General features: G+C 36.0%; 2 protein-coding genes across 2 annotated transcripts; both read right to left on the bottom strand.

Annotated features, from left to right (window-relative positions):
- Nucleotides 1-34,964: 34,964 nt before the first annotated feature.
- Nucleotides 34,965-38,225, bottom strand: LOC131061094 (extensin-2-like). The gene is made up of 2 exons (XM_057994609.2): nt 35,578-38,225; nt 34,965-35,466 (listed from the first exon to the last, which is right to left on the bottom strand). Exon 1 carries the CDS (start codon nt 38,026-38,028, stop codon nt 35,635-35,637), a length of 2,394 nt encoding a protein of 797 aa, XP_057850592.2. The 5' UTR covers nt 38,029-38,225; the 3' UTR covers nt 34,965-35,466; nt 35,578-35,634.
- Nucleotides 38,226-49,462: 11,237 nt separating this feature from the next.
- On the bottom strand, nt 49,463-52,260 carry LOC131061108 (extensin-2). The gene is made up of 2 exons (XM_057994619.2): nt 50,015-52,260; nt 49,463-49,886 (listed from the first exon to the last, which is right to left on the bottom strand). The coding sequence occupies exon 1, from the start codon at nt 52,112-52,114 to the stop codon at nt 50,072-50,074; it is 2,043 nt and encodes a 680-aa protein (XP_057850602.2). The 5' UTR covers nt 52,115-52,260; the 3' UTR covers nt 49,463-49,886; nt 50,015-50,071.
- Between the last annotated feature and the right edge of the window lie 19,829 nt (nt 52,261-72,089).

Raw genomic sequence — 72,089 nt, 5'->3', positions numbered from 1 at the left:
GCATACTTCTGCTGAAGTATGAAAATCCCATCGGAAGACTGAATAACCTCTAGGCCCAAAATATAATGCAGAAGTCCAAGATCTGTCATCTCAAACTGCTCCATCAAAGCTCTCTGAACATCCTAAATCAAGGAGGACAAGCTACCTGTAATGATGAGATCAACAACATATAGCACAAGAATAACTATATCATCCCCTTGACGCTTAATATAAACTGTGGGATTGAAATGACAATGTGTGAAGAGTGTGGAGAGTAAGAAAGAGTCCATCTTCTCATACCAGACCCGAGGGGCCTATTTGAGACCATATAATGAACGTCGAAGTCTGCAAACCAAAGAAGAATCTTGCACAAATCCCTGAGGCTGCTCCATATAGATCTCCTTATGAAGGTCTCCATGCAAGAAGGCACTCTTCACATCCATCTGAAAAACTATCCATCCCTATGAAGTTGCAAGCAAAAGTACAAAGCGAATAGAATTCATCTTGGCGACTGGAGCAAAGGTCTCGGAGTAATCAATACCCTCCACCTGAGAAAACCACTTTGCAACAAGATGAGCCTTATACTTATTAATAGAACCATCTGCATCATACTTGGTACGGTATACCCACTTGCACCGAACCAAGTTTCTTCCTTTTGGAAGAGTACAAAGATCCCAAGTATGATTCTTCATCAAAGAAGAATACTCCTCATCCATGGCCCTATCCCACTCTGGGTGACCTATCACCTCTGAAATTTTTTTAGGATCATCTGAAATGGCATGACTCAGAAGACTAGAACCAGATGTTGGTACACGAGTATGATGAGAATTTGAAGGATCACCTGCCATAGAACCAATGATATCAACTGTAAATCGAGCCCACTTGGGCAAAGGTTGAGTTGTTGGTGGTGGTGGTGATGACAGACCATCATCTGCATCATCCTCAATGAATAAGGAATCCTCAAAAGATGAAGAGGAAGGAGGAGGCAGTGAGGGAGAAGTTGGCGATGGAGAATCCATCTGAGGAAGGTGCTCATCAAACTGGACATCCTGCCTAAACAGGACCTCTTGGGAATTAGGATCAAACAACCTATACGCCTTAACATCCTCACAAAAGCCAACAAAAATGAGTGGCCGACATTTCCTCTCCATGTCTTTCCCCTGAGCATCTAGAATAAATGCCCAAGCCTCACTACCAAAAACTTGGAATGATGAAACATCAAGATTGACATGGGACCAGACCTCCTCAGGAGTCATTTGGCGCAATGCCTTATGAGGCATCCGATTCTGAATATAAGTGGCACAATTAACTTCCTTAGCCCAAAAAGCAGGTTGCATAGAACATGACTGAAGTTTACAATTGGCCATCTCTCGTAATGTTCTTTTCTTTCTCTCAGCAACACCATTCTGCTGAGGAGTGTGAGGAACTAATAACTGATGCTGCAAACCATTCTCTGCGCAGAAATCTATAAAAGCCTGATTCACATACTCTCTCCCATTACCTGTGTGTATCCTCCAGATGGAAAGACCAGACTACTTCTTTACAAATGTCTTAAAGACTCAAAATGAATCAAAGACATCAGGCTTGTACTTAAGAAAGTACACCCATGTACTGTTAGAGTAATTGGGTATTTACTTGATTGATTAAACAATATTTGTTTAATTATTTAAGTTCCCTATTATCTTTTTACACTTAAGCTAACATTAGGTGCACAATAATTAATTCTTTTATTAATTATTATGTGCAAGCCTAGGTTTTCCCTTTTAGGGTTTCTTGAGCTATTAGAGGTGTTTTTTCTTTTATTTGTATTATTATGACACTACACATTTTTGGTGAATATTGAGCTCTCCTCTTTTGAGCATATTTTTCTTGTGTCTTTGTTCTTCAGATTATTTTTGCTTCATTGCTTCTCCTTGTAACAAATTGTTTTTAGCTTGCAGAAGATCTTTAGGCTCCTGTGGTGTTGTGTTTCTCAACTCCAACATGGTATCAGAGCTCAAATCTGCAGCCATCTATTCCTGTTTTTGAGATTTTTTGCATTGGAAGCAGATCTGGGGTTTCAGGCAATTTTTTTGTGTGCTTAGGGATAGGCCTTTTTTTGAGCATTTTGGGCCAAACCAGACCTCACCATCGTGCTCAGAAGGCCCAAAAACCCCTACAGTCATATAAAATTTGTCCATTTTTTACTCCTGAGCATCTGGGTGATTTTTTTCTCCAACTCCAGGGGTGTACGGCTCTGGCACGCAAATCGAGAAAAAATCAATTTTATTTTTTTGCCTTTTTATGGCATGCAGGCTGGATTTTTTATTTTTTATTTTTAAATCACAAAAAATCTACTAAAAAATTAAAATCCCACAAAAATTTTGGATTTTGGTTTTTTGGATTTCGCAGGAATCCGTATTGACAGCCTGGCCGTCGTACGACGACTGGCCTGCCAGTCCGGCCCGCGTGTAGGCTCCCCGCTAGCCCCTCCAGCTCCCGCTGTCGGTCACTGCCCGGCTCGACCCCCACCGTCATTGGCGTTCCCTTGTAGCCGCCGCCGCTCCCCGCCGTCGGCCCCCTGCAGCAGCCGCCGCGCCCGGAGGTTCCCGTCGCCGCCGTTGCGCCCAGAGGTTCCTGCTGCCGCCATTCCACCTGGGATCACCACCTCTGCCCAACCCGACCACCACCACCGCTGCCCTCCAGCCACCTTCTCCTGCCTTCTCCACTCTCTAGCATTTTTTGAGAGGGGGTTGGTTTTTTGGGTCTATCTTGACATCCAGAGTCATATTTTGGCAAACAAATAGGCGTTGGAAAGATAGTTTTGAGCTGGACGTCATGGAGTTAGATTTTTTTCCTGAATCTTCTGTTTGACTATACTTTTTTCCAGTCAAAGTCGGGCTTCTTTTCTACACTTCTAGGGTCGTAGAATGGGCAAACGGACTCCGTTTTTAAAAAACGAATAAGCGTTGGAAGGCTCTCAGCATGCTCTATTAATATTTGTGATCTTTTTTCTCATAATTTTCATCAGGTACATGAGATATCAGTTTGAATTTTTTTTGCTTATGCACTACTTCCTTCTCATCAGTATGTACTAGGGTTTGGATTTATCTATTGTGGGGGGTGTTTTTTCTTGCTTTATGTCATTTATATCATAAATCACAAAAACCAAAACTCTCAAAATGAACAAACCCTTCTGCATCTTCTGTCTAGTCTGAAAGATCACATAATAAAAAAACCCACCAAGCAGGTGTAAGTGTAGGTACAGAGTTTTCTTCTCATGGCTAATCCTTCAGTTGAGTTGTTGACTTCACACAACTATCACACCTGGAAACCCCGCATCACGAGGCTCCTCGGGGAATGAGGGTTGTGGTATTGTTTAGATGAGGTTCAGCCAGTATTGCAGCGTCCTTATGAGCTTCTTCAGCACAGTGACAAGATGGATGAGGCTATGGGTTTTCTCTCCTTACATGTCTCTGACAGTCTTCTATTTCACCTTGATGAGTTGCTCACTCCTCAGGCTATGTGGTTGAAGTTTGAGTCTCTATTCGGGAGGGTCAATGAGATTCTGGCATTGCAGATTGAGGTAGAGTTGGTTTCTTTGTCACCTGATTCCTTTCCCACCATTGAGGATTTCTTGAACCAGTTCAAGACTACCCAATCTGTCCTTCAGGGATGTGGCAAGATCAAGACAAACACATAGTGCATTCATTTGATTCTTTCAAAGCTTCGAGGTCATTTTTCAGTTTTTTGCCTCTGCTTTCTACTCCACCATGGATGGCTTGGTGCTTATTTCACCATGCCTACCTTTGATTTCTTTTGTGAGCGTTTGTCTCGTGAGCGGTCTCATATTTCTCAGCTGGATATGCTTTCAAGATCCAAGAACAAAGAATTGGTTTCTCAGTCCTATAAGGAGAAACAAAAGCAGAAACCGAAGCTGAAGAATCCTTCTACAGGTAGTGAGAATCCCTCCAAGTCTGCTCACAAGTCTGAATCTAAACCACCATTTCCTCCCAAGCATGGGAAATCTTCATAGTCTGGTGAGGCTTCCTCCAAGACTAAGAAGAAATCAGGAGATACTTGCAGTTTTTGTGGCAAGGAAGGACATCTCGTTTCCCGGTGTTGGAAACGTTTAGAGGCTTTAGAGGAAGCCATGCAGCAACATCACATCTCCTCACCTCAAGCATCTTCTCTTTCCACAAGGAAAGGTCACACTCTCACTGCTCGATCTTTGACCTATGGGTCCACATGGATACTTGATTCTGGTGCTTCTCACCATATGACTCACACTCAGCAGTTGGTTACTTCTCTTGCCTCTTGTGGTACTTCACAGATTGCAGTGGGTGACTCAGTTCAACTTTCAGTCTTGGGTTCAGGTTCTGTCTCATTGGATGGGGGTACTCTGCAGGATGTTTTGGTTGCTCCTGACATCTCGATGAACCTCCTGTCCATTTATCAGATTTGCCACTCTGGCTCTGGTAAGACAGTTGAGTTCTCACCACATGATGTGGTTATTCAAGACCTCCATGACTCTGATTTGGTTGTGGCTACTGGGAGTGTGGATATTGCATCTCGTCTGTACAGATTTGATGGATTTGAGTCCTTTGTGGGTGTTGGTTCGTCTCTTATAGCACATACAAATTCAGTGAGTAAGCTTTGGCATGAGCGCTTGGGCCATGTCAATTACAGATATCTTCAGCAGATGAGTACACAGGCATTTGTTCTTGGGCTCCCATAGATTTCTTGCATTGATGGTGTTTGTCATGGTTGTGTGCTTGGCAAGCATCACAGAGATCCCTTTTCGAAGGGAAGAGCCCCTCGTGCTTTGGTACCCTTGGAGTTGATTCACAGTGATCTCATGTCATTTCCCACTCCTTCTTTTTATGGGGCCAAGTATGTGCTCATTTTTATTGATGACTTCTCCAGACGCACATGGGTGTACTTTCTTAAGTACAAGTCTGATGTCTTTGATTCATTTTGAATCTTCAAGACATTTGTTGAGAAGCAGTCAGGATGTTCTATTCGGTGGATACGTACAGATAATGGGGGGGAGTATGTGAATCAGGATTTCAGAGATTTTTGCATTGAGAATGGTTTGGAGCATCAGTTTACTGGTCCCTACACCCCTCAGCAGAATGGTGTCGCTGAGCACAAGAACAAAACCTTACGAGAGATGGTGAATTGTATGATTCAGTCTAGGTCCATGGATTCATCTTTTTGGGTTGAGGCACTCAATTGTGCCAACTATATTCAGAATCGGATGCCTCACAAGGCTATTCGACATATGACTCCTAAGGAGGCTTGGTCTCATAACAAGCCTGATGTTTCTTTTTTCTGAGTGTTTGGCAGTGAGGCATGGGCTTTTATTCCTGATGCTCAGAGGAAAGCCATGGAGCGGAAGAGCCGGCCACTCATTTTTGTTGTCTACTGTGAGGATGTTAAGGCATACAGGTTGTTTGATCCTGATTCCAGAGAGGTCATGTTTTGCCGGGATGTTCAGTTTGATGAGCGCCTTCCCACAATGGATACCCCGACTCCAGTGTCTACTCCTCTGCCTACTCCTTCCACTGCATCTCTTCAGGATCTTTTTGAGGATGATTCTGATGATGGTGCTGATGATCCACCATCCCCACCTCCACCTGCTCCACCTCAGATGCCCAAGTGGGCTCTCTTTATTGTTGAGGCGGCAGGTCCTCTGGCCGGTGATCCTTCAGATACTCATCGGACCCGTTCTCATACTGTGGGTTCTAGTCTTTTGAGTCATGCTATTTCAAATGATCCTCAGAAGTTTTCAGAGGCTACCAGTCATCCTGAGTGGGATTGTGCTATGGAGGAGGAGTATTCTTCTTTGATGAGGAATCATACTTGGGATCTCTGTCCTCTTCCCAAGGGCAGAAAGATGGTTCAGTTTCATTGGTTGTATCGCACCCAGTATGCTACTGATGGTTCCATTGATAAGTACAAAGCGCGTCTTGTTGTGAAGGGTTTCTCACAGGTTGAGGGTATTGATTACTCTGAGACCTTTGCCCTAGTTGCCAAGATGAACTCCATTCGCTTTGTACTATCTCTTGCAGCTTCTCGGGGTTGGCCTATTTTTCAGATGGATGTGAAGAGTGCCTTCTTGCATGGGGATCTACAGGAGGAAATCTACATGGAGCAGCCTCAGGGATTTGTGCAGGATAGTTCTTTGGTTTGCAGACTTTGGCGTTCCTTGTATGGTCTCAAACAGGCCCCTCAGGCTTGGTATGAGAAGATGGATTCTTTCTTGCTCTCCACTAGGTTCACCCACAGTCATTCTGATCACACAGTGTACATTCAACTTCCTGAGGGTGAGATCCTGATTCTTGTGCTATATGTTGGTGATCTCCTCATCACCGACAACTCATCCTCTATGATTCGTCATACTCAACGAGCCTTGATGGATTAGTTTGAGATGACAAATCTTGGTCTTCTACACTATTTCCTTGGTCTTCGGGTGATTCAGTCTTCTGATGGGATCTATATTTACCAGCAAAAGTATGCTCTTGACATGCTTCAGCGCTTCGGCATGCTTGATTGCAAGCCTGCTCCCACTCCATTTCAGTCAGGGGTTGTTTTGACCACCGCTTGCCCCACTCCTTTAGTAGATTCTACACTTTACAGGAAGTTGGTTGGCAGTTTGTTGTACCTGACTCACACCCGTCCTGATGTTTCCTTTGCGGTTGGCCATGTCTCTCGATTCTCCCATGATCCTCATGAGAGTCATTGACAAGCAGCCAAATGCATTATGCAGTACATTCAGGGCTCTAGTTCTCATGGCATTCACTATACATCAGGAGACCCTCACATTGTTGGCTACACTGACTCAGATTGGGCTGGTGATGTCATTGATCGGAAGTCTACTTCTGACTTTGTTTTCTGTCTTGGCTCTGGTCCTATCACATGGTCTTGCAAGAAGCAGACTGCTCATGCATTATCATCTACAGAGGCTGAGTATCGAGCTGTTGTGCTCGCCAGTCAGGAGATCTTATGGCTTCGATAGTTGATGACTGAGTTTGGTTTTCCTCCTGATAGTCCCACTGTTCTTTGGTGTGACAATCAGAGTGCTATTCATATTTCCCGCAACCCGGTAGAGCATCAACGGATGAAGCACATTGAGCTTCACATGCATTTCATCCGCCAGTTGATTCAGGATGGTGTTCTCATTCTCGAGTACATTCCCACTACCGAGCAGGTTGCAGACATCTTCACGAAACCTTTTGCATCGCCGCACTATCTTCAGTTGCGCTCTATGCTTGGGGTGAAGGAAGTTGTCCTTGGGGGGTCTTTATGAGGCCTTCCTTCCTTCTTCTTCTTTCAGCATGTTCTCTTATCTCTTTTTGGAGAGGAGTTTTTTCCCATTGGGTTTTCTCCTTTTTCTCCGTTTCATAGAGATTTCATTGTATTTGGGTACCTAATCAGGCCTTGTCGTCAGGACCCATCTTTCCTGCTTTTAGTAGTTGTTCTAGGCTTTAGCTTCTCCCTAAGTCTAGCTTAAGGGGGGGTGTTAGAGTAATTGGGTATTTACTTGATTAATTAAATAATATTTGTTTAATTCTTTAAGTTCCCTATTATCTTTTTACACTTAAGCTAACATTAGGTGCACAATAATTAATTATTTTATTAATTATTATGTGCAAGCCTAGGTTTTCCCTTTTAGGATTTCTTGACCTATTAGAGGTGTTTTTTCTTTTCTTTTTATTATTATGACACTACACATTTTTGGTGAATATTGAGCTCTCCTCTTTTGAGCATATTTTTCCTGTGTCTTTGTTCTTCAGATTATTTTTGCTTCATTGCTTCTCCTTGTAACAAATTGTTTTTAGCTTGCAGAAGATCTTTAGGGTCTTGTGGTGTTGTGTTTCTCAACTCCAACATGTACGTCTAGAGAAGTCATTAATGAATTTGAGCACATACTTGGCCTTTGAAAAGGATGGAGTTGGAAATGGCATAAGATCATTGTGTACCAAATCCAAGGGTGTCTTAGCACGTGTGGCTCTACTTGTAGGAAAGAGATCTTGGTGATGTTTTCCAAGTGCACAACCTCGACATACACCATTAGTACAGGATATCTGAGGGAGCCCAATCACAAGTTCATGTGTGCTCATATGTTGTAAGTATTTGTAATTGACATGGCCAAAGCACTCATGCCAAATTCTGCTCACTGAATATGCATGTGCTACAAGAGAAACACCTGAACCATCTGGACTCTCAAAGCCATCAAACCTGTATAACCGAGAATCGGGATCAACACTGCCAGTAGCCACAACCAAATCAGGATCATGGAGCTCTCTAATAACCACATCATGTGGTGAGAACTTAATTTTTTTACCAGAGACAAAATGACAAATCTAATAAATAGAGATGAGTTTTTTCGAAATGTCAGGAACCAAAAGAACATCCTGGATACAACCACTTGTCAATGGAATAGTACCTGAACCTAAAACTGAAAGTTGTGCTAAGTCACCAACTGCAATCTGTAAAGTATCACCATGATCAACAGGTGAGGTAACAATCTACTTAGAGTGTTTCATGTGGTGAGAAGCCCCCGAATCAATAATCCAAGTGGATGCAAAAGTAATAGCTCGTGCAGAAAGAGCATCTCATTTCCCTGTAGAAGAGGAAGGAGGCTGAGGAGAAGAAATGTGATGCTATTGCATGGCTTCATCTAAAGCCTCTAATCATTTCCAACACCAGGAAATTGGATGTCCTTCTTTGCCACAAAAACTGCAAAGTTCTTCTAATTTCTTCTTAGTCTTGGAGGAAGATTCACTAGAATTAGAAGATTTCTCCTGTTTGGGATAAGACTTTGGTTTAGAATCAGACTTAGGTGGTGGCTCGAAGGGACTCTCACTGCCAGTTGAATCCTTCTTAGGCTTCGGTTTTTGCTTCTTTCTCTCTTTAGATGTTTGTGCAACCAATGCTTTGTTCTTTGATCCTGTGAGAGTGTCCAATTGAGATAGGTGAGCCTGCTCATGAGTCAAGTGATCACAGAACACATCAAATGTAGGCATGGTGAAGCGTGCACCCAAGGCATCCATAGTAGAATAAAATGTAGAAGCAAATATCTGATAGGAACCTCAAAGCTTAGAGAGAATCAGGTAGATACACTCTGTTTCTGTCTTATTTTTACCACAACTGTGTAGGATAGATCTGGTGGTTTTAAACTTGTTAAGAAAGTCTTCAATGTGAGGAAGGGAATTAGGTAACAAGGAAGTGAGTTCTGCCTCAATCTGTAATGCTCTGAACTCATTGATGGTACCAAAAAGATCATCAAATTTGGACCACATAGCTCGAGGAGTGAGCAAACCATCAAGGTGAAAAAGCAAGTTGTCTGAAACATGTAAGGAGATGACACCCATAGCCTCATCCATCTTATTCATGTGGTGAAGAATCTCAAAAGGACGCTGCAACTGAGGCTGAGCCTCATCCAAACAGGACCACGACCCTTTTGATTAGAGAAGCCTCGTCATACAAGCTTTCCAAAGGTGATAGTTTTGTGATGTAAGAAGCTCAACTGAAGAATTTGCCATGTGTACCTGTACCTGCTCTTGTAGTTTTTTAATTAAAAGAGCTTTCAGACTAGACAGAGGATGCAAAAGGGTTTTTTATTTTTTATTTTTAGGTAATCTGATTTTCTGAAGTAAATTATAGAAAGTAGAAAATAACACCCCCCACAAGATGAAAAAGTAAACCCCAATACAATCTGAAAGCTAGAAAGAACAACAAGAGCAAAAAGAGTGCTTTAGATAATATCTTATGTATTGGTAAAATTTCTAGAACAATGAACCCCAAATCTGAATAGGGCTCTCCAAGACCTTTCTATGCCTATTCGTTTGCTGAAAAAGGAGTTTGTTTGCTCAAGTTATGGCTCCCGAAGTGCAAAAAAGAGCTCTAACTTTGACGACAAAAAATAGGTACAAAAGGAAAAAATATGTAAACCTTGCCTCCAGATCTAAAAAGATCTTGAAGAGACCTTTCTGGCACCTATTCGTTTTCCAAAATCCATCTTCGTTTGCCCAAGTTATGGCCAAAAAAAGACCCCCCTATTAAAAAGCATCCAAAGAAGAGCAAGGGGGGGTTACGGGGCGGAAGTGGCAGGTGAGCCAAGCAGCGGTGGCAGTCGGGCGGCAATGGAGATGGTCAGGCAGTTGTGTGGCGGTCGTTACAAGTAGACAGTCAGGTGGCAGTGGAGGTGGTCGGGCGACAGTGTGGCAACCACTAATGGGAGGTGGTTGGGCGGAAGTTGGCGGCCGCAGTAGGGAGGTGGTTGGGCGACAGTTAGCGGTCGCTGCAAGGAGGCAGTCGAGCGACAAGGGGCGTCAAGGTGGCGAGGTGGTTGACCGTGGTTAGCAGACCGTTAACCGGGTTGCTGTAACTATCGACGGTGACCGTTGGTTTGTGTAGCTGGCTGCAGCCTAGGCACTGCCGGTGGCTGGTGGAGTTGGAAGTGGCCTTGGCATGTTGTTGAACTTCCTGCAACTTTTTTTTGTATTTGATAATTTTTTTTGAGTTTTCTCGAAATTCGTGCCCTAAAAAGGCAAAAAACCAAAAAAAATTCCCAGAGCCAAAGTAATTTTATATAAAAATGGGGGGTTTTTGGGTGTTCTGAGCTCAACGGTGAGATCTGTTTGAGCCCAAAATGCCCAGAAACAATGAAGCACCCCAAATGCAAATAAAAAACTCTACAAAAATGAAACCCTAGCCACCAAAAAATCAGAAACAAGTAGCAACAGATGAAGGCTCTGATACCATGAAGAAGTTGAGAAATAGAACTTCGGAGATGGGTGAACTCACAAAGATGGTTCCCACTTTCGCCAACGAAGGAATTTGGCGAAAGTGGGGAGTTCATTTTTTGAGGGGTTCGAGCGAAATAGGCCTGTTTGATCAAACTACCCCTCCGAGTTCGAGCGAACTGTCTTGCGGTCGTGGGTTTGCTCGAACCACAGGTGGTTTTTTTGGTTCGAGTGAACCCACCAAAATACTCGTATGGGCCAAAATTAAGCCCCTGGGTTAGAGCGAATGGGGGTTCGCTTGAACCCTTTATGGTTCAAGCGAACCCAGTTCGATCGAAGCACTGTTCATTCGAACCGTGCTGTTAGAGGTTTCTCCCAAAAATTTTCAGAGTCTTGAAGAATTTATGACTTCGGAGCTCTGGTTCAAAGCATGAATGAAATAATATTGATAACTCAAAAATATTAGATGGTAGTACTCGGAGCAAGCTTTCCAACGAGTATAATTTTGTTATATTTTGAATTTATTATGTTCTTGTTTTTTTAATTTTATGGAAAATTGTTTTTTCACCAAACATGAACTTCTCTGTTCAACGCATTGGGAAAAATAAGAAACTAATTCAAAAAAAATTTGAAAAATATCTAAGCCCCATGTATTGATGTCTTCTTTCTAACAAAAAAAAAAATTGAATTTCGATATATATAGAAAAAGTTATGTGTTCAAACTTAAACCTATGTTAGAATTATGACTGGTCGGACTTCAAAACTTTATAAAATGAAAAAAATTGAACATATCACTATCAAACCAAATGCAAGCCCTAGATATTAATGTTACAAATTAAAATTCGAAAGAATTGAGTTTTTATCATTTATAGAAAAAAAGTTATGCATTTCGGGAGGCACCTCACTCTTAAAAAATGTAGTTTGTTGTAAAAAACTACTTTTCGAGGGAGATGGAAATTTTTTTTAAAAGTCCTTCAAAAAAATTTGAAAAAAATGTATATAGAATCTTCAAACAAAATGCTACAAATCACTAATTTACATCATCTTCAAATTTTAAATAGTTTAAAAGTTATAGTTCTTGGAAGTTGAAGATAATTTTAAAAATGTTCATCTCAGTGTCAAAAGTGGCAAAAAAATGGGAACCATTATTGTGAGTTCACCCAGATCCCAAGAACACCTGCAAGCAAAATACCAGTCACAAGAGAAGAATGGAGGCAAAAAACCAATAATGGCTCTAAAGAAAAAGATTATCATTCAGAGAGGGAATGAAAAAGAAAATGCAATACAATCCTTATAAAAGGATATTGTGCAACCCTAAAGGGATAATGTGTATTTAATAATTATTAAATACCTACAATATTATTAAATGCCTAAGTTTAGCTTAAGTGTAGAGGATAATAGACTAATAATTAAATAAATAATTATTAGCTAATACATGATAACTCTAACAAGATCTTTGGTGAGAAACCTTAGATGATTGAGATTGAAGGAGAATACTCGAGATCTAATCCAAGTAACACAATAATATATAACACAAAATTGATCTTTGGTACATACAAAAATGTTTAACTAGGATATTGCTATGAGAGTATTGATTTGTGGAATTTACTCAACCCTAACTTAAACATCAAGGTTGATTTAACAATAATGAAAAAGAGGTAAGTGATGGCAATGAATGAGGATTTTTATATTATTGATTATTATGAGGTTTGATGTAAGAATATGTGTGATGACAACTAATTCTAATGTAAAGTATGATTAATGGATGTGTTGATTACTAATTTGAGACAATTTTACCATTGTCCTATTTATCATTTCTTTCACAACCATGTCTTTGGTTCATGATTTTTTCTTCTTGCCTTGTGTGCACCTTCATCAAATTATAACCTTGGTAAGACTCTAGTGGCAACCTAGTATATAGAAGTATAAAATAAATTTATAAGCTTGCTATATATCATGTATTTGTCAATACATATGGTCATTTAATTTAATTAGTATTCACACTTTATTTAAGTTTCTTATTTTCTTTTTATCAATTTGATTATCTATTGATGTTTCTAAAATTATAGATTGGCTAGTTTGGTAAAAAACTCATTCTCTGAAATCTATAGCACAATCATACATATCATCTACATAAGTGCATCCAATGTAGAATATTTTTATGATGACATGATGACGTGTATTCTTCTTCTTGAACCATGATAAAATTGGCTCTAAATAAGGAGGTACATTTAGAAAAGTATAGTGAGCCACCTTTTGGAAATAGAACCAAAGGTGACATGCTGGCATTTGAGTGGGAAACTCTAATGTTTTCATGATATTCAACAAGAATTTATCTATATGGTGAATGTAAGAGATGGCACCTTCATCCTTCCATATAGTCGAATGATCATATTGTAAGTACATGTTTTTAATTTGAGAACCCAGATTCCATCCATGAGCACATCCAAAATATTTAAGGTTCACATTTGGTATTAGTCTTCATATTTCTAATTTATATTTGCTCTACCTAAGGTAAATTTCCTTTGGTTTAAAGTAGGATTATTAAGTTTCCATTTCATTTCCATGTTTTGATTTTGTATCTAGGAATACACTTGTACCTCTACATCATCTAGTACTATTGGATCTTATTGAGCTATCTACATATTTTACCTAGAGTTTATACTATATAAATATGTCTCTTGTAGCACAATAAAGGATGTTCATATCCATCTTTGTTCTTTTCAAGTAGCACAATAATAACAATATGAAATGAAGTTGTGTTGTTAAAATTAGGTTAAATTGCAATAAACAAGCACATAGATGAGACAACAATAAGAACCTAGGAAACACAAAGTGAAAACTAAATTAAATCTATGCAAACCAATGGCCTCCTTTGAGATGTCTCATCTTCCTCTATTTTTAAGGACCTTGAAGGTGTTGGATTGTTGGCTCTCAGTGGAGAAATGACCTCCAAAGTGACAACTCAAAAGTTGAGTAGCTACTTCATGATAATGCAAGTGATTTATTGCATGATTGATTGATGCGTGATTTAGGTAAAATGATTATTTAAGCTACATGATTGATAAATGGAAACTAAATTAACATGCTAAAGGCTATTCTAAACATGCTAGTATTGATCTAATTGCCAATTATGCTAGATAACTAGAATGTAAAATGCCTATAGTAATGATGCTAAAATATAGGATGCAAGGGGTCTTTATTGCTCCAAAATGAGGGGTATTTATAGGAATTCCAAGGCCAAAGATGAGGTGGCAGGAATTGATGGTCTAGATTCGATCTGAAGATATCAAGGGCCAAGATTGAGGAAGTTGGAGAAGAGGTTGGAGGAAGGGACACATGTCATCTCTATGGTGACAAGTGTCAAGGAACCTTGCTCATGAGAGGGTAAGTGTCCAAGGTAGAAGACATGTGGCCAAAGTGTCACATGTCTCAAGGAGGGGATATCCAACCCACAGAAGGTTAGAATAAAAGAGGTTGGGATGTGCAAGATAAGATAGGGTTAGTTAAACCCAGGATTAGATAGAATGGGTTAGGTTAGGGGGTGGTTAGGCTAGGTGGTTAAAAGTTAGGAGCCATGTGCTCATAATTGAATTTAGAAATTCAAATAATTAGGAAAATGGATAATTAATTTCAACAAACTTGGATTTGTTAATCTTAATTATGAGATTAGAAGAATTGATTTAAATGGGGGGAGGAGTAATTATTTAAATTAATTAATCAAAGAGGATTATTGAAATGAACTATATAAATAAATCATTTTGATTTATTTACAAGTAGATAAATAGGGAAATTAATCAAATTACTTTTGAATTCAATTAATTGGGGCGGGGGATTAATTAAATAACTATGTATTTAATCAATTATCTTTAGACCATTTTTAGGTGTATACAGAAGTAAATGAGAAGATCTAGAAGAGTTTAGAATAGTATAGATTTACTGAGAATGGTGATTCCAAGTATGGATTTCTTCATATTCACAAACACGTTACTTTTTTCACTTCATGTGACTAATTTCCATTTCTTTAAAATTTTAAAGGTTCCCTTTTCTTCTACAAAATTAGGGATAAATCTCCAAAATAAAAAATAATAATTTTCTTGAAGGATTAGACATCATTAAAATTTTGAGGTTGAAAAATCAAATTAATTTCTTTAATTCTTCTAGGTCCATCCTCACTTCATCCTTTGATACTTTATAACTCAATAATTTTCCTTCTTCTACACCAAATATACACTTGAAATTTAAGGAGATCTTGTACTTAAAGAAACTAAGAAAAATTCTCTCCAAATATTTGCAATGCTATTTCCTTTCCTTGGAGTACGATATAAGATCAATATAATACAACATTAGGATTTCATAAATGAGTCCTACAAAAACAACTATTTCTCTTTGAAAAGTTGAACTACATTCTTTAGTCCAAATGACACTCTCACATAAATATAGGTTCTTGAAGGACCACTAAATATAGTCTCATGTTATTCTAACTCCTTGAATGCCACTAAATTATATATAGAGAATACATCAATCATATACATTATCTTTGAACCAAGTACCTTTTCCAATAGGTAATCCAATCTTATAAGTGGGTAATTAGCCTTAAAATATTTGATATTCACATTCTTAAATTCTATACAAAATCTAATTTCTCCATTCTTCTTGACTGAAACAAGATTTGACACCCGTTCAAAATGTTGAGTAGGTTTTATGATGCCTCATTCCTTTAAATTCATTAACTCTTTTTGTGTTTTTGAAGCAAGAGTAGGATTAATTAGCATTTTTTATTTTTAAGGCTTTGTATTAGGATAAAGAGGAATAGTATGCTTATTTTTTTCTTTATAGGATTTTAACTCATCAAGGACAAAGAAAAACAATTATTAAATATTTTCAACCATGCAATTAGCATTTTTTTCTATACTACTTTCAACTTTTTTCTAATATAAATAATTTTAAGTTCTACTTCAAAACCTAGATCTACACCTAAAATGTTATTATCATTAATAGGTTTATTTTGGCTTTTATAACAATAAATATTCTCAAACATTATTTCTAATTCCAGCACCCCTTTTGAAATGGTGTTAGTTTTTAATTATACAATTTCATTACCCAATAATTTTGTATCATCCTCTAGCTCAACTATGAGCTTCTAATCAATAATTGATTGTGAAATTCATCCATGCCATTTAGGGACTTATATATCAACTATGAGTAATTAAATACTTACCATTTTTAGATACTACCTACTGTACTTGGTATTGGTAATGGAGCTTGATCATTAGTCATGTTTAGATAATTCATCATTAGGTCATAGATATGACATAAAGGTTATGTTAGTATCTTGTTAGTATATTTTTTACCTTAGAAGGAATTCATTTTTGGTGAGGTCATTATATATGGTTTTGTCTTGTAAGAAGTGATTATGAAAGAGTGAATAGGAGTTTGCAATGGATGTACTATAGATTTTATCTTTTCATTTTTTTGGATAAAATAAAGGAAGGACTGGAAGTTTCTCCATGGACGCAACCCATATTGGATGAGCGACATATATCTATATATATCTTGTATATTTTTTTTGTTTTATTTTTTGTATTCTTGTTAGTGTTTATTTCTCTTGATCCTATTCCTAACACTTGATCTTGTGAGGAATTCAACACTTAATTGTCTATGATAATATGATGAACTCAAATTAAATTTAGATGCTTCAATGGCTAAAACATTATCAACAAAAAAATTAAACTTATTAATTCATTTAATGCCAACAACATCAAACAAATCTTTTCTATCCTAAATAATATTCCCATACATTTTCAATCTTGCATCATTCTTGTATATATGTTCTTTAATTATAGGGAAATCAAATTTGAATATATGATTATTCTCAATCATATAATTCCATTTGTGTGGGGAATATTGAATCCTAACACAAGAGAGTCATAATCTACAACATGATAATGCATTGAAAGGTCAACCTAATTGCACACCTAAAATTTTCACCCTTGGGTGAGACTATGACAACACTTGCACTTTAACTAGCCCTCAAGAAATCACCATCACATAAAATGGTCCAAACGTCATTCACATCATTGGTATGAGTAGATCACATAGGAGATTTAGAGATTCTATGATTCTATTCATCATAGTATCCAACTAGAAATTACACCTTGGTGTGCAATGGGTATGCCAAAAAGGTGTGGAAGGTAGGTTAGAAAGAAATCGGTCTATTTTTTACATACATTTGCATAATACATGAGGCCAATTGGTAGGCCATTTACAAAATGATATTTTTTGGTCTCAATGAAGAAGTGATATCTTCAAATCAACTATGCATCTACTTAAAGGGATTCAAAAACAACTAAATCAAAACCTATGAAGATAGAGGGAAAGAGAGGGAAAGAGAGATGGGAGAAGAGGATGGATAGATAGAAGGATACATATGTAGATATAAAGAGGATAGATGAAGATAGAGGTAGAGATGAAGATAGAGGAAGAGAGGAAGAGGGAGAGAAATAGATAGATATAGGTAGAGGGAAAGATAGATAGAGATAGATAGAGATACATATAGAGGAGGAGTGATAAGAAAGGAGTGAGTGTTGGGAAGGACGGATAGGGAGATAGAGATGGAGGGGCAAGAGTGAGAGAGAAAGGTGACAAAGACAAGTAATAGAGAGATATATAGAGGGAGAGAGATAGATAGAAAGGGTGAAAGATATAAGGAGTGAGTGCATGTATATGAGTGAGAAATAGAAAGTTGGAGATAAATATATAAATAGATAGAGAGGGAGGGAGAGGGAGAGAAATAGTGAGAGGAGAAAGAAGTAGAGAGAGAGAGAGGGGGGGGGGGGTATACCTTGAGAAAGATAAAGGGGTGAGAGAAGGAGAGATATAAATATATAGAGAGGAAGATATGGAAGGAGAGAGGAAGAGGGTGATGGAGAAATGGAGATAAAAAGAGGAAGACAATGAGGGAGGGGTATATGGAAAGATAGAAACATAAAGATATAAGAAATGTGTGTGTGTGTGTGTGTGTGTGTGTGTGTGTGAGAGAGAGAGAGAGAGAGAGAGAGAGTGAGAGAGAGAGAGAGAGAGAGAGAGAGAGAGAGAGAGAGAGAGAGAGAGAGAGAGAGAGAGAGAGAGGAGAAGTAAAGAGATATAGAAACATGGAGCGAGAGGGAGAAAGGGAGAGAGGGAGAGGTAGGGATAGAAAGAGGGAGAGATTGAGAGGTAGATGTAGTTGGAAAAAGAGTTAGGGATGAGAGAGAAAGATATATTAGGGAGAAGTAAGGAGATAGAGATAGGAGAGAGAAATAAACAACAACTGAAACTATTTTTCTTCTCCCGTCATTTTTTTTAGCATTTTCTTCTCTAGATTAAATCATTGGTTTCTCCTTGTGGTTCTATCATGAGTTAGTGACTTGTTATAGACAAGATAAACCTTAAATGTGCTACAAAGAGAACTAAGGTGAAAATTTAATATTTAAATTATTTAATTAAGTATTTTATATGTTAAATATGTATACTATAATTATATTAATTGTTATATGACAAATCACCTGTGTAAATATTTCTTCAAAATTTGTATAGATTAATTTATAATAATATCATAATTTAATGTACATTAGTTTAAACTAAATAATATAATATAATTATATATAATTTAATTTATAATATATAAAAATATTATATACTAACTATATATTTGTATTTTAATTTTTTTTTTATAATGTAATATATAGTAATATAATAAATTATATAAATATTATTATTTTTTATTAAAATCATAATTAATTATAATTAATTAAACTTATTCTAATTATTAAGCAATTCTTCTAATTTGTATAGATTAATTTAAAATAATATTATAGTTTAACACACATATTAGATTGCCAATAGTGGCATGTTGTGATGGTTAAGTTGTTGTGTTGTTGTTCTTGCCATTAAAGTTCAAGCCCCACCGGTTCATAGCTCCGGGTTAAAAGTGTTTACCCTTTAAAAACACACACACACATTATATTAAATTAAACAATAAATATTATATAATATAAATAGAATAATTAATTTATATAAATACAATTATAGTTAACATACTTACTCTTTATTTTTATTTAACAAATAAATTTTGCAAATTCAAAATTTGTAACATAATAACTGTTAATTAGAAACTTAAATAATAATTAAAAAAAAAATTAAGAAAAAATTTAAATACCCCTACCCCATGCAAGGAACAAAAGCAACATTAATATGTTGGCGTTCCTTTATCATATATGTGTGAGCCCCCAAATATAATCCCACAAATTCACGGATCTCAAAGTTTCGGTTTAAAATATATATATTTAATATCCCTACATTTATTTGCATGTGAAGCCATAAACGAATTATCTGACGCTTACAGTGCGGTAGATGAAAGCAAGTGATGACAACAAAATCGGTACATACATGGAAGTGTCAAGTTTCTCGGTCATTACAGTTGAAATCGATTGAATCGTCTTGCACTAATATCATACAATATCAACAGTTGATTGTAAAAGTTAGCTAGTCTCTTCCAAATAAAGGATACACCTTTGGCATAAATAAAGTGGTAGGAACCAACATTTAAATATAGGTAGTTGTTAATGGGTTGGTATCTATCCTCAATGATGTAGCATTTTATTTTTATTTTTTTGTGTAGCTTTACTTATCTTCTATGCAATAGAATGGTAATATGATCTAGATAAATTTGTATACTACCTCCCATTTAAGATGCCCTTTTTCTAGATAATAACATTCCACATTTGGTTTGGCAATCAACAATTATTATGTCCATTAAAAATAAATTATTTGTGTATGTTTCTAGTTGGACTTCCATGTTATTCATGATCCGCACAAAATTTACTTTTTAATCCTTGGAAAAGCACTTTATATAAGACTTGGACACCTTAAAAATAAATTATTTGTGTATGTTTCTAGTTGGACTTCCATGTTATTCATGAGGGATTTTTTTCTCCTCATTTAGAGGTCTGGACCTTTTATATTTTTATTGCATTAGTTCAATTTACTATTCAAAATCATGAGGACATAATTGATACTAACTTGGACCTACATCATGATCATATTGAAGGACTTGATCAATGACATTATATTGATAGTATTGAATTTATGTTTCCATGGATTTGTAGCCAAGTGTATCAAGCTAATCAGCATTATCTTTGTAATAGTTAGCAACACCTTCCTCATTACAGATTTCTTCCTCCTTTTTGGTTGACAAGGAAACTACACAATTTACTAGGTCATGTGGAAAACAACAAATTTCACACTATAATAAAATTTATTAGAAACACGCATTATCCCTTCACGAAGGGTTTGGTGTTTCCTCATATATTTTATTGACATAACCTTGCTTGGGACCATTTGAATATTTCATACTTTTATATTCTCTTGGACCAATTACTATTACATGGTCTATTATACAACCTTTGGCCCTCACCAAAATGTGATGCAAAATTATGGGGTGGCACCCTAATCACTTCTTGTTATCTTATAGGAAAGGTACTTCACTATACCCATCAACCTATCTAACTTTTCTTTCATAGAAAGAGGCTTTCTTTGAAATCCTTTATTTGATTGTGCAATCTTGATATCCACCCTATTGATATTTATAGTATGGCATATGAGTCCCCTAAAGTTTGTGGTTTTTTAAATACAACATTTAGTATTGGCTTCAAAGGTACCACAATAGAGGACTACTCACATGGAATCATTTGGTATAAGGTTAAGTGACACATTCCTTGTATTCATAATGAAAGGTCTATTTTTGAAACCCTCCACCTTCCAAATCCTCATATTACAATCTAAATACTCTCATTAACTCATCCCATGTATCAATACTACTCATTGTAAAACTCTTGTACCATTATTTTGTATTCTTCAAATAACTTCATTATCTCATCCTCATGATCAATCTCACACTTATCTATGGTATTGATGAAGTGCATCAACTTTTCTCATGTGACTATATTATTGCCTTCAAACCTTGGTATCTCTCCCATTATATTATTTGAAATTGAATTTATAAAAATACGTACACCTAAGAAATTTAACCACTAGTATCTTTAAGCTCCTAAAGATTATCTAAGTAGAGAAAATATATGACCATGTCTTATGAATTGAGTTCCAACATTTGATTGATTATCAAGCTATTGGTTATGTTGTTGATTTGGAAAATTGATAATTATGAACATTTTATGCATAATTATGATTTGATTGTTGAGAATTTTGAGAAATTTATATTTGTTTCAACTCAACTTAGATTGAAGATCTCTACATGTCTTTGCCAAAAGTGATGAATCAAATATATCCTCTCATAAGTTTCTTTATCTATGCATTTTTTATATTGTATTGTTACATGGGTATCATGGAATGGAGGTTATTTATCATGATCGATTACATATGAGGATTTAGGATGATTAGGGTGAAAAATCATTCTTGCAACTCTTACATGTGGAGGATTGGGTACATTTATGTGTTGAACATTTACCTCATGGACATTTATATTTCCTCCAACCATATTTATTTAATTTCTAGGCATACCAAATCATGCCTACTATGTCTTCTATTCATTATAATGATTTTATCACTTGAACCTTTGAAGCATATTGGAATTGATCTTTCAAATTAAGAATTTATCTCTACCTAAAGTACCATATTTATTGTTTTGAGGAATGGGTTTAGTTGACATACCTTTATTTTTAACCTTCCATGTCATTTGGAAGCTCTTGAAAAAATCTTCTTTCCATCTTTAGTTCTTTTAAGTTGCAAGTTGATTTTGGTTTGTAATATATTACAACAACCCCTCTTAAGTTGGAAGAGAAAAAATTGTCTTTATCATCTAAAGTATCCAAGATATCAACCAAGTACTAACTTCTTCATTTTATATGCTACTAGATTTTTTAAGCTAAGAACTAGGCTAAAAATTCTCCTACAATAACACAATATTCTTGGGTCCCAAAATAATCATTCACACTCCTAGAGGAAATCGATCCACTTCAAGATAGGGAAATATCATTTTGAAAGGGGGAGTGATCAACTTAGCAACAAAATATGAGTAGTTAAGGGATGATTATTGAAAGTGGATAATATTTTCTTGACTTTAGGCTTAGCTAGATCTAAGAGTAGGGTAAAAGTACAAACCCGAGTCACACTTTTACAAAGGAAAAGGCTAACACAACAATAACTGTTCAATTTCGTCGCCATAAAAGTGTCATTTGCATTTTGAACTTGAAGATGATGTAAACTGATGAAAGGTGTAAAATTTGTTGAAGTTTAAGTCTACTATTTTTTGAGATTTTTTTGTCAATAATTTATATGTTTTTTTTAGCTTTAAAGTCCATTTTTTATTGCTGAAAAACATTGAAAAACAGGGGGTTTGGTTCCCACCTCAAAATTAAATGTAAATCAACTTTTTTTTTTCTCATTTTGATATTAGTTATAGATCACATATTTATATAGTGCATGAAAAAAAAATTGATGTATATTTTCTTTGTAATAGCTTTTGGAAGCCGAATACACCAGAATTTGACAGTTTTTGTCTCCCACCACAATTTGTCTATTCAATTTATGATAATCCAAAAACTGAAACTACCCTTTTGGAGAAAACTCTCTCTTCTAGTGAACCATCTTTTTTTCAATTTTTTTTGAAGTGACTTGATATTTTTTTTGTTTTTCAAAGAAGATTCATATTGAACAAAAGAATACCTAGTTGTAGTATTTTTAATTTTTAATATATTAAATGTAATCAAAACATTAAAAAAATTATATGAGTAAAATCGTGACTTCGATCTCTAAAAAGGGGTATTTTAAATTTTTTTAATAAGTTTAATTTACCTATTGAATTTTGTTGCAGAAGTATGCACACATAAAATCATACATTAAACATTTAATTTGAATGTACTAAAGTAAAAAAATTTAAGTAACATAGATTATGAGCATTTGTACGTAGACAAACATACTTGTGAAGAGTCTCTAACATCACCACCATGTGCATGCAGGATTCTAGGATGTCTATGTGATGAGGAGCTCAACCTGCGTGATAGTGATGCATCCTGCAATGTTGAAATTTTGTTAGATATACATGTGTACTCATATATTCATAACTTGCAAACTAACCCTTTAAAAATAGAACTTAAATATTTAAGATTCAATTAATTTAAAGTTATAATGTATGTACCTGTGTCTCATGATGAACAAGGTCGGTGGCAATGTGCAAATCCTCAAACATCGCCCCCTGCGCCTGCAATATAAATTACACATGAACATGAACATGTACATTATTTAAACATTCATTATTATTTAAATCTAATCTACTTGAAAATACACATGTACACGAAGTTGTAGATAAACATGATAATCCAGGCTCGTCAGAAATGATGTTCAGTGGATAATGTAGAACTATATATATATATATATATATATATATATATATATATATATATATATATATATATATATATATATATATATATATATATATATATATATATATATATATATATATATATCTGCACATGTGCATGTATGTAGTACACATTAAAAAATAATTAAAAATGTCTACATACATTTAAATAATTTTAAACATATTTAAAAACATGTAAATTAAAGAAATTAGATATATAGATTTTAAAGAAATTTAAACATCATAAATGCATACTTGACTTAAAATTTTCTAGATATAAAGACAAATTTAAGATAAATTTCTAGAGATCTATGCACAAAAGAAATTTAAACAACTATAAATTTAATTTTAAATTTCAATATTTTCTAATTTACAACTACATATATTTGCATATACAATAATTAATTTGAAAATTAGTCAAATTAAGACCCCAAGTTAAGTCAAATTAATTTACAATTAATTCACAATTTTGCATATGTACAAATTAATTAATGGGTCCTAATTTGGTCTTATGTGGTCCTAATAGGTCGTACTTTGGGTGCACCCCTTGCGACCACATAGGACCCCTTAGGACCACATATGACCCCTTGCGACACCATTTGGTCCTATGTGGTCCTAATAGGTCCTAAGGGGTGCACATGTGTCGTAAGGGGCCTTAAGTGGTCCTAAGGGGTCACACATGTGTGACCCCTTAGGACCACATATGACCCCTTGCGACAACATTTGGTCTTTTGTGGTCCTAATAGGTCCTAAGGGGTGCACATGTGTTGCAAGGGGCCTTAAGTGGTCCTAAGGGGTCACGCATGTGTTAGAACACATGCATGACCCCTTAGGACCACATATGACCCCTTGCAACACCATTTGGTCCTATGTGGTCCTAATAGGTCCTAAGGGGTGCACATGTGTCGCAAGGGGCCTTAAGTGGTCCTAAGGGGTCACGCATGTGTTAGAACACATGCGTGACCCCTTAGGACCACATATGACCCCTTGCAACACCATTTGGTCCTATGTGGTCCTAATAGGTCCTAAGGGGTGCACATGTGTCACAAGGGGCCTTAAGTGGTCCTAAGGGGTCACGCATGTGTGACCCCTTAGGACCACATATGACCCCTTGCGACAACATTTGGTCTTTTGTGGTCCTAATAGGTCCTAAGGGGTGCACATGTGTCACAAGGGGCCTTAAGTGGTCCTAAGGGGTCACGTATATGTTAGAACACATGCATGACCCCTTAGGACCACATATGACCCCTTGCGACACCATTTGGTCCTATGTGGTCCTAATAGGTCTTAAGGGGTGCACATGTGTCGCAAGGGGCCTTAAGTGGTCCTAAGGGGTCACACATTTGTTAGGACCACATATGACCCCTTGCGACACCATTTGGTCCTATGTGGTCCTAAGGGGTGCACATGTGTCGCAAGGGGCCTTAAGTTGTCCTAAGGGGTCACGTATGTGTTAGAACACATGCGTGACCCCTTAGGACCACATATGACCCCTTGTGACAACATTTGGTCCTGTGTGGTCCTAATAGCTCCTAAGGGGTGCACATGTGTCGCAAGGGGCCTTAAGTGGTCCTAAGGGGTCACGCATGTGTTAGAACACATGCGTGACCCCTTAGGACCACATATGACCCCTTGTGACAACATTTGGTCTTTTGTGGTCCTAATAGGTCCTAAGGGGTGCACATGTGTCGCAAGGGGCCTTAAGTGGTCCTAAGGGGTCACACATGTGTTAGAACACATGTGTGACCCTTAGGACCACATATGACCCCTTGCGACAACATTTGGTCTTTTGTGGTCCTAATAGGTCCTATGGGGTGTACATGTGTCGCAAGGGGCCTTAAGTGGTCCTAAGGGGTCACACATGTGTTCTAACACATGCGTGACCCCTTAGGACCACATATGACCCCTTGCGACAACATTTGGTCCTAATAGGTCCTAAGGGGTGGACATGTGTCGCAAGGGGCCTTAAGTGGTCCTATGTGACCCCTTAGGACCACATATGACCCCTTGCGAAACCATTTGGTTATGTGGTCATAATAGGTCCTAAGGGGTGCACATGTGTAGCAAGGGGCCTTTAGTGGTCCTAAGGGGTCATATAAAATAATTATATACTCCTTAGGATGTATACATACACATACATACACCTCAGGACATGCTATGAGGGGTCGTGTGTGGTCCTAAGGGGTTGGTCCTGAGGGGTATGTGTGTGACCCCTCAGGACCACACACGACCCCTCATAGCATGTCTTGAGGTGTATGTATGTCCTAAGGCGTATATAATTATTTTATGTATATTTATGTATATATTCACGTATGTATTTGTGTATGTATGTATGTATGTATGTAGACATAGGTATGTATGTGTATGTATTTTTATGTATGTGTATGCCGTAAGGTGTACATATAATTATTTTATATCTATGTATGTAGGTCGGTATATATGTTTGTGTATGTTTGTATGTAGGTTTGTATGTAGGCTTGTATGTATGTGTATGTAGGTGTATGTATGTATGTGTACGTATGTATGTAGGTTTGTATGTATGTATGTAGGTATGTATGTGTATGTTTGTCTATGTATTTACATATGTATGTGTGTACTTATTTTCTAATATTCTAAACTAATATGATACAATATATACAAAAAAAATTAAAAATTAAAAACTTAGAAAAAACTAATTTTCTATTAAAAACGATTAAATATATATATATATATATATATATATAAATTAATATGTTAAAATAAATACATTAAAAAAAAAGAAGGTATTGTCAAAACCATTCCGACCGAATCTCTGAGACTTTTTGTGCCCTCCTGCTTAACTCCAAGCCGCTCAATGCAAAATGAGCGGCCTGGGCGGATTTCGGCACCTATATAGGGCAAGGGGTTTCCGGTCGGAAACCCCTTGCCACGAGAGCGCAACGTGGCTACCGAATGGGGCCAAATCGGTCCGGCTGGAACACTTCCAACCGAAATGCTTCTAGTTGGAACGCTTCTAGTCGGAATAGGCATTGTTAGCCTAAAGTGTGACACAGATCCGTACAATCACCTAGTATTCTCCTAGAAGAACCATGAATAGGATTAGTAACAACCTAAAATTAAAAAATTAAAAATAAAATACTAATATTCAATGTACAATTGGGCCAAAGATTTATCTCTAGATTGAGGACTAACCTATTGCATATATAACCTCTATCAAGATGATGAAGGCATCATCAAATAACAACAAGATGTTGGTATGCAAGACATAATTCTCATCAAGGATAAAATACTTTGGGATAATTATATATATTGATGAATCACTGAATCATGAAATACATATAAACTTCTACATACTCCTTAACTGTCGATGAAATATGCATTTATTTTAATTATAGGGTGAGTCATAAGTTTCTAGGTCTAGTGTCTTATTTGTGAGTTATAAATTCATATTGAACTAAGAAAATAACACATCAAAATAGTAGAGAGATAGGATATTAACAATTGAACTCACTTAATAATCCCTCTCCAAACTCTAGGCATCCACATGTATTAAGAAAAATACCATTAAAAATCATTTTTCAATGAATTAAAGTGCTCCAAGACTTATGGAGTTCTCATTACTATCATACTACAAAATATAGAAAATGAACTCTCTAAGATATAATTCTATCGCCATTTATTACTTGCATGTTTTTTTTTAAATTCATAAGTGCCCAAGGAGACATCCAGTTAAAGATATTTTCTACAAATGAGTTATCTCTTTGAGTTTCACAAACTATGCTACTCAATAGGCAACTAGACTTGCAAGAGTTGAAACCTTGGAATTTGTTTGAATTTTATAGTCATGTGGAAATGGGTAAATGATTGACCATTATTTTGGAAAATAAATTGATATTTATCACTTGGTTTGGTCATTGAATTTACTGCAATAATTTGATTGAGAATCAAATATTGTTGATGGTGGTTCTATCACAACCAACTTCAAGTAGAGCAATAGACACTCTACTTCTCTTGAAAAGTTGACAGATCCTTGCGTAGTCAGTTTCTCAAAGGTTCTTTTTTAGATAGGTCTTTATCATGTTGGAACAACTAAGTAGTCTATGTGTTTTGTTTAAAAAGGGGCCTTTACTAGTAGAATCAAATCAAAATATATATCTATAGATGTATGGTTAGAATTTTCTAGATAGAGATTAGATATTTGAAGCTAAGGTGAAGAACTACCTATTTAGCCTATTCTATACTAGCCTAATCTATTCTAAATATATCATAAAGATTAAACTAATGTATTATAAGTATACTCTAGGGCTTAAGCTAATCTATTTAAAATATACTCTAAAGCTATCAAGCTACAACAAAATCAAAATAAGGTTAAGGTGTAGAGAAATAAACTAAAATTGAAAGAACAATAAAATGAATAGACAATGATAAGGTTAACTTTATTTCTTATCTTTAAACAATCTAATGAAATCAAATAAACCGATATTACAATTACTATTATTCACACAATCATCCACAACATTAGTGCAAGCATCTTATGGAAATCAGAATGTAAAGATATTTCAAGTTGAATGAATTTGAACCATTATGGTCTGTGTATTGATTCAAAACATAACTCTATTACAAGCACATTAAGATATATCTCACCACACTCTTCACTCTTAAAGAGAATAAATTAAACAAATCACCACCATTCTTGAGAGCATTCAAATATAGCATGCATGATCATTTTATTGAATAGATGAGTAGAATATAATCTCCAATAGGATTCCCGCATTGAAAATTGAATAGTTCATTGGCACCCAAATGTTAACAACCCTTAACAATGAGTGATACTCATTTTATAGAGGTGACTTATATTTTACAAATTAACAAGTTAGTCTAGGATTAATCCATAGCTAGTAATTTGAGTTTACAAAGATTAAGCAATTAAAGCCCTCTGAAATCCATACTTGGGAAATAATGCAATGTCTAAGGATGATTAGACATAAGAAATAATTTCCAATAATTAGGTTAAAAATATCATAATCTTGGATGATGAATAAATATATAATGCACTTTATTTCTAATAGATGATTAGGACCAACAAATCATGTAGCCCTATTATCCATATAAAAAAAAAGTTTAATAATCAATCTATCCAATAACATAAGAAATCCATTACCAATTCTAATTAACTTAACTTACAATAAAATCTAACATCTCAATTTTTTTTTATTATACATCATTATATTCAAGCACCTAAAAATATAGCCATTCTAGAATTTTAAGGAATGAGCATCTCAAGGAGTATCAAATTTCATAGACCCTTGATGCCTTCCAAAGAGTACTTTGGGGTTGGGAAGTCTAACTTGAAAATAGTGTATGACTAGTATCTTTGAAACATGTTTAAGTCAGAATTAAGAATGCTCACTAATTGGATACTCGATAGTGGAACTTGAAAACTTAAACTCCAAAGCATATTCAATTGGAGTATGTTGGGGTTGGCCTTCAAAAGGGATGCTACCTAGGTACCAAAATAAAGAAACTCTAAATCTATAATCCTAAAATGACATTTTTTATTGAAGAATCATCAAGATTGAACTTTAGGAAGGATTATAATTGAAAACAAATAACAAAACTTTGAAACTCTAAATCCTAAAGAGTATTACATGAAGCATGTCAAAGCTTGAGACCCTAGAAGGATTTTTTTCAACCAAATATTAGGAGAAAGGAAACTCCAAAACTATGACAATGCATAGATTTGTCTATGTATAGAAATATGTTAGGCCCAAATACCTCTTAAGAGAACACCATCATCAAGGCTTCAGGGATTGGGAAGACTTCAAAACTCTTATCCTACAATCATTAAAACTAGAGTATCTAGGCATCCTCAACTTGCTAAAAGGTATAGGGTATAATATATCAAGGATTGGGGGTTGAGCATACTTCATAAATTTTGGTCAAAATGATAAACCACCATGAAAAACTTTGACAACCCAATCTTGTTGAAGGTATAGAATATAACATATTAGGAAACAAGGTCCGATCATACCAAATGCCATCTACCTAATTGGTCTACCATAAAGGGAAATTCTAACAACTCAATCCCACCAAAGGTGTATAATATAATATAGATCAAGGATTAGGGGTCAAGAATAATACCTAATTATACTCAAAGCAGGGGTAGGTGGGGCTTGATAAAGGAAGCTTTATCAAGATATCAAAAAATAATTAATGAAGAAAAAATGTTAGAGATTGGGGATTAGAGTGACTATTCAATGTATATTCAAAAGGGGTAGGCCTAATAAGGAGGCCCAACCAAGTGATCTGAAAAGAAAGTTAGTACAAAATGTTAGAGATTGGGGATCAAGGAAACCAAAAAATCGTGCCAAAATTAGTATGGAATCATTAAAAGATTTAACAATCTAATGAGGTAGCATGACATCATCACAAACAACCTTGAAAGGTGTGTCACATCCTAAAATATATTCAAACACCAAACTCAATGAAAATAGAAAAGGGAAAAAATGAAAAGAAAAGAAAAAGATGGTCTCCAAAAGTAATTGCTTTAGAACAAAAATATCAAACAAAAAAGAATGAAGGGAAACAAACAAAAAATCACATAGAAAAAGAATGTCGATAAAGAGCAGTTATATAGCCCAAGAGAATGTTGATTTATTTTAGCATTTGGACTTAAATAGTCTTATAAGGGTGTTTAAAAAGGTTTGATATTCCATGTCATACTTTTGAGTTTTATACCATCTAATTTTTTTCTTCTAATATCATGTACACCTTTTTGGGGAAGTCTTGTTTTGAAAACTCATGTTTTTTGAGTTTGAGTTAGGGTTGAGTTAAGGGTTTAGATATAGGGGTATTTTGAGTTTTATCTTTGATCTTGTTGACATGTTGAGATATGAAGGCATGAAGATGACTTGTTTTTCTATGCATGGCACATTTCAAGAAGAGGGAGAAGTTTTAGAGCTCATATATATCTGTTAAAATTTTTAATGACCCACAAAAAAAGTAATATCACATGGAGATATTTTCAAATACCTTAAGAGTTTTCTAGGCTCTATCAGGTCTTTTAGAATATTGGGAGATATCTACAACTTTGTAAGGAGAGATATCTATAGCTACCCAAAACCTCTCAAGTTTGTGATATCCTATGGAGAGCGACCAAGGTTTAGATTTCTTTGTAAAACTTCTTAAGCTTGAAGAACCAACGCATGAGATTGTTGTTTTCTTTAGAGATATCTATAAGCATGAAGTGTCTTGATCCATGCATGATCCCCACATGATCCCCACAACCTTCTAGTATGCATGCACCAAGTGTTTATTAAAAAATTGAGGCAATATATCCTTGGTTTCTTTAATGAAATTTTTATTTACAAAAATGATTGGGATGAGAACTTAAAGCACCTTGATGAGGTGTTATGGGTTTTGGAGGCTCAAACTCTTGTTTTGAAAGAGTCTAGGTGTGAGTTTGTGATTACATAAATTTTATACTGAGGACATGGGAAAAGATCAAAGACATTTTAATTTGGCCTACACTAATGACTCAAATTTTGCTACAAGGATTATTTTCCTTTGTAGTTACTATTAAGGGTTTGTTGAAGGATTATCTCAATTGGTTGCCCCCTTAGTTGATCTAATGTAAAGAAGAGATATTTCAATTGGAGTGAAGAAGTACCAGAAGTTTTTTAAAAATGAAAAGGGGTAATGAGTTTTTATAAAATGAAAAGGGTAATGAGTTTTTTCCTCATGCTATCTATTCTTGATTTTCCCCCTTTCATTTGTCTTGGAGTGTGATGCATATGGAGAGAGGATTAAAGGAGGCATCAATAATTGTAAAATCATGGAAGGAATAAGAAATTATCTATTTTTGACAAGGAGACATTGGACATTATACATGTGTTGACCATGTTTAGACACTACTTGGTTGGTACTTGATTTGTGGTCAAAGTAGATCACAATAATTTGAAGTACTTTCTTAGCCACAAGGATCTAAATGAGCATCAACAAAAGTGGGTAAAAGAATTTAAAGCATTTGGTTTTGACATTGACTATGTTAAAGGAAAGAAAAATGTTGTCACCAATAGCTAACTTTTTTGCTAATTAGAAAATAAAAATCATAGTATAATATGCTAAGAATGAGTTTGTGACAAATGTTTTGGAAGAGAAGATGTTGGATGAGAGATTCCTGTGTTCAATTAACCCATTCTCTATTAAAAAAAAGAAGAAGAAATTTATTTAGTGCATAAATCAAGAATGAAGGGAAATATTTTGAAATTTGTTCATGATACTCCATACTCCCTTTGGAGGACAACTTGGATATTTCAAAACATATAAGAAAATAAATGAGAGATTCATATGGAAATGACTCAATGATGATATCCTAAGACACATTGGAGAATGTACAATTTTTTAGTGAAATAAAATAAAGAGAACATTCTCAACAAGATTCTTGTAACCCTTACCTATTCTAGAGAAAAAGTGGGAAAGTAGTTCGATGTATTTCATCACTAAAATTCCTAAAAACCAAGGTAAGGAATGCATATAAGTGGTTATGGATAGGCTCATGAACTATGCACACTTATTTTTCTATTTCTTCATATGTTAAGACACCATAAGTGGCTAACCTATTCTTGAAGGGAGTGCTTAGGCTTCATAGACCACCTAAGAATATTGTGAGTGATAGATAGAGTCAATATTTTTATCCTGCTTTGGCAAGAGCTCTTTCATTTGGTAAGAATCAAGCTCAGACCAAACACTAAGTACCACCCCCAAATGGATGAACAAATTGGGATTGTGAACAAATGGGTGGAAGTTTATTTGAAAAGTTATATGTTGGTCATCTATTGCCATGGATCAAATGGCTTCATTTGGGAGAGCATTGTTATAACACTACTTACCACATGTTTAATAGGATGACACCCTTCGTGGCCTTATACAAGTATGGATCCCAAACTTTTGTTGACCTTGTTTTCATTGACTATAGGGTTCCAAGAGTGGGTGATATGATCAAGAAAGACCAAGGCATCTTGAAATCACTCAAGGATAATCCGTAGTAGGTGTGAAATCAACAAAAGTTGTAGGTAGACCATCATATAATGGAGAGAAAATTCAAGATTATAGAAATGGTGTTTGTAAGGTTGCAAACCTACCAATAATCATCTTTGAAGACAAGTGGACTAGATAAACTCAAACCTCGTTTCTACAAACTTTACAAACTCTGAAGTAGTTCATGAATTTGCATACAAGTTGGAGCAGCCTGCATAAAGTAAGATCCCTAATGTTTTCCATATGTCTTGTCTCAAATGAGCACTTGGAAAACATTTTGCACCATCAGTTGAGTTGCCTCCATTAATTCAAGAAGGCAAATTTATTCTAGTTCATAATGCAATTGTGGAGGTTATGAAAGAGAAGTTGAGAGGTAAAAACATCACTATATATTTGATTTGGTGGAAGAACCTTCCTATTGAAGATGCAACTTGGGAAGGGCTGCAGATTTTGGAGCATCCAAACTTTAAATTGATTCAGGGAAAAAAAAATTGAGTAAGACAAACTTGTAATGTCCCGTTTTTGTAATAATTTCCTATTTTTTGTGTCTTCCTTTGTTTGATTTTGTGTATATGTTCTTCCTCCAATTCCCCATTTTGTCTATCCAAGGTCCCCAAAGTCTCTAAGTGTTGAAGCATGTCCAATCTTCTAACTATTTGCCAATTGTTGATATTATAGAGCTCCTTTTCTTGGCATGCCTTTTTGCCTAAATTTGATTTTTCGTACCTTTTTGACTCAATTTGATTTTTCATACTTTTTACTCAATTTGCATTTTCATAACTTCCTCAATAACTACATACATTATTCATCTCTTCTACCTAGAGTACTTATTCCTATGCATCTCTAATATTTTACTCATCTCTTCTACTTAGAGTACTTATATCCTATTGTTGTTGGTGGTGCAAGCATACCTTAAACATGGTACCGAGTTTGAGTCCTTTCCCCAACATTTTTCGCTATCCTCTTTTTGGAACTGCATGTTCAAACTCCCCTTTTCTGTCTACCTTATTGGTATGAGTTCCTTGTCATATCTACAATTTGTTAAAGTTGTTGTAGCAGCATTTTGTGATGTATTAAAGTCCTATTGAATGTAAGAAAGGTTCTGCATTCTATTTTATATTTGTAACCCAGTTTGAATCTAAATTATCAATGAGTGCAAACATTTGAAATGGAATTTAAATTTGTATTATCTAGTTTTAAGTATTGCAAAACTATTGCAAATCTTAAAGTTATTTGTCCTAAATATTTAGACAGGGACATTACAGAGGAATGTAACAATTTTTGCAGCCCACAGTTTTACTGTGGCTAGTCTCTGGAATAAATATCTTGTGTAGATTGCTAATGGCAACAAATTAAATCTATGTAAATTCTTTGAACTTATTAGGGTTTGCCGCCTTCTGCATGGTCTAATCATGATTTACTCTCCAAAGCAGTCCACATATACCTTACAGTAAGATTTGCAATCCATCAAGTAGCCTCTTTAAGTCTAAATGCTCCTATAATGGCATCCTTCATTAGGTTTTCATATGGATTTCAGTTCAGAATTGCTTGAGACTTGCTTCATTGACTGCATTTTCTCTTTAGTATCTAACAACAAAATATCCCCAATCATGGGAAATTTTGGATTGGGGATATTTTGGATCTGTTATAATTATATTCTGAGCTTTTTGCTAATCAATATTTTCCAACATTAACCATCTACCAAGGATACTTTAGTTGATGCCAGTTTTCTGCACACATGCAGGCACATTCTCAACTCTCACACAAGGAATGCCTTTCTGTCTGCAAATTTCTCAAGGTTCAAAAATTGTTCCATGAAATGAATTGATACTGTTAAGAATGACTTAATGCCTCTATGACGAATACTCCAAGCAGTGTTCTTGCAGCAAGTGCAAACATGGTATTTGGCCCAGCTGATATATATTGCAAATTGAGAGGACTGATAACATTGATTTATTGGCTTTTTTTCAGAGAACTTCAACCCTTTCAGGGAATTTTCTATCAGATGCTATTAGGTCTAGAACTGATGAGGATTGGGGGTATTTCCATTAGGAATAATCTTGAAGAGAGATGTATTTTTTTTACCAAGCTGCACATTTGAAGTCAGACTATGAACCTACAAGTCTCAGATTGAGGAATTTGGAGGAAGAGCTCAGTACAATGAAGAGAAACCTTGAGAAAAACAGTAAGGAGCCATAAAAAATAGAAACATTCAATCTAGTAGAAAGCTGAGAGCTTTAGAGTTGTTACCATTAAAATCAGTTCATACTTGATGCAGTATATTCACAGGTAGAAGTGGACCAAACTGGCTTCATCAGAGGAAACCTAATGTAAAGTTTGTTCAAAATTATGGAGGAGTTGTTCAAAATTAATAATTCTGAGCTTGTATATGAGAGCTTGATTAATCATTTTCACTCTGAGTTTTTTAATTATCTGATAAAAACTTCCAAGGACTGATTACATGACTATGAATCCCAATAAATTAAATTTGATAGTCGTATGATCATAACTTAACTTCTTTACTGTAAAAATACAATCAATTTTTTTCGACTTCTATCCTATATTACCATAAACGAAAAAAGAAAATCGTAATGACAACGGCAACTGTATCCTAATACAAAGATTGATTACTTCCATGCACATTTTGCTTTAGGGTGAGGTCGACTGTTAAAATTATCACGACTGATTTAAGTTTTTCAAGGCATAAAGAGACATGAATGGCATTCTGTATTATGTTAGTGTCTTATTAAAACTCAACTTTAATTGGTGAAAGATAACGCAAACAATGTCCATTGAAGCAAGCTGTCAAATCATTCGGAATAAAGCATGCACTTCAATTTTTTAAATGAGAACTGAAGTACAAAAATTGGATTGAAGACTGGAGATTAATGAGCTTATTAGCTGGCACTTTATTCAATTTTATTCAGTAGCACAGCCATGAATAAACGAATTCCTCTCAAAACTGAATGGAAATAGAATAAATAATGATGTACAAACAGAGCATAAAAAGAGATCCCTATTCTTCACTGCTGAAGACAGCCAATTTTTTTAACTCAGCTTTCATTGCGCCTCAGTCTCTCTTCAAATACCCCATCTGAACGAAACTAATACCAATCAGCCTATTACTAACAAGTACAGCTAGCAATACTGATCTCAAGTTCACAAATCTCGCAGTGACATTTGCAATAAAACTTCTCAACAGTACTATTGCAATACCAGCTACATTGTCAAAAACTAAATAAGACGGAGATGGTACTGGCCCAAAGATTGATTTTTTATTCGAGCAGACAGTTATTGTATTGAATGTTTCATGACCTATAAAACGTCAGAATAAAGAAATCATTAGTTCATAGTTATCATATGTACTGCCTTGAGAAAACTAAATTGAAGGACCAACATTCATCAAAAAGGTTAGAGAAAACTCACCTACTGAAAAGGAACACACTTTGTGACAGCAGTCTATAGTGGTAGAGGTGGAGAATGTTAATAGTATAGGGGAGGAGGAGAAGGAGATGGAGGAGGAGGGGACCTGTAGACGTAAGGTGGGGATGGAATTGGAGGTGGAGGGGATGTGTACTGATATGGTGGTGGTGGGGAAGGAGATGGAGGTGGTGGAGACTTGTAATAGTAGGGAGGTGGAGGTGAAGGCGATGGTGGGGGAGGAGACTTGTAGTAGTACGGAGGTGGGGGTGAAGGAGATGGTGGGGGAGGAGACTTGTAGTAGTAAGGAGGTGGTGGCGAAGGGGATGGAGGAGGAGGAGACTTGTAGTAGTAGGGAGGTGGGGGTGAAGGGGATGGTGGGGGAGGAGACTTATAGTAGTAAGGAGGTGGTGGTGAAGAAGATGGAGGAGGGGGTGATTTGTAGTAGTAAGGTGGGGGAGGAGAAGGTGAGGGTGGAGGAGGAGACTTGTAATAGTATGGAGGTGGAGGTGAAGGAGATGGAGGAGGAGGAGATTTGTAGTAGTATGGTGGAGGTGGGGATGGTGGAGGTGGGGATGGTGATGGAGGAGGGGGTGACTTGTAGTAATAAGGAGGTGGAGGTGAAGGGGATGGAGGAGGAGGTGATTTGTAGTAATATGGAGGAGGAGGAGAGGGTGATGGTGGTGGTGGGGACTTGTAATAGTATGGTGGTGGAGGAGAAGGTGATGGGGGAGGAGGGGACTTGTAGTAGTATGGAGGAGGAGGAGAAGGTGATGGTGGAGGTGGGGACTTATAGTAGTATGGAGGAGGAGGAGAAGGTGATGGTGGTGGTGGGGACTTGTAGTAGTATGGTGGTGGAGGTGATGGTGAGGGAATGGGTGGAGACTTGTAGTAATAAGGAGGAGGAGGAGATGGTGATGGAGGGGGTGGAGACTTGTAGTAATATGGTGGAGGTGGAGATGGTGATGGAGGGGGAGGTGACTTGTAGTAGTAGGGTGGTGGAGGTGAGGGAGATGGAGGAGGAGGTGACTTGTAGTAATAGATTGGTGGTGGTGAGGGAGATGGTGGAGGGGGTGACTTGTAGTAGTACATTGGAGAGGGTGATGGTGATGGAGGAGGGGGTGACTTATAGTAATAAGGAGGTGGAGGTGAAGGGGATGGAGGAGGAGGTGATTTGTAGTAGTATGGGGGAGGAGGAGAGTGTGATGGTGGTGGTGGGGACTTGTAATAGTATGTCGGTGGAGGAGGGGACTTGTAATAGTATGATGGATGAGAGGAAGGTGATGGTGGAGGTGGAGACTTATAGTAATATGGTTCATGGGTTGGTGGTGATGGTGGAAGTGGGGACTTGTGATGTTTTTGATGGTGGTGGTGCGTGTGATGGTGGTGGCTATGATGGGGAGGCTTGTAATAGCAAGGTGGAGGAAAGTATGGTGATGGTGGAGGTGGGGACTTATAGTAGTATGGTGGTGGAGCTGATGGTGACGGTGGTGGAGGAGACTTGTAGTAATAAGGAGGAGGTGGTGATGGTGAGGGAGGGGGTGGAGACTTATAGTAGTAAGGAGGAGGAGGAGATGGTGAGGGAGGGGGTGGAGACTTGTAGTAATAGGGAGGAGGAGGATATGGTGATGGTGGAGGTGGAGACTTGTAATAGTAAGGAGGAGGTGGAGATGGTGATGGTGGGGGTGGAGACTTATAGTAGTAAGGGGGAGGGGGAGATGGTGAGGGAGGAGGTGGGGACTTGTAGTAGTAAGGGGGAGGAGGAGATGGTGAGGGAGGAGGTGGAGACTTATAGTAAGGGGGAGGTGGAGATGGTGATGGTGGGGGCGGAGACTTGTAGTAGTAAGGGGGAGGTGGAGATGGTGATGGTGGGGGCGGAGACTTGTAATAGTAAGGTGGAGGAGGAGATGGTGAGGGAGGGGATGGGGACTTGTAGTAATAAGGGGGTGGAGGAGATGGTGATGGTGGGGGCGGAGACTTGTAATAGTAAGGTGGAGGAGGAGATGGTGAGGGAGGGGGTGGGGACTTGTAGTAATAAGGGGGTGGAGGAGATGGTGATGGTGGGGGCGGAGACTTGTAATAGTAAGGTGGAGGAGGAGATGGTGAGGGAGGGGGTGGGGACTTGTAGTAATAAGGGGGTGGAGGAGATGGTGATGGTGGGGGTGGAGACTTGTAGTAGTAAGGGGGAGGAGGAGATGGGGATGGAGGCGGTGGAGACTTGTAGTAGTAAGGAGGAGGAGGAGATGGTGATGGAGGGGGTGGAGAGTTGTAGTAATAAGGCGGAGGAGGAGATGGTGATGGAGGAGGGGGAGATTTGTACTCATATTCACTCAGAATACGGCCCTCCTCAGCATTTGTAGAAGCAGCATTGCTAATGATGACAATGAATCCTAGCAGCAGCAGTGTAATAAGCCGGGGACAGAGGCTACCGCCTCCTCCCCATTGAAACTCCGCCATTCTCGAGCCAAAACACCAGTACCCAATCTCTGTTCTAATCTACTGCACTTGACAGAGCAAGCTCTTCCTTTCCTTGCAGAGGAGCACAGAAACTGCTCTCTGATATTCAAATCAAACGCAATGAAGTGTTTATATAGCACAGATTAGGCTCCTCTGCTGTTCCAAGAGACAGCTTGCATTCATTTTGACTGTGTCCCAATGAAATCACCATTATCTCTCAAACAACTAAGTTACAAGCCGGAAAAAAAAAGCATTTACAGTCACAATCAAAGCAGTTTCAGCCGCCACGAAAGTATTTACAGTCGCTAGCAAAATAAATTAGTCAGCAATAAGCAGTGGCACCAGCTTTTAGTTAGCGCATTACTTTAGCCCGAGTCAACCGGCGGCTTGAGAGTAGAAGCCCACATGGCTTGGCCTTAATTTATTTTATTTACTTGACCTTAATTTATTATTTTATTTACGCCAGCAGTGTATGCTGACTGTTCTCCTCATGCAATTAGCTGGATTTCATACATTAATATTTTATATTTTACATTGAAAAATAGTACTTTCGGGAGGGGATTTGAAATTATATATTAAACTGACAGTCAACGTTATCAATAATTTAGTTGCATGTGTTATTTTATATTTTTTAATTGCCCACCATTTTCTTTATTTTTTTAAAACGATTTTGTCTTTGAGTCTAGATTAGATATATTAATATAGATTTAGTTTTGTATTTTTTTTTGGTTGAAAATGAGGATGGCACCAAGTGACTAAGAAGTTTGTTTTAGAAATCTACAATAAGATAATGATTAATCAATAGATACATAGACTTTTTGTGTAAGTGGTATGAAAACTATAACTTGCTAGCTTATATAGGTGATATTTCGTTAGAGTAATTCGTTAATACTTGGATCAAGGACTCTTGCAAGTCCCATCATATTAAGCTCATTATAGTTCATAACCTTATCGAGAGATTTTTATTTTTCATTAAATAACCCTAACAAGTATGTATGCTCTTTAAATGATCCAATTGTTGGTTTGTGATGAGCACTCTTATGGGGTTATCTCACTAGACCTAAGACTGTTAAGTCTTTAAACAAGCATTGCTCAAATTTTCCAACTAGTTAGAGATTCTACTTTTCTTAGATCTTTATTTTACGAATTGATTAGGCTTGCAGTTGCCAAACCCAATATTTTGGGTGCAGGAGCACCTGAAATCTAGTAAATAGGTTTTGAGTTGTAGGAGTTAGGGTTAGGTCTACTGTGATTCAATAAGGTCTACGAAGACCATTTGTAATGTAATTTCATGTTTTTAGATGGGTATGTCAAATCTGGAGTCACAATTTGCAAGTCTATAAAGTTGTTCAAAAGTTGTCAAATGTTGTCATCGAGATAAGTTATACCGATAACGTGTCATTGTTGTAAAAAGTTTTCATAGTGGTTATCGAGATAGTTATCTCGATAAAATGTTGTTGTTGTAAAAAGTTGTCATCGGGTTAAGTTATCTTGATAAAGGGTCATCGGGATAGTTTCGTCTATCGGGATTGGCAAATATTGTTTAACCGATTATGGAAGGTTATGTTGATAATTATCTAACTGCCTTGTTCGGTATAGTTATGCTGCAAGAGGGACATCATAATAAGTTACTCCATTGGGATTACTCAAAATGGTTACTCTGCCTATTCTAGTTATCCCGATGGGTGTTTCAGGTTTCAGTTCGGGAATGCTATCCCGACGTCGGTGTCCAACAGAGGTTTGTCATTTCAGAATTGTTATTCTGATGTAGATGTCTTGTTTGGTTTTTCTGGATGTGAAATTCGAACGGTCAAGCATCCCAGGGGTTTGTTGTGACTGCAAGAATGCATAAATTTGGTATAAATTGTATAGCAACGGTGAGAAAAATGGAGAATTCGGTAATATACAACTGATTTTTTGAACTTTGAAATCATTGGCACCAGAATTGGAAGTTTATGTTCTGCAACTTGCTCTGTCTCTGCACTTTGTTATGTTTTTTGTATTTGAATATTGCTATATGGATTCAAATTGTTCATGTGAGCACGTGAGGGTATAGAGTTGTGGGTTATCTTCCATTTGCCGATGGTTAAAATTATGAATAGTTGAGACCTTGTAGATTTTTCACGAGATTGCCTGATAACTAGGGTTCTATTAGAAAATTGTCGATTTCCCCCTAACCCGATTGTCACAACACCCTGTGTTGCTAATGTGATGAGCATATAATGGTAAGTTTGAAGGTGGGGATTTTTGTATTGCATCAATTGGTATCAGAGCTACAGGGATTAGATCTGTTGGAAGGTGAAAGGACATCATGGCAATAAAAAAATCCTTGGAGGAAGAGATACTACAAAGGAATGCCATCTTCAAGACCAAATGTTTCTATCAAGGCAAGGTATGCAACGTGATGGTTGATTCATGCAATTTGGATAATCCGATATCTTAGGAAATGGTGGATAAGTTGCTCTTAAAATGTTTTCCTCATGAAGCACCTTACTCTGTTTCCTGGTTGAATGGTGAGCATACTTTGATTGTGAAGGAACAAACTTGGGTTGAGTTTGAAATAGACCCATATAAGGACAAGATTTTGTGTGATGTTATACCTATGAATACATGTCCTTTGCTATTGGGATTTCCATGGGTATGTAATAGGGATGCTTTGTATGATGGGAGACACAATAGTTATAAGAATAAAAAAGATGGTATTTGTTTTGATTTGACTCCATTGGTAGAAGAAAATCAAGGAAAAGACAAGGTTAGAAGAGTACTTATTTAGGGTAAAAGGGAACCTATAAGGCAAGAGGAGAGTCATTGTAGTGATGGGGCAATCACTGCCAAGGAGAAGAAGGCAAGAACAATGCCTAATGAAAGGCAAGAAAGGTCTAGCCAAGCCACAATGGAGGAAGAGTATTGTCCACTGATTGGACAAAAACGTGAAAGGCAGCAGATGAATGTTGACAGAGGGAATGAGGAATCAGATAATAAAGAGATCTCGAAGGTTGAGATGATGAAGGAAGAGGAAATCGAAGAAAGGCTTGAGGAAGTCACGATGGGAATGGTAGTGTGTCCCTTGAGGGAAAGAGAAGTTGTAGGGCAGTCAAACACTACTCAAACAAAATTTTATCCGTTTGAAAATGTAGAGATCAAAGTGGAAGAACACCATATGCAAGGTGTAGTGCAATGTGAGAACCCAAACAAAGAAATGGTAAGCCAAAGACCACGACAAGGATTAGTCACCCCAAGAGGTGAAGAAGATGAGAAGAAGAAGAGTTTGCAGAGAGTCCCAAAGGTGGAAGGGACTAAGCAAGTGGCAGGCCAAGAGAAGGCCAAATACACTATGTATGTGAAGTCTCCAAGAGAAGTGGAGAAAAGAGTTAGTTTTGTGGTTAAGACAATAGGATGTCCTTGGTTGCTAGATTTGAGAAGAAGCCATTTAAATGCTGGTATGACAGTGGTTCTAAGCATAAGGAACCTAAAGGTGATAGTGAAGAAAAGAATTCAAAGACAAAGAGGGAAATAAGTAGCTTAATGCTTCATTGATGTGATGATCATGATGGTAGAAGTTAAGCCAAGGGAAGAGGAAGGAAAGAGTATGGGATGTTTAGAGATGAATGAGACCAAGAGATCAGTTGGCAACAGTTGGATGAAGAAGGTACAATCAAGCCAAAGCATGGAGGTGCATATCCAAGGTGACCAGTCAAGAGAAGCGCTAAGTTGCTTGGGAAAAGCCAAGCCCAAGGTGAAGATGAAGATAGATGGGAGTAGTTGCATGCTCGAGGAGGATCGTTAGAGTGTTGAAATTCAAGACAATGTTGTAGACCTCATTTCATCAAGAGCATGAACTTTTTCCTCTCTGGGTGTTTGGTGCAGGAGCACCTGGAATCTAGTAAATAGGTTTTGAGTTGTAGGAGTTAGGGTTAGGTCTACTATGATTCAATAAGGTCTATTGAGACCATTTGTAATGTAATTTCATGTTTTTAGATGGGTATGTCAAATCTGGAGTCACAATTTGCAAGTCTGTAAAGTTGTTCAAAAGTTGTCAAATGTTGTCATCGAGATAAGTTATACCAATAACGTGTCATTGCTATAAAAAGTTGCCATAGTGGTCATCTGGATAGTTATCTTGATAAAATGTCGTTGTTGTAAGAAAATTTCATTGGGTTAAGTGATCTCGATTAAGGGTCATCAGGATAGTTTCATCTATCGGGATTGGCAAATATTGTTTAACCGACTATGGAAGGTTATGTCGATAGTTGTCCAATTGCCTCGTTCGGTATAGCTATGCTGAAAGAGGGACATCAGAATAAGTTACTCCATCGGGATTACTCAAAATGGTTACTCTGCCTGTTTTAGTTATCCCAATGGTTGTTTCAGGTTTCGGTTCGAGATTGCTATCCCAATGTCGGTGTCCAACAGAGGTTTGTCATTTCGGAATTTTTATTCCAATGCAAATGTCTTGTTTGGTTTTTTAGGATGAGGAAGTCGAACAGTCAAGTATCCTAGGGGTCTGTTGTGACTGCGGAATTTCATAAATTTGGTATAAATTATGTAGAAATGTCAGGAAAAATGGAGAATTCGGTAATATACAACTGATTTTTTTAACTTTGAAATCATTGGTGCCAGAATTGGAAGTTTATGTTCTACAACTCGCTCTATCTCGGCAAATTGTTATGTTTTATGTATTTGAATATTGTTGTATGGATTCAAATTGTTTATGTGAGCATGTGAGGCTATAGAGTTGTGGGTTATCTTCCATTTTCCCATGGTTAAAATTATGAACAGTTAAGACCTTGTAGATTTTTCACGAGATTCCTTGATAACTAGGGTTCTAATAGAAAATTGTCGATTTTCCCCTGACCTGATTGTCATAACAACCTATGTTGCTAATGTGATGAGCATATAATTGTAAGTTTGAAGGTGGGGATTTTTGTATTGCATCAATTTTAGAGACCAAATTGTCACATTGGAAGCTTGGTTTACATGATGTAATCTTGGGTAAGGTTAAGGTCATCAAATGCCATGATCACATTATAATGTATTACCAACAAGTGTTCCACATTCTCATCCCCAATGGAGATCAATGATAATGCATCTAGAGACCATTCCCTTTGACTAAAGTCACATAACATTTTAGCTTGCATAAGTCAACAAGCCTTTGAAAATTTCATGCATGTAGTTCTTTCTTGACATATCTCTCCTTTCTCATAAAGGATCTTGCCATGTCCTGCATTGTAGGAAAAAATGGGACAATAAAATAATAATAATTAATTTGACGAGGGGGTTTTTTGTCCCACTGGGAAGGTAGTATGGTGCCCCTCTATAACTTTACTCCCCTAAGAACAGTTAGGAAATACTGCCAAGATGGGCATCCCTAAAATCCCACGAATAAAGGTAACTCACAAGGGAAAAGAAAGGGCATGTTGTAATTGCCCTAGTAGATAGGTGTGTAAAATATGGAAGCATAAAGGAGGCACAAATAGGTTGGAAAGACTTCCCACAAAAGAAATGTACTCCCATGGAATACCATAGTTGTAGGATATGTACACAACTTATTTGTTGAAATGGTGGAGAAACTTTCAAGCAAATGTAATTGGTAGATGAATGCTAGAATCCACAACCTTTGTCAAATTCCTCCATGCCTATGCAATAATGAGAGATTTTGATTAGGTTAAGGACCTTTGCCGAGAATATGAACTCAATGTTGTTTTAGATTATGTGTTTATGCTACATAGTCTTATCTAGTTTGAGAAGCATGTGACTTTGTCGGGGAAGAAGGGAACAATTTAGAGCTCCAATGGGATTGATAAGGAACTGAGTGACTTGTTCAATGATCTATACAAAGGGGTTAACTTCACTCATGCACTTCATATCCAAAGCCATGTCACTCCTTGTTATAAACAACCCTTTCTAGGTTCCCAGGAGAATGCTTAATTCAATGGATATTCTTGATGATTGTATTCATTTAATAGATCATAAAATAGCCCTAGGTTTCTTTATGATATTTGAGAATAAGAAATACAATGGAAGCAATCTTGAGATTAAGTTTTTGAAGATCCCAAGAAGTCTTATATGGTTGGAGGCATAGGGCATTTCATATATAATAGTGGATACACCCTTGTTGAAAATCATCCTTCAGTTAGAGGTACCATTGTTTCTAAATATAAGTCTATTTATATAAGATTCTATACAAGAACTATTGAGTTACACATTAAGGTGAACAAAATAAAAAGGCTAAGAATGTTATTGTGTTATAAAATGTACATCTTCATACAATAAATATAGTATTGCTATTGTCTTAGGCACATGACTCAAGAAATGTTCATGTTGAAAGTGATCTCATAATTATTGTTGTGAGTTCTCTAAAGTATTTGGTAACCTTTATGTAGTCTTGTTGATGCAGGGTGCATTCCTAATTATAAAGAATGTTATAAAATAATATGATTATTATATTATATCATTGATCTATATTATAATAGGTCACTTTTGTAGAGTCATTTAGATCTTTGTGTAACTATTTCATTAAAAAGATAGTTTGGTTGCTATTATCATGTGTTTGGATATGATTGATTTTAGCACTACTTGGCGTGATCACTAGAAACATTTTAGCTAGTATTTTGTTAGGATAACAACTTTTAGCAATATCTACAAATCTCAAATTATGGGTCTATAATCAACTATAATCTATATTACTATAATACAAACATTAGATAAATGATTATTTTTGTGGATTAATAGAAAAAACCTTATGGGTTAGACAAGAGAAAATCATAGATGATATGAAAAATGTAGGTTTAGAATTCAAATTTATCATTCTAAACTTGTATACAAAATGTTGAGCAACTCTTGTGAAATGTGGTCATAGGACCAATTGACCAAAATCATATGAACATATTCATAAATTCCATTGGGGTTATGACTAGAGACTTGTTATGAAGGCATTGCCTAAAGTTACAATCATTGTAGATCAATGATGATTTTGTTGGTTAATGTTGAAAAGATGGAGTATAATGTACATCATGGTATTATATTGGTAAACATAATTATCAATATGTTTTCTCTAAGCATAATTTTATGAATGTGTGAAAGTTGAAAGTGAGAGAACATGACTATGTATCCTTGGAAAACCTTAATCAAGTATTGAGCATTAAATTCCTAGATATTTGTTAGTCACTTAATTATTTTTCATATCAAAATTATGATTTTATAGATTTGATAGCTTTTTCATTGGGCTTGGTACATGTATGGTTATCTATGTCATCTTGTAATCCACTTGCTTAGAAGTTAGAGGGACACAAATAAGGATACAATTTTTTATTTTTTATTTATTTTTAATATTTTGTGTCATTGATATAATCAAAGTATTAGTGTTGGAAGATAGTAATAATGTTTATGGATAATATTCATTATGTGGATATGGCTACTCTTAATTCTATGTGAGGATACTTATGCATGGGCTGAGTATAGAAAAATGAAATTGTATTGTGGGAATGGAAACTATGTATGGTATTGTCACTACACCTATCAAGTATATTGTGTTACATATGCTAGAATTATTAGTGGGTTGGGATAATGGTAGGATCCTTGATTGACTTCATAAAGGAAGTCTTCTTGAGATATCTTGAGTATTACCTTAGTACTATTCATGACCAAGGCAAAGATATACCAATGTTTTAAGACATATGAGGTCATATGTACTTCCTCTATGGCTCATTGATGTTTATGATTGAGCTATATTTCCACCCAATCACAATATCTCATTCTACTAAAACTATGACACACCATTCGATGAATACTAGAGAAAATGAAAGATTCCATTATAGGATTACAAGTAAATCCTTCAACCAACATAAAGGGTAGACATTTTAGGATTTATGTCCCTACCCTCTTGAAGTAAATACCTTGGATAAGTGCAAGAAGTGGAATCCACTTTTTATTGAAGAAATGTGACTAAAAATTTTGTCACTAGGAACATGTATAATTTTTTTAAATGCATATCTATTTAGGAATGAAAGTTTGAACCTGGATGGGTGTACATTTATAATGGGAAGCTTGAACCTGAATAGGCATGCATTTATCATGAGCACCCATTTCGATTTTTGCATCCATTGATATATGGATACCCATTATAAACTCGTATGTGTTTAAGAAAATGTCCCCATTCTGAAAGTCTTTTAATTTCTTTCTTCCTTGCATGATTATTTTAATGGTGGAAGCAAAAGAAAATAGGAGCTTAGAATTCATACCTACATTGAGCAACCTTGTCCATGCCTTGATTTCACCTCCTCTCTCTACAAGAACTAATTAATAAGATTTTAAGGTAAGAGACTTCAATATTTATGAATTTTTGTTTTTCTTATAATTTTTTATTTTATTTTATAATTTAGTTTGGTTTTTAAACCTCAGACCCTAGACCAAATTCATTTTAAAACATGAACTTTAAGTCCTAAATCATAAACTCTAAACCCTAAATTTAAGATTTAGGATTTGTAATAATTAGAAGTTAAAAATGAATGCATGTAAAATTTAATGTTATACAAACCTTTTGTGATGAATTATAATTCCATTCAGCATCTTGTGATGTATTATAATCCCCTTGATTGTAAGAAAGGTTCTGCAACCTATTTTATATTTGTAACCCCATTTGAATCTAAAATATCAATGAGTGCAGACATTTGAAATGGAATCTAGATTTCTATTATCTAGTTTTAAATATTGCAGATCTTAAAGTTATTTGCCCTAAATATTTAGACTGGGATATTACAATCAACAAGAGTACAGAGGAGTAGTAGCACATTTTACAGCTTTGCCACAGTTTTTACTGTGGCAAGTCTCTGGAATGAATATTTTGTGTAGGTTGCTTGTGAATGTAAATATCTGAACTTATTAGGATTTTTCGGCCTTCTGCATGGTCCAGTCATGATTTACTCTACAATGAAATCCACATACACCCTATGGTAAGATTTGCAATCCATCAAGTAGTCTCTTGAAGTGTAAATGCTCCTATAATGGTAATATTTTTGAAAACTAGGAAATATTTTGCTCATTTTAGCATTTGACAAGGTATTTACTTGATTAGGTTTTCATATGGATTTCGGTTCAGGATTGATTAAGACTTGCTCCTTTGACTGCATTTTCTCTTTAGTATCTAACAACAAAATGTTTGTAATCATGGGATTTTGAATATGTTATAATTAGATATAATAGATCCTGAGCATTTTGCTAATAAATATTTTCCAACATTAACCATCTACCAAGGATTCATTAGTTGATGTCAGTTTTCTGCACGCATGATGTCACATTCTCAACTCGCACACAAGGAATGCCTTTCTGTCTGCAAATTTATCAAGGTTCAAAAATTTTCCCATGAAACATGCATTCATGCTGTTAAGAATGACTTAATGCCTCTGTGACTGATACTCCAAGCAATGTTCTTGCAGCAAGTGCAAACACACAGTACTTGGCCTAGCCGATAGTATGCAAATTGAGAGGAATAATAACTTTGATTCATTGCAATTTTTCTTCAGAGAACTTCAATCCCTTCAGGGCATTTTCTATTAGATCTAGAACTAGTGACGATGAGGGTGTTTCCATTAGGAATAATCTTGAAGAGAGATGCAATTTTTCACCAAGCTGCACATTTGAAGTTAGACTATGAAGCTACAAGTCTCAGACTGAGGAATTTGGAGGAAGAGCTTAGTACAATGAAGAAAAACCTTGAGGAAAACAGGAAGGAGCTAGAAAAAAATAGAAACATTCAATCTAGTAGAAAGCTGAGAGCTTTAGAGTTGTTACCATTAGCAAACCACTTCATACTGGATGTAGTATATTCACAGGTAGAAGTAGTCCCTTGAAGTGTACATGCTACTATAGTGGTAATCTTTTTGAAAACTATGCAATTTTTTCTCATTTTAGCATTTGACAAGATATTTCCTTGATTAGGTTTTCATATGGATTTCAGTTCAGGATTGCTTAAGAGTTGCTTCTTTGATTACATTTTCTCCTTAGTATCTAGGTCAAAATATTCCCATTTATAGGAAATTTCGGATCTGTTATAATTAGATATAATTAAATTTTGAGCATTTTGTAATCAATATTTTCCAATATCAACCATCTACCAAGGGTTTATTAGTTGATGCCAATTTTCTGCACGCATGCATGCACATTCTCAACTCTCATACAAGAAATGCCTCTGTCTGCAAATTTCTCAAGGTTCTTAAATTCTCCCATGAAACATGCATTGATGCTGTTAAGAATGACTTAATGCTTCTTCCTCCAAATTTCTCAATACACCAAGCTATGTTCTTGTAGCAAGTGCAAACACGCAGTATTTGGCCCAGCTGATAGTATGCAAATTGAGAGTAATAATAACTGATTCATTGGCATTTCTTCAGAGAATATCAATCCCTTCAGATGCTATTAGATAGAAAACTGGTGAGAATGAGGGTATTTCCATTAGGAATAACCTTGAAGAGAGGCAATTTTACACCAAGTTGTGCATTTGAAGTCAGGCTATGAAGCTACAAATCTCAGGTTGAGGAATTTGGAGGAAGAGCTCACTATAATGAATAAAAACAGGAAACATTCAATCTAGTAGAAAGCTGGGAGCTTTAGAGTTGTTACCATTAGCAAATCACTTCATAACGGATGCAAAGTTTTTCAAAATGATGGAGAAGTCTCAGGAGGCTCAAGTTTTTGGAAGGTGGATCCTGATCAGAATATAGAGATACATGAATTTGACTCAGATTCAAGGGATGAAGTACAAGAAGTAGAGTTTATGAAGACTCATTTTTTCCACATTTGTATACTATTATGATGACACGGTTGAATAAAAATGCACTTTTCAAAATTGATTAATACTTCTTAGGTTGTATATTAGTGCTTTGAATTAAAGAGTGATTTATTTCATGTATACTAATATGGTCTGTGAAAACATCTCTGAATACTAAGGATGTCAAACACTTGCACGATTCAAACTGACTGCACTATAATGATGTCTTACAAACATAATATAATTAAATCTTATTATTTTGGATGATGTGTATGATTCAGTTTAATTATGATGCATTCTATTATCATTTTAAAATTAGTTTTGATATAATATTTGAATGAATTTTAAACTAGTAACAGTTTGTAGAAGTGTTATCAAATGATTGATAGATTCAGATATTCATAGTCATGGTGACCAAATACTATATAGAATGACATTAAAAACATAAATCTATAACATTTAATCTATAATACTTAAAAAATGTGTGTTTATTGACCATTTGGTAGTTACTTCAGCTATACTTACTAGCATTTAAAACCATTGCCTTTGTAAAAAATAACCCATCAAATTACCAATTAGTTCAAACACCTCTTCTCCAAACTTTAATTGGGAAAAGATAACTAACAAAATGTTCACAGAAGATGCTTTCAGATCATTCGGAATAAAAGATTGAAAATCAATGGGCTTATTAGCTGGCACTTTATTCAATTCTATTCAATAGCACAGCCATGAATAAACGAATTCCTCTCAATGCTGAATGGAAATAGAACAGAGAGCATAAAAAGAGACCCCTAATCTTCACTGCTGAAGGCAGCCAAATCTTTCTTCACACCTTTCATTGTGCTTCAGTTTCTCTTCAAAGACCCCATCTGAACGAAACTAATACCAATCAGCCTATTACTAACAAGTACAACTAGCAATACTGATCTACTCAAGTTCATAAATCTTGCAGTGACATATGAGATAAGCCTTCTCAACAGTGTTATTGTAACACCAGCTGCATTGTCAAACAATAAATAAGATGGAGGTGGTACTCCAACAAAGATTGTTGTTTTACTCCAGCTGACAGTTATTGCATTGCATATTTCGCTACCTACAAAACGTCAAAAAAAAAAAGAAAAAGAAAAGGGAAATCTTTAGTTCGTAGTTATCATAAGTAATGCCTTGAAAAAACTGATTTGTAAGGGATTACATTCATGAAAACGGTTAAAAAATACTCACCTATTGGAAGGGAAAACTCTTTGTGACAGCAGTCTATAGTGGTGCAGGTGGAGAATGTTAATAGTATGGGGAAAGAGGAGAAGGAGATGGAGGAGGAGGCGACTTGTAGTAATATGGTGGTGGTGGGGAAGGAGATGGAGGTGGTGGAGACTTGTAGTAGTATGGAGGTGGAGGTGAAGGGGATGGTGGTGGAGGAGACTTGTAATAGTAGGGAGGTGGGGATGAAGGAGATGGTGGGGGAGGAGACTTGTAGTAGTAAGGAGGTGGTGGTGAAGGGGATGGAGGAGGAGGAGACTTGTAGAAATAGGGAGGTGGAGGTGAAGGGGATGGAGGAGGGGGTGACTTGTAGTAGTAAGGTGGAGGAGGTGAAGGAGATGGTGGAGGAGGAGACTTGTAGTAGTATGGTGGAGGGGGGGATGGTGATGGAGGAGGGGGTGACTTGTAGTAATAAGGAGGTGGAGGTGAAGGGGATGGAGGAGGAGGAGGAGAAGGTGATGGTGGTGGTGGGGACTTGTAATAGTATGGTGGTGGAGGAGAAGGTGATGGCGGAGGAGGGGACTTGTAGTAGTATGGTGGGGGAGGGGATGGTGATGGCGGAGGTGGGGACTTGTAGTAGTATGGAGGAGGAGGAGAAGGTGATGGTGGGGGTGGGGACTTGTAGTAGTATGGTGGTGGAGGTGATGGTGAGGGAGGGGGTGGAGACTTGTAGTAATAAGGAGGAGGAGGAGATGATGATGAAGGGGGTGGAGATTTGTAGTAGTATGGTGGAGGTGGAGATGGTGATGGAGGGGGAGGTGACTTGTAGTAGTAGGGTGGTGGAGGTGAGGGAGATGGAGGAGGAGGTGACTTGTAGTAATAGGGTGGTGGTGGTGAGGGAGATGGTGGAGGGGGTGACTTGTAGTAGTACACTGGAGATGGTGATGGTGATGGAGGAGGGGGTGACTTATAGTAATAGGGAGGTGGAGGTGAAGGGGATGGAGGAGGAGGTGATTTGTAGTAGTATGGGGGAGGAGGAGAGGGTGATGGTGGTGGTGGGGACTTGTAATAGTATGTCGGTGGAGGAGGGGATTTGTAATAGTATGATGGATGAGAGGATGGTGATGGTGGAGGTGGAGACTTATAGTAATATGGTAGATGGGGTGGTGGTGATGGTGGAAGTGGGGACTTGTGGTGTTTTTGATGGTGGTGGTGCTTATGATGGTGGTGTTTGTGATGGGGAGACTTGTAGTAGCAAGGTGGAGGAAAGTATGCTGATGGTGGAGGTGGGGACTTGTAATAATATGGTAGGGGAAGTGAAGGTGATGGAGGAGGTGGGGACTTGTAATAATATGGAGGGGGAGGAGAAGGTGATGGTGGAGGTGGAGACTTGTAGTAGTATGGTGGTGGAGGCGATGGTGAGGGTGGTGGAGGCGATGGTGGTGGAGGAGACTTGTAGTAATAAGGAGGAGGTGGAGATGGTGAGGGAGGGGGTGGAGACTTATAGTAGTAAGGAGGAGGAGGAGATTGTGATGGAGGGGGTGGAGACTTATAGTAGTAAGGAGGAGGAGGAGATGGTGATGGTGGGGGTGGAGACTTGTAGTAGTAAGGAGGAGGTGGAGATGGTGATGGTGGAGGTGGGGACTTATAGTAGTAAGGGGGAGGAGGAGATGGTGAGGGAGGAGGTGGGGACTTGTAGTAGTAAGGAGGAGGAGATGGTGATGGAGGTGGTGGAGACTTGTAGTAATAAGGTGGAGGAGGAGATGGTGATGGTAGTGGCGGAGACTTGTAATAGTAAGGTGGAGGAGGAGATGGTGATGGTGGGGGTGGGGATTTGTAGTAATAAGGGGGAGGAGGAGACGGTGAGGGAGGGGGTGAAGACTTGTAATAGTAAGGGGGAGGAGGAGATGGTGATGGAGGGGGTGGAGACTTGTAGTAATAAGGAGGAGGAGGAGATGGTGATGGTGGTGGTGGAGGGGGGGATTTGTACTCATATTCACTCAGAGTAGGGCCCTCTGCATTTGCAGAAGCAGCATTGCTAATACTGGCAATGAATCCCACCAGCAGCACTGCAATAAGCCTGGGGCAGAGGCCACCGCCTCCTCCCCATTGGAACTCCACCATTCTCGAGCCACAACACCAGTACCCAATGTCTGTGCTTATCTACTGCACTTCACAGAACCAGCTCTGCTTTTTCTTGTAGAGGAGCACAGAAACTCCTTCCTCTGAAATCCAAATCAACTTCTGATTTTTGTTGCAGAGGAGCACAGAAACTCCTATCTGATATCCAAAACAAACGCAAGGAAGTGTTTATATAGCACAGATCCAAGAGACAACTTGCATTCATTTTGACTATTTCCAAGGGAAATCACCATTGTCTCTCAAACAAAGTAAATTACAAGCCAAAAAAAAGCATTTACAGTCATAAGCGAAGCATTTCAAGTCTCTAGCAAAGTATTTACAGTGGCCAGCAAAATAAATTAGTCAACAATAACCAGTGGCACCATTTTTAAGTTAGCTTATTAATTTAGCCCGAGTCAACTGGCGGCTTGAGAGTAGAAGCCCACATGGCTTGGCCTCAATTTATATTTTATTTACATGACCTTACTTTATTATTTTATTTACGCCAGCAATGTAGCTTACTGTTCTCCATACCTACTCGTCGAGTTTAGAGTTGGTAACGCTCATGCAATAGCTGGATTTGCTGCATACGAGTAATCATAACATTAATATAAGATGTTTATATACTGAAAATCTGCACAGTCAACTTTCTCCTGCACAAGGAAGAACTTTCCAAGCATCGGATGCATGATAAAGAGTTCTGTTGTTGCATGTGTTAATTTATTTTTTTAATTGGCATTTTCTTCAAATTTCTTAACTGACTTTGTCTTGAGCATTGATCAGAGATATTAATATAGGTATGCATAATATGGAAGCATGGAGGAGGCACACCATGTTAAATAGAGTTCCTCCAAAATTAATGTATTCCTAAGTATGGAATACCATGATTGTAGGATATCTTAAAAAGTTATTTGTTTAAAAGGTGAAGAAACTTTCAAGCAACTGTAATTGGCAAGTGATAAGTGATAAATAGGTTATGGATTTTTGTCAAGAATAAGAATTGAATGTTATTTTAGAGTATGTGTTGTTTTAAAAATATTTGTATCTAGTTTGAGAAGGCTGTAATTTTGTTGAGGAAGAAGGAATAATTTAGAGTTCAATTGGGATGAAGATGTGAATAACGTGTTCAATGATCTACACAAAGCAGTTAACTTCACTCATGTATCTTAGATCCAAAGACATGTCATTCCCTAGGAGAAGACACCTCTGTAAAGCTCCCAAGAGCATGATTAGTTTGGTAGATATTCTTGATGACTGTATTCATTTAAAAGATTCAAAGAGCATAAAATAGCCCTAGTTTTCTTTATAATATTTGAGGATGTAAAAAAAATTGAAACAATCTTGAGATTAAGAGAATAAGTTTCTAAATATTTTAAGAAGGGCTCTATGGTTGAAGGCATTGGGAATTTTAGATATGCTTGTGGGTACACCCTTGCTAAACCTCATTCTTTGGCTAGAGGTACCATTGTTTCTAAATACAATGTTAAAATCTATTTAGATTAGATTCTATACAAGAAATGTTGGGTTACACATTAAGGTGGACACAACCAAAAGGTTAAGAATGCTATAAGTGTTAGAAAGTGTATATCTTCATATGATGAATTAATGGATATAGTGTTGCTTCTTGGATATGGCTCACGAATTGTTCATGTTGCAAGTGAGCCCATAATTATTGTTGTGAGTTTTCCAAAGTATTCAATAACCTTTATTTGATCTTGTTGGTGTAAGTTACATTCCTAATTTTAAAGATTGTGGTAATATAATATGATTATGATATGGATATCATTTCTTCATATTATAGTAGCAAACCTTTGAAGATCCATATAGAGCTTTATGTAACTATTGCATTAAAATGATGTTTTGGTTGATATTGTCTTGCATTTGCATATGATTGATTTTTATGCTACCTAGTGTGATTTGTAGAAATATTTCAAGCAATATTTAGTCAAGATAACTACTTTGAGTATTACCTATAAGTCCTAAATAATGGGTCTATAGTTAACTATACTTCACATTATTGGGATATAAACATTGGATAAATGTTCATTTTGGTAGATGCATAGGAAAATCGTTATGGGCTAAAGCAAGGAAAATCGTTATGGGTTAAAGCAAGGAAAATCTAAGATGATTTGTAGAGAGGGGACTTAGAATTCAAATATTTCATTCTAAACTTGCATATAAAGTATTGAGAAATCATTGTGAAATGTGGTAATAATTATTTTATCTTAATTGTATGAACAACATTTGTATAAAATTCCATTGGGTTTATAACTAGTGAAGTTTGTTATAATGACATTGTCTAAAGTTACAATCACTGTCTACCAATAATGATCTTGATGATTAAATATACATTAGAAAGATAAATAGAGTATAGTGTACCTATAAAATAGAATTATTAATATGTTTGTTCTAAGTACCCTTTTATGATTGTGCAGATGTTCAAAGTGAGAGAAAATGTCTATATATCCTTTGAAAACCCTAATCACGTTATAAGCATTAATTTTCTAAATATTGGTAGACTAACATATAGAACTTGTAAAGTCTTATGCCATATGAAAAATATGATGTTATAAACACGACAACCTTGTCATTGTCCTTGGTACATGTATGGTAGAATTGACATCATATTTTCATGATTGTCTGCTTAAAAATAGCAGGAATAAATAAGGATCTAAAAGCTAAATTTGTTGTGTCATTGATATAATCAAAATATTAGTGTTGGAATCTAGTAATGATGTTTGGGGATGATATTATCTATATGGATTTGGTTATTCTCAATTCATGGAATGTTACTATGTGAGAATACATGTTCTTAGGTTGAGTATAGAAAGATAAAATTATTGTAGGGTAATGAAAACTATGTATGGTCTTGCCACTACACCTATTGAGTGTATTATGTTACATATTCTAGAATTATTGGTGGCATGCGTTGATTGTGAGATCCTTGATTGAATTCATAGAGGAAGGAAGTCTTCTTTAGCTATCTTGGGTATGATCTAAGTATTAATAATTACTAAGTCAAAGGTATACCTAGTTATCAATACATATAAGGTCACATGTATTGCCTCTATGGCTCATTGATGTCTATTTCTAAGCTATATGATAATGGTCAATATATTTCATTTGATAAGTAATCCATCGACCCTCAACATCAATGAGATGAACCTATAAGATATTTTTGGATGCTCATGTATAATTATGAATAATAAAGGTTGGTGAGGTCTAAATGGATATCTTGATGTCATTAGATGGAATTGTTATAGTTCAATATTACTAAATTGGGAACTAGGTTGGGTTTTCCTAAATGCTATTAAGCATTATTAACTAATGAGAATTATTTAAGGGAACTACCTTGGGATAAACAATAGTAAGCAATAAAACTCAATGAGCTGTAGCTTTTTAAAAAAAATGGGTATTGACAAATAGTTATCTATTAGTCTATTTGGTTTTAATCCTTTACATTGTATCTCTTCTATAGTGTTCTATGTATTTCACTCAATGAGTAGTGTTATTTGAGTGGTTGTGAAACCCCTAGGTATATAAACCTATGTGAACGTTCCTTGAGAGAGATATTGTGAGGAGAAATACATGAGATGTTTGATCCCATTTGGAAGTGGGTATATATGCACTCCTTAGGAAATGGATGCCAATATGGGAGGGTTTAGGGGATAACTCTAGGGTTGGAGGTTGTTCCTAAACTTGACTATCTCTCCCTTTTTCAATATGTTTTTGATAGTTCTGATACTTAATATAAGTACAGATCCGATAGCCAACAAGATGAGAGGGGGGGGGGGTGAATCATACAAACTTAATCATCAATGAAAACATCAGATTCAACCTCGGTAACATATATCAGTCATAGAATAAAAACTGTCAAACATGCAAACTCAAAAGCATATGAACAATATAAACCTCATAACACTAGATTTAACGTGGAAACCCAAATAGGGAAAAACCACTGTGGGATTTCGGACCCACTAAGAAATATACTCTTCTAGAGTATGCTCGGTTAAAAGCCAATCCTGTTAAAGATTACAAAACACATTGCTAGATGTGACCCGGTTAAGGGATTTCCCTCAGATTTGTTAGGATCTTCACTTTGTTAGAAGTGACCTTGTCAAAGGATTTCAAACACTCATTTAGAATGTCACCTTGTTAGAGGATTTACTTATAAGACTGTTAAGTCCACTCGGTTAAGAGATTTCCTGTTACTTTCACAAGCTAACAGTAATACAATCTATCTGCAACTTTACATCTAAAATGCTAAAGCAGATTCTTATTTGTTCAACACAATCTAGACATAGAACTATTCTTGTCTATCTACTGGGCATCAATACTCTGTTATTCCAACAGGTCTTCAAGCTTCTATGCTCGGTGATCACTATGTAGCATCCATGTGCATACACTTGCCCATGTCCACTGTTTATCAACAGTTCCTTATTTATAAACAATCATCTAACCACTTAATCTCCTTGATCACATTTCCCATGATCAATCATAGCCATCAGATCTTCAATCTTGTCCAAGTTCATTGTATCTTACGATCTAAAAAACGTTTTACCATGCCTCGGAACTTGCACAATCATCTTGGAACTTGTGTTAGGGTAATGCGGTTCAATCTGAGCTATAGATCTTCTTGCCGACTTTCCATTGCCTTAGATTTGTTAACAAACTTCTTCCACAGCTTGCCAATCATTGATCCACTCCAGCTCATCATCTTCTTTCATTAAATATCACATGTAAACATTTAATGCATTCTGTTATAGCTCGGTTACAACTCGGTGAATACTAAACTTTACTCGGTAGACATTTTGTCTTCATTAACCAACTGCGATAACCTTAGGGTTTCCCGACTAGGTTCTTTGCCTGATAACATAGTGTAGTATTAACCTTTACATTTTACAACATATGTATGATGTTAAAACAATCTAAAACATCAAGATCTCATCATTGTCTGACTCGGTAGAGTTGCCCATTGAATAACTTATCCCTTTATTCATCATATTCTTTCCTGTGTCTTTACCGACTTTTTTATAATCTTCATATCATATTTCTTAAGATATGGCAACATCATACTGAATTAGAAAATCAATTTCTTGACATCAATGACAAAATAATAATATCAAGACAGTAAAACATCTTTAATCAGTTATGTCCATAATCATCAACAACCTTCTCAATATCCTTGTTATATTGCCAACAATCTCCCCCTTTGGCATTGATGGCAAAACCAATTGATTTGACCATTAATAATTCAGATTGCTGTGATTCTGAAATGCTGAAATGCTCTCCCCCATACATCAGACTTCTCTTCTGGTTTTCTCTCAATCTTCTCAGGTCTTCTCCTCCTTGGGTAGGTCTTCTCCCCCTCGTAGTCTTCTCCCCCTTTGACAACAATGCCAAAAAGAAAGGAACTAAAACTTAAGTTGTTTCTGTAAGAAGTTATTTCCTGCTAATGTGTATCAACTGAGTCTTGGTCAGAGCATTTGTTTACAATTCCTGTTCCCTATATCGTTTTCTGTATTATCCCAATATTGTTCCAGTACACTTTCAAAAAAGCATTCTTAAAGTGTATCACTCCAGCATCAGCTCCCTAAAAGATATTCAATAGATTCATCGAAGTGATGCTTTCATCGAACTCGGTCAATGAGTAAGAGATAGGGGTAGGACCCCTAACTTACTTCTAAGATATTCAAAAGTGTCCTTTGGTAGTGGCTTGGTGAAGATATCAACTATTTGTTCCTTTGTGTTAACATATTCCAACACCACTTTCTTTTCATGAGCTTCTTCTCTAAGATAATGATATTTGATAGATATGTGCTTTGTCTTAGAGTGCATAACAGGGTTCTTTGAAATATTAATGGCACTAGTATTGTCACAAAATATAGTTACTGGCTCGGTAACTTTCTCATTTATACCTTCCAACAATTGTTTGATCCATGCAATGTTGGTACAATTCAGTGTTGCAACAACATATTCAGCTTCGACTGTTGACTGAGAAACACATCCTTGTTTCTTGCTAAGCCAACTCACTAGTCTTTCTCCTAAGAAGAAAGCTCCTCCACTTGTGCTTTTCCTGTCATCAATGTTTCCTGCCCAATCAGCATCAGTATAGACTTTCAAATCAAAATCATTCCCTTTCTGATATACTAAGCCATAATCTTCAGTGCCTTTCAAGTATCTGAAAATTCTTTTGATTGCTGTCATGTGTATTTCCTTAGGATCTACAGAGAATCTTGCAACAATACCTACGGCATGTGTTATATCAGGCCTGCTGTGAACAACATATTGTAGTTTTCCAATCATGGATCGGTAGAGTGTCTCATCAACAGATGCAGATTCATCATTCTTTGATAGTTTGCAGTTTGTAGTCATAGGAGTACTTACTGGCTTTGAATCCTCCATTCCAAATTTCTTCAAGATTTCCTTTATGTATTTGGATTGAGTAATGAAAATTTCATTTTCCATTTGCAGTATCTGTAAGCCTATAAAATACTTTATCTCACCGATTAATGACATCTCAAATTCTTTGCTCATTTCATTACCAAAGTTCTTGCATAAAGAGTCATTTCCACAAAATATAATATCATCAACAAATATGGCTGAGATTAGTATTCCATTTTCATCATTCTTCATGTACATGTTGTTGTTCTCACTTGTCCTTATAAAACCAATCTTAATCAAATAAAAGTGCAGTCTTTCATACCATGCTCCAGGTGCTTGTTTCAGACCATATAAAGCTTTGTTCAATTTACATACCTGATCTTTATTATTGTCTTCCACAAATCCTTCAGGTTGTTCAATGAAAACTTCTTCTTCTAATATTCCATTCAGAAATGCAGATTTGACATCCATTTGATATACCTTGAAGTTTTTGAAAGCAGCATATGCCAGCAATGTTCTAACTCCTTCAAGTCTGGCAACAGGTGCAAAAGTCTCACCATAATCAATTCCTTCTTCTTGGGCATAACCTTTACAAACCAATCTTGCTTTGTTCCGAATGACCTCTCCTTTCTCATTTAGCTTGTTTCTGAAGATCCACTTTGTACGGATTACATTTTTGTCCTTAGGTCTTGGGACTAGTGTCCATGTGTCATTCTTCTTGATTTGATCAATCTCTTCAGTCATAGTATTTATCCAGTCTTCACTGTTGAATGCCTCTTTTACTATTCTTGGTTCAAATTTAGATATCAAACATGTGTTCTATCTCAGTTTGTTCCTTGTCATCACTGGATCATCCTTATCTCCTATAATGTGACTTGGTGCATGATGTCTTCTGACATATTTGGCTAATACAGGCTCGGTAGGCTCTGTATGATCCTCTTCATCACTCAGTAACTGGATATCTTCCTCATTTCCTTCAACAGTTATCTCGGTAGGACTTTTCGGTTGCACATAGACAAATTCATCATAGTCTTCTGGTTCTTTGGAATTCCTGTCATTAGTTCTTTCTGCAAATTCATCAATTTTCACATTTGCACTTTCTACTATTTTGTTAGATGATTTGATCAGACATTTAAATGCTTTGCTTCTAGAAGAATATCCTAGAAATGTTCCTTCTTCTCTTTTCTGATCAAACTTGCCATTTCTGTCATCTTTATGAACATAGCATTTGCTTCCAAAGATCTTAAAATAACTTACGTTAGGTTTCTTGCCATACCAGATTTCATAAAGTGTCTTCAAAGTACCTTTCTTATATTGAACTCGGTTCAAGGTGTAAACAGCTGTGCTTATTGCTTCTCTCCAAAATGTTTGTGGAACCTTCTTCTCAATCATCAGTGTTCTAGCACAATCCACAATAGATTTGTTTCTTCTTTCAGCTATTCCATTCTGTTGTGGAGTCCTCGGTGCAGAGACTTGTCTTTTAATACCATGATCATTGCAAAATAGGTTGAACTCATCAGATGTGAACTCTTCTCCTCTATCTGATCTAAGACATTTCAGTTGTCTTCCTGTTTCATTTTCAACTCTAGCCTTGTACCACTTAAACATTTGAAAAGCTTTTGATTTTTCTTTTAAAAACATTACTGACATCATCCTTGAATAATCATCCACAAATAATATGAAATACTTATCACCATAATAACTTTGAACTTTCATAGGACCACAAAGATCAGTGTGTACAAGATCTAAAATTCCCTTAGAAGTGTAGGACTTACTTGTAAAGCTGGATCTTGTCATCTTGCCCATTTGGCATCCTCGACACATAGTATTCTCAGGTTTTTCAAGACTCGGTAGACCTCTTACTCTGTGCTTCTTACTTATCTTGATCAGATTATCAAAATTAACATGACAAAACCTTTTATGCCATAACTAGGTGTTATCAATCTTTGCATGCAAGAACTTGTTGTGAGTAGAGTCAAGGTGAAATGTATTACCTTTTGTTTGTGTCCCTGTAGCAGCTAACTTTCCATTTTTGTCATGAACTTTGACAATTCCTTTCTGAAATTTCTATTTGGTAACCTGTGTTATTTAGCTGTGCTACACTCAACAAATTATATTTCAAACCTTCAACCCAATAAACATCATTGCATCTTGCTTTATCAAGAAGTGTTATGGATCCTTTACCTCTTACCAGACATGGTGCATCATTACCAAATCTAACATAGCCTCCATCATAATCTTCTAACATAACAAACTTGTGTTTATCTCCTGTCATATGATGTGAGCATCCACTATCTATAATCCAAGAATCGTTAGTGTTTATGTGAGATATTAGGGCTTTTTCTTCATACCTTTATTCATCTGATCCATCCTTGATAGCCACATAAACAACTTTCTCTGTATCAGTCTCATATGATCTATCATCTTCAAATTCCTCATCAGCAATTAAGCAGGTCTTTCTATCTCTTCTTCTGAAGTCTCGGCGACCTCTGTAATGATTATCTTTCTGTCTGTCATCTCGGTAATCTCTCTTTTTAGTGAAATCATTGTTAGGACAGTTAGAAGCCATATGTCCAATCTTATCACAATTGAAACATTTCAAGGGTAGTTTTCCCTTATACTTACCTTTGCCTCTTGGTAACCTTTTGGCCAATAGTGCTTCAAACTCTTCTTGTTTTCTGATTTCTTCATATAGTTTGTGTACCTCCTCCATGTTCTTCCGAAATCTTTCACTTGCTCCACTATGATCTCCTCCAGAGTACTTATAATTTCTTTCATTGTAATCATTAGATTCATTCAAATGAAAAGAACTAAATGTAGATTCAACTTTATTTACCGATGACCCACTGTTATCAAAATTACTTAACTCAAATGCATGTAGCTTACCAATAGTAGCATCCAAGGAAACTGTCATATTAGGTATAGACCTCAATTCATTGATTGTAGAGACTCGGATTGCATAGGCAGGTAGAAGGGTTCTTAACAACTTACTTGTCACATCCTTTTCTTCAATAGTTCCTCCTGCTCCCTTGATTTGATTTACAATCTCCTTTAGTCTTGTACTGTACTAGGTTATGTTCTCACCTTCATTCATCCTCATAGATTCAAGTTGTCCTCTTAGACTATCAACTTTTGCTCTTTGAACATGTTCATCTCCTCCATATACAGATATGAGCTTAGTCCACATAGCCTTCGCATCATTGCAGCCTTCTAGATCTTTAAACTCAGAATCGGTCAATGCATATGTTATTTCAATCATTGCTTGAATGTGTTCTTGCTTTGCCTTTATCTCTTCCATAGTCAATGGATAGGTGCTCGGTGTAACAAAATCATTCTCCAGATAGTATATAGCATATTCTCCAACTCCTGATAGATGTAGCTTCATCCTTTTCTGCAATGTAGAGAAACTTGACTTATTCAGCTTAGGTGCATCCCTCTTATACATCTTTAGATCTTTAACTCAAGTGCCTTTAAACTTTCCTTTCGGAGTCCAAGGCTCTGATACCAATTGATAGTTCTAATACTTAATATAAGTACAGATCCGATAACCAACAAGATGAGAGGGGGGGGGGTGAATCAAACAAACTTAATCATCAATGAAAACATCAGATTCAACCTCGGTAACATATATCAGTCATAGAATAAAAATTGTCAAACATGCAAACTCAAAAGCATATGAACAATATAAACCTCATAACACCATATTTAACGTGGAAACCCAAATAGGGAAAAACCACTGTGGGATTTCGGACCCACTAAGAAATATACTCTTCTAGAGTGTGCTCGGTTAAAAGCCAATCCTGTTAAAGATTACAAAACACATTGCTAGATGTGACCCGGTTAAGGGATTTCCCTCAGATCTGTTAGGATCTTCACTTTGTTAGAAGTGACCTTGTCAAAGGATTTCAAACACTCATTTAGAATGTCACCTTGTTAGAGGATTTACTTATAAGACTGTTAAGTCCACTCGGTTAAGAGATTTCCTATTAATTTCACAAGCTAACAGTAATACAATCTATCTGCAACTTTACATCTAAAATGCTAAAGCAGATTCTTTTTTGTTCAACACAATCTATACATAGAACTATTCTTGTCTATCTGCTGGGCATCAATACTTTGTTATTCCAACATGTCTTCTGTGCTCGGTGATCACTATATAGCATCCCTGTGCATACACTTGCCTGCGTCCACTGTTTATCAACAGTTCCTTATTTATAAACAATCATCTAACCGCTTAATCTCCTTGATCACATTTCCCATGATCAATCATAGCCACCAGATCTTCAATCTTGTCCAGGTTCATTGTATCTTACGATCTGAAAAACGTTTTACCCTGCCTCGGAACTTGCACAATCATCTTGGAACTTGTGTTAGAGTAATGCGGTTCAATCTGAGCTGTAGATCTTCTTGCCAACTTTCCATTGCCTTAGATTTGTTAACAAACTTCTTCCATGGCTTGCCAATCATTGATCCGCTCCAGCTCATCAGCTTCTTTCATTAAATATCACATGTAAACATTTAATGCATTCTGTTATAGCTCGATTACAACTCGGTGAATACTAAACTTTACTCGGTAGACATTCTGTCTTCATTAACCGACTGTGATAACCTTAGGGTTTACCGACTAGGTTCTTTGCCTAATAACATAGTGTAGTATTAACCTTTACATTTTACAACATATGTATGATGTTAAAACAATCTAAAACATCAAGATCTCATCATTGTCTGACTCAGTAGAGTTGCCCATTGAATAACTTATCCCTTTATTCATCATATTCTTTCCTATGTCTTTACCGACTTCTTTATAATCTTCATATCATATTTCTTAAGATATGGCAACATCATACTGAATTAGAAAATCAATTTCTTGACATCAATGACAAAATAATAATATCAAGACACTAAAACATCTTTAATCAGTTATGTCCATAATCATCAACAACCTTCTCAATATCCTTGTTATATTGCCAACAGTTTCTCCATGAGGCTAAATTTGCATGATGACAATGATCTTACCCTATAATCAATATATCCCCAATATATAGGCCCAAGCTAATAGTTCAAAGGTATATGTAGGAAGATGAGGGACCAGGAAGCGGTCATGCCACTTTTTCCACCCATCTAAGAAATAACACGAGCACATTATAATGCACTCAATTTTTCTTGGCATTAAAAATAAAATAAGATGTAAAACTCATTTCAAATCAACCTCCAAAATAATAGTCTGCAGTGTTGGAGAAGCATGCTGACATTTGGGAAATCTACATATCATTTCTATTTCATCACTAGATCACTGCCAAAATGCCACTATGATATCCTTGAGGTTAATGAGGTAAGATTTCTTCATTTTTAATATAAAATTTGATTAAATAGCTTGATAGAAATGGTTTTGAGTGAATTTTGATTAATTTATAGGAATTGGGAATCCCCCAATAGTTGATGAAAAATCTCATTCCCCAATTCATAAAAACCCTAGTGGAGAATAACCACAACAAACCCATTTGATAATGCCTTAACATCCTTCCAAGACACAAGAAAGTATATTAGTGCAAATAAAAAACAACAAGAAAGAATTTGAGACAATAATTAAATCATTGAAAGATCCATTAAGAACAATCTCCCATTGACTTACCCTTGCCAGTTTGATTGAATGTATCACCTCTTAAATAGATTCAATGAGTGGCAAAAATAACGCTTACTTAAGAAAGAGGGTATAATCAAGACAAAATTGTGTAAACAAATTATCGTATAAACAAATAAAATTAAAATATATCAAAGTCTACCTTGTGGATTGTTCACTGACCCGCAAATAAATGCACCCCTACACGACACTTGCAAGAGGTTCTCTATCTGTTGATTCCACCACTAAGGGATAAGAAATAATTTTGGGATAGGTGGTGGATGATTTTTACCCATCCTCCATGTAATGACAATGAGCTCCCATAGTATTTTTTTAGGAAATTATATTGTAGGTTTGTCCTCAATGATATCTCAAACTACTTTAACATGTGGGAGTTCTAGGGTAGATGTGGTGCATTGTGTAGGACAAAGTGGGGGCATAATGTACCCAAAACTAAGCACCCAAACTCATTGCTAGGATAAACATTGGTCATGTCACAATCCTTTTTGTTGTGAAGGAGGGTGTTGATTGTAATAAAATTTCAGGGTCAGAGCGTTCACCTTGCATCTGGCATCCCTCCAAAGCTTGATTGCATGACAGTGTCAAGTCCATAGGTATGTAACTAGGAAAGAAATAAGAAATATTGCACATTTAGATAATTCAACCTCATATGAATGGTAATCTTAAAAGTCACATTAGATGTTGAATACATTAATTTTGGGCCTTCAACATTACTACTTATCAATCAAAGTGGTTATACATCTTACAATGAGATAATATTGACTATCTTTAATCATTAAATATTTAAAAAATAATTTTAGGTAGAATTTTGGCAATTTAATATCATTGTTTCATTTTTAGATGACAAATCTAGTTAATATTCCTCTTGGTATACATACCACAATATGGCATGGTGTTGTTGCAATAGTAATATCTTCGATTCCTTTGATGGAGGTTTGTGCCAAATTAGGAAATTTCATATTTTATTTTGTGTTTTATCAATCTATTTGTAAAAATTGAATGATATTCACTTTTAGTAACTTGATGCTTTCGATAGGGGTTCTCAACTCTAGATCATGAAACTTCCCCTCTTATAGAAGAAGATAAACAATATTTTCTTCAGATTGATTATAAGATCGTTGTAAGTGATTGTTAAGTTACACATGTCATGATATAATTCAATTTTTATATGTATTAATGTGTATACTTTTGATTGTATTAGGTGAACCTCCAAAAAACTTTAGAGAGAATATTGAGTTAGCAGGTTCAAAATAAATCATCATTGTATGCCTCTCTATCAGCTTGACAATCAAACGTGGTGGGTGATATCTTCTGTCGCCTTATAAGGAAGTGATTATGTTCGGAGAATTTGTTGTATACCTATATAATAGTTTTATACATATATTTTTGTATTATAAATATGTAACATGGTACACCTATATGAATTTATTGGACCATGCTCTCAACTAAAGACTAGCCCAATCCAAGAGACAACTTGCATTCATTTTGATGGTGTCCCAAGGAAATCACCATAATCTCTCAAACAAACTAAATTACAAGCCAAAAAATAAGCATTTACAACCACAAGCAAAATAAACTAGTCAACAATAACCATATTTTAGTTACTTATTAATTTAGCAGGAGTCAACTGACGGTTTGAGAGTAGAAGCCCACATGGCTTGGCCTCAATTTATATTTTATTTACTTGACATTAATTTATTATTTTTATTTACTTGACCTTAATTTATTATTTTATTTACACCAACAATTTATGCTTACTGTTCTCCATATTTACTCATCAAGTTTAGATTTGGTAATGCCCATGCAATATGAGTAATCATAACACTAGCATACCTATATTTTTAGAAATTTAAGTAGAGTACACTGAGAAATATCAAGTTTCAAAATATGGAATATTTATATGTTCAATGATAAAGTATGAAGTGCAATAAAATTCAATGATCGATGATGATTTTAATTTAATTTTGGTTAAATTTGAATTAATGATAATTAAAATGAGATAAAGAAAATATCATACTTTTTAGAGGTATAATAACAACATTTGTAAAATATTATGCAAATAAAAAATTTGGAATCATTTATCAAAATGATATTTAAAAAATGGAAAAAAAATCACTTGACTAATCATTCACGGAGTAGTAATAACTATTGAACAACATCTATACTATATTATAATCATTGAATTTAGCCATAGATACAATGCGTAAATAGGTTTTCAAAATTTGTGTCAAGTTTTACTTTGTTAACCATTTATGCACTGGTAATATCTCTTCATTTTCAATATCATGAAGAAGAGCCTGAACTTTGATTGTTATGTTGGACTTCACAACATATAATGTAGGTATATCATAGTGAGCATGTAACAACCCGAACAATGCACCGTGAATATGATTGAATAATTAAACTTAAAACTAGCAAGCAACCATTCTTCAAGTGTCCCGTGTGAAAACTAATTCATGATTGTCCCTTAAGAAATCTCATGAACTTCATACTAAGTTGTTCAGATAGGTTGTGTTTTTTGATTGTCACTATTGGCCTAATAGTGACATTTCATATACATCTAGCAAGGTCTTTGTCTTGAAGCTCATGGTATTGAGAAATTGGCCCGTCACATTAATTTATAATCTCAATTTGTAAATTATGTTTTTTTACATCTAAGTTCATTTTCACTTTGGAACCATAGAGGAAGTTAAAGTATAAAGCATAATTATCGATTTTTTTATTTATTATTCTTTGGTCCATTTTTGTCAATTCTATTGATCATTTTTTCTCTCAACCAATAGCAGACACTTAATTCCTCTATACAAAGGATGGTGTTGAGTGGAAGACGGTAGTGGTTCTTTTTCAACCAATTGGACATCCATGCACGTACATTACGTGACAGGTTTCTCACCTGCAAGGAGATTATTTTTAGCTTTAAAATCAATATTGAATAGTAGAAGATAAATATTTTAAACTTAAAGGCAATATATGTTAAAGTGAGGTTATTGGATAAATTTCTAGAAAATTTCTTCATTTAAAGTAAATGTATGTTGTTAAATAGGAAATGTATGTTGTTAAATAGGAAATAAAGTAGAGCAACATATATCCAACATTTATCTTGTCATAACAAAAAAAATGATGCAAGGTTACATGATGTATATTTAGAAAATGCTATATATTTCAATTTTTTTTTCCATTTGAAGTAAATGTATGTAGTTAAATAATAAATAGATTATAATAACATATATGTAGTATAACTAAAAAATGATACTTTAATATTAAATTATTATTAAGATATTAATTAAATTGTATATATTTATCAATATCAAATTATTATTGAGATATTACTATACTTTTGTATTTTTATATTTCTATTAAACTCTTCAACATTAATTTTTTTTATTAAGACTAATTATTGTTATATCATTATATATTTATATTACTATATTACTCATAGTGAGAATGTGTAAATAAGTTTGTAAAAAATACAAATGAAGAAGCGATACAAGGATGTTAGCAATTATTATCATGGTTGAAAATCACACATTTATTATTGATAATTTATTTCATATTATTTGAAGAAAGATATATTACATCAATTATCTTCTAATATTTTAATCTATTTTCTTCGGTCTTTCGCTTTGCAAGTTGTCTACCTTTTTTCATCTTTTCATAACGATCAAATGAGAATGTTGACATTATTTTGAGACTTTCCAAAGACTTTACATGAGACATTGTCATGCATGTTAATCTTGTTCTTTCTTATGGTCCTATACCAATTGTGGCTTTTGGTAGAGTCAACCCTTGAGATTTATGTATTGTTAATGCCCATGCCAACCTTAGTGGTAATTGAAGTGTTATGTCCCTTTGTATTGTTGTTATTGGAATTTTATTTGGATGATGATAGTCAAATGGTATTCTCGAATAATGGTCAAATTCAACCATTATATATGTTGTTGGTTTAGGTGGAGAACTTCCTGGTTTCTTAATAATTTTTTGAATATATCCTAGAGCTCCATTTACAAGTCTTGCTTGTATCCAAAGATCTTTAATGTATACACAACGAATGAATTCAACTGGAAAATAGAGAGATAATCTTAATACACAATTGGGTAAGTGCACAAAGATGGTGTGCAAAAAGGGTGGTATAAGTGGACACTTTTTTTTCTGAAATCAAGTGAGCCTGAACTTGGAGGCGAAAGTTGAAAGCCATCCACTCAAGATATGAAGATAATCAAAGAACAAATATTATCGTAATCTGAATCCATTTACCAAAATACTAAACTTTTTCAAAATTGGATAAGATTAAGGGGGTCAAATCCTTCATGCACGAAAAACAAACCCTGATTTTTTCTAAAAAACAAACCCTGATTTTTTCTAAAAAACAAACCCTGATTTTTTCTAAAAAACATAACATAGCGTCTGACGTGCGCATAAAAGAAGTCATAGTTAGATTTAGTAGTTTGACAAATCCTTTGGCAGAAAGATAGTTAAGAGTGAGCACTAGAAGTTGAGTATTTTTTATGTAATTTTTTGCTGATTATTTGTTTTTTTGATGATTTTTCCAATCAAGCACATCCTGAAAATTAGGTATCTGTTCATGCGCGAAGCATAACTTGCAGCAAAACAATCGAAAATACAATATTTTTTTTCTTTTTTTGTAAAGAATCAAGTGCACTACAATAATATATAAAGTTTTTTAAATTTGGATAGGTATATCAAAAGTTATTAAATAAATGGTACATGTATGTCTCTGAGAACTATGGAGACACTGGTAAAAGAAATTCAATAATAATATGTTAAATTGTTGTTCAAATTTTTAAAAAATTATATGGTTAGAAAGCTCAGAAGATGAGTGAAAATATGGTGGCAATTTTAGAAATACCCACTTGATGATGACAAAGTTGAGAAACCAAGTTGATAAAACAAAACACGTCAAAAAGGAGGGAAATGGAGGGAAATCAAACTTCCAACCCACAACTTTGTCATCCAGGCCTATTCACAAGCCTAAACAGTCAAAAGAACGTATGGGCTCCCTATACTATAAACAACGTGTACGGGGTACTTTTAAAACAAAACCACGTACGGGGTGTCTTTACAATAAGCAACGCGTATGCATTGCTACCCGTGTTTAAAATGTGGGTGTGTACATACATCAATGTAAACGTATAATATGTAAAATATGATATTTCATGTATATATATATATTATATATGTGTATATAATATAGATTATATATGTATATAGTATATATAATATATAATATATTATATATTATAATAATATATAATATAAATTATGTATATACACACACACACATATGTGTGTATGTATGTGTATTGCCTTTTGATATATTATGTGTATTATATGTATATGTATATGTATGTATATTGATATATATTGTCTTTTGATATCTTATTGTACTGTATTATATTCCTCTCTCTCTCTCTCTCTCTCTCTCTCTCTCTCTCTCTCTCTCTCTCTCTCTCTCTTAGGACCCCACATAACACCCAATGACCTCTTTTGACCGTGTATGATATCTCAAGGGGTCAAATGGTGTCTTAAGGGGTCATATGGTGTTTTAACACATGTGTGGCTCAATTAGGACCCCACGTGACCCCTAATGACATCATGTGACATGTCTTTCTCTCCCCCCATCTCCCTCCCTCCCTTTTCTTTCCCTCTATCTCCCTCCCTCCCTTCCTCCCCCATCTCTCTCCCTCCCTCTCCCTCCCTCCCTCTCTCCCTTTCTCTGAACCCCACATAACACAACATGACCCTTTAGGAGCATATGATGTCCTAAGAGGTCATACGATGTCCCGAGGTGACAAGATGAACCGTTATTACAATATAGAAAGCAGTGCCAATACTGCTTACAAAATTCGATACCTAAGGGGTCATATAGTGTCCTAAGTGGTCATAGGACACCATATGACCCCTTAGAACACCATACGACCCATAACGACACCATATGGTGTCTTAAGGGGTCATATATTGTCTTAAAGGGTGGTAGGACACAATATGACCCCTAAGGACACATTACATGACCCATAACGACACCTAAGGGGTCATAGGACACTGTATGACCCCACATTACACCACATGACCCTTTAGGAGCATATGACATCCTAAGGGGTCATAGCGTATCCTAAGGTGGCAAGATGAACAATTATTATAATATAAAGAGAAGTACCAATACTTCTTAAAAGAACAATAAACCAACATTCTCCCCCTCTCTCCCTTCCTCCATACCCCTTCCCTCTCTCTCTTCTTCTCTCCATCCCCACTCTTTCTCTCTCCCTACCCCCTTTATCTCCCTTACTTTATATCATTGTATTGCAATTAGGTCTGCCATGTAGTGGTCACCATTTGGATGAACAGTAGGCCTAATAATCCCAAGGTCCATAGTTTGAGAAGTAGAGGCTATGCTTTCCCTGATATTCTTAGCATTTTAATCAGTGTACAAAACCCATTGTGCATCATCCCTCAACCACACTCCTCTTGTTGTTGGGCTTTGGGAAATCTTTGGTAATGCACATTTTTTCTTTCCAATTTGTTCCCCTGCAATTCTCAGAATACTAAGAGCCACACAACAAAGTTGTTTCCAAGCTGACGGTCTAGCTAATGGTCTCAAATAAATATTCTCACATTTTGCAGTCATGTCAAATAAATAAGAGTTCTTTAAAAGATGCGTGTATAGATATTTTATTAATTATAATTAAACTTTAATCTCTCTCTCTCTCTCTCTCTCTCTCTCTCTCTCTCTCTCTCCTTCCCTCCCCCTCCCCCCCCTCTCTCTCTCTCTCTCCCTCCCCCCTCCCCCCTCTCTCCCTCTCTCATCTCTCCCTCTCCCCCTCTCTCTCTCCCTCTCTCTCCCTCTCTCCCTTTTCCATCCTCTCCCTCTCTCCCTTTCTCTCTCTCTCTCTCTCTCTCTCTCTCTCTCTCTCTCTCTCTCTCTCTCTCTCTCTCTCTCTCTCTCTCTCTCTCTCTCTCTCTCTCTCTCTCTCTCTCTCTCTCCCTCCCCCTCTCCCTCTCCCTTCCCCTCTCCCTCTCTCTCCCTCCCTTTTCATTCACATTTTCTTTATTACAAAAAGCATGTAGGAGGTATTGGGACTATTAGTTCGCTGGTCTGCTAAACATTTTTAAGGCCTAACAGAGCGTATGGGGTCTTTATACACTTAAAGCATGTATGGGGTACCAAGAATATTAATGTTGGTCTATAAACATTAAAAAGGGCCTAACAACGTGTACAAGATTACTAAAAAGACCATGTACGTGGTACTGGGACATATACTTTTAGTTGCCCAACCACCTCAACGACCTCAAAAGAAGTTTTTGAGTTTGTTGAAGGCCCCACTGCAACTGTGTCTGCACTTCTGTGACTATTTATACATAGAAGTAAGTAAATTTTTTATTTTTTCATGATTTCAAATGATTGAATTGTTGTTCTTATTATTTTTGTCAATGTTATTATGTTTGTTTAATAGTTTTGATTATTAGAAAAAATGATAATTCTCAAATTTACGATTATTTGATTGTTTATGAACTTTTGTTTACATATATATGTAATATGATTCTATTTAGGACAACTGATATCAACCATGGGAAATAACAAGCGATGAACGATGGAACAACAAGAGGTTGAAAAGGAAAGACAAAGACAACATATGAAGAAATTACATGACATAAGAAAAATGGGACAAGAAGGTATGTCATCCTCAAAATCTCAATTCGATTTACCAAACAAACATAATGCACCTAATGCAATTGAAGAAGAGACGTTTGATTTACCGTATGAACCTAATGCAATTGAAAAATAGATCACATTGAATAATCAATTAAATGATGAACATACACCTGCTCTATTTGATGAATTGAATGTACCTAATGCACGCAATGCACCAATGTTAACACCTCTTGAATCATTCGTAGAAAACCAAAGCATGTAGTTGACATTGATGAGAATATATT

The sequence above is a fragment of the Cryptomeria japonica genome, chromosome 4 (assembly GCF_030272615.1).
Source record: "Cryptomeria japonica chromosome 4, Sugi_1.0, whole genome shotgun sequence".
NCBI lineage: Eukaryota > Viridiplantae > Streptophyta > Pinopsida > Cupressales > Cupressaceae > Cryptomeria > Cryptomeria japonica.
Note: the sequence above shows the minus strand (reverse complement) of the source record. Positions and strands in the feature narration are given on the sequence as shown.

Bases quoted from the DNA above. Each gene is read 5' to 3' on its own strand.
- LOC131061108 (XM_057994619.2), bottom strand. From the start codon at position 52,114: ATGGTGGAGTTCCAATGGGGAGGAGGCGGTGGCCTCTGCCCCAGGCTT.
- LOC131061094 (XM_057994609.2), bottom strand. From the start codon at position 38,028: ATGGCGGAGTTTCAATGGGGAGGAGGCGGTAGCCTCTGTCCCCGGCTT.